This window comes from Neofelis nebulosa, chromosome 7, assembly GCF_028018385.1.
Source record: "Neofelis nebulosa isolate mNeoNeb1 chromosome 7, mNeoNeb1.pri, whole genome shotgun sequence".
Taxonomy (NCBI): Eukaryota; Metazoa; Chordata; class Mammalia; order Carnivora; family Felidae; genus Neofelis; species Neofelis nebulosa.
In genome coordinates, this window is record NC_080788.1 from 64,626,824 (window position 1) to 64,698,912 (window position 72,089).

The following is a 72,089-nucleotide window of genomic DNA, read 5'->3' on the forward strand; positions in this document are numbered from 1 at the left end:
GCTCCAACTGGCAGGCTCAAGAGATAATAGGGTCTCCTAGAATGCACCTGTGAATAGAACTCCATGTCCTTGATAAAAATATTAAACACACAAGTTACCAGATCACTTGTCCTGCCAACTATGAACTTACTGCTCTACTTATTTGCTATTTGTTTTTGTTTCCTTTTTCCCTTTAAAAAAATTTCCCCCAAATAGGTAGTTTGCAGACAAGTTGGGTAGTTTGCAGCCATTAAGGATGGCATATGAATAAAAAACAAATAAATGCTAGAATTTTTCTGTAAAAACCAAATGTTATGAACCTCTGACCAAATTTTCTTTAGTGAATTCGAAACATGTTTCCCATCCAGTCCAAACCGGCTGCAATGGTATATAAAGTATCAAACCAAAACAATATAGGTGGAAACAGAAATAAGAAAGGCATCTGCGTGGACCAGGAACATAACCCATACAGAAAGCTGTGAGTAAGGCTGAAGCCACAGATGTACGGGGCTCTGAGTCTGGAAACAAGTAGTGATCATAGGAATTAATCTCCTGCAAGGTAGAGAGGACTAAAATTGTCACCCAGGATAGGGGAGCACTGAGCTATAAGCTACTTAAAACCACCCAGGAAAAGGGACCTGGAAACATTTGCTCAATGGGATTCAAAATTACTATGGGCAGCTAATGGCTGCTGCTGTGTCTCTTGTTGTTTCTTCTTTTGAATGGGAGAGTGAGTTTGTTGGCAATTATCCTGTTTCATCATTGTATGTTGAGTGAGTGGGAGGCAGATAAGTTGTCTTTTTAGTTCTGGAGTTGCATCCCAATGTGACACAGATCATAAGATCCTGGATTTAGAGCTCGATGCCTTGATTGGATGAGTCTTTCGGGGTGTAATAGGGAAGGGTTGAATAAACTTTGTGTGTGGGAGAAATGTAATTATAACCAAGAGGGTGGCCTATGGTAGATTTCATTACTGTTCCTAATGTTTGGCCCTTCCCTGGGTCCACACCCACTGTCATGAGACTTTGCCAGTTCTTCCCATTAGAGTCAGAGTACATTCCCCCATCTCACTGATTCTGAGCTTGGCCATGTGCCTTGGTGTGGCCATTAGAATGTTAGCAGATGTCACATGATTAGAGACTTGAACTGTTCTAGTCAGGTTGGGCTTGGTCCCTTTCATTTTTGCCATTGCTTTGGGTAGCCTACTGGTTCCAGAATTATGTAACATGTGTGAGAAGCACACATGACCTGAACTCACAGTCTGGAACTAAACCTAGCTGAGCCCAGCTGAGGTTAGCCAAACTACAATCAATTCAAAGATGCATGATATGCAAATAATTGCTTTCTGTTCTAGTCCACTGATTTTGGAATTTTTTTTACAAGAAGTACCATTATGATGATACTTGAATAAAATACTCTCTTACTACACAGAAAAATTAATTCAAGACAGTTTAGAGATATAAATATGAAGTGAAAATACGAAGATTTTTTAACAAAAAAAGTAAAATATTTTAAGAAATTTTTGAAGAATAAACCAGAAGGACCAAGTATAAAAATTATTAATTTTCCTACATTTAATTTTAAAACTCTTTTTTAACAAGGGGTGCCTGGGTGGCTCTGTCCATTAAGCGTTTGACTTCAACCAGCTCAGGTCATGATTTCACGGTTCCTGAAGTCAAGCCCTGCATTGGACTCTGTTGATAGCTCAGAGACTGAAGCCTTCTTTGGATTCTGGGTCTCCCTCTCTCTCTGCCCCTCTCCTGCTTGTGCTCTATATCTCTTTCTCAAAATAAATAAACATTTAAAAAAATTAAAGCTCTGTTTAACAAAAGACATCAAATATCTGGATAAATTACAAAGCACACAGACTCGAAGAAGATATTTGAAATGGTTATTGATTATGCTCATCAAAATATTATTATCCAGAATATATATATAGGAACAACACAATAAGAAAAATCTACACAAATAGTAGAAAAATTGACAAAGGACCTGAATAGGGTATTCACAAAGAAGAAACCCAAATGGCTACTAGATGCATACAAAGATGTTAAATTTTGCTAGTGATCAAGGAAATTTAGAATAAAATAACAACAAGGTATTTAATATTTGTCAGATTGGCAAAATTAAGCAAAAATCACATAAGACTAAATCTTGAGGAGGATGCAGAATAATGGGCTCTCATATAATTATGGTGGGAGGAGTGTAAGTTGACCCAGCCACCTAGGAGAATATTTGGTATTGTGTAGTGAGAACCAAATCCAATGTAATTGCCTCTTTTGATATTAAACAACAGTGCACCAAACATTTTTTTCTGTTCCTATATTAGACAAGTCTGAGATCAGGCATACTTTTCTCTTTGTTAAGTAATACTCAGCTACTTGCTTCAGGGAAATATCTTTTCCTGGAAGATAATACTATGAGGCTACAAACATAACTTATTTATCGCAACTAATAGCTTTCCCATTAAGACTTGCTTCGGGGGGCGCCTGGGTGGCTCAGTCGGTTGGGCGTCCGACTTCGGTTCAGGTCACGATCTCGCGGTCCATGAGTTCGAGCCCCGCGTCGGGCTCTGGGCTGATGGTTCAGAGCCTGGAGCCTGCTTCCGATTCTGTGTCTCCCTCTCTCTCTGCCCCTCCCCCATTCATGCTCTGTCTCTCTCTCTGTCTCAAAAATAAATAAATGTTAAAAAAAAATTAAAAAAAAAAAGACTTGCTTCAGGAGTCTTGCTTCAATCAATTCAAAACGTATGTCATAAGCTGCCCAACCCAAACTAGTTCCTGACATGCAAGATACACTTTAAAATCACCTAGCCCATATCCTAAAACCATATAAATGCTATCTTCTAATTTCCCTATTTTGAGGTATTAGTAAGACTCTGCTGTGGTAGTGTTTTTCTTTACCGGCAGTAGGCCTGAGAAACTTAGCTTTGCTTGATGAGCAGTGTTTCCCTGTCCCCTCCACCCAGCCCCCACTTAGGGTGTTCCTGGAGAACTGATACTGGTAAAGTTGAATGTTCATATACTATATGACTGAGTAATTCCAACTTCAAGTATAAAACCTAAAATGGTATCATTCAAACTATGAGTTTAGGCTGTTTAGTAGAATAGGAAATCAACATGGTGAATCACAACCCACATTTGCCTTTTTTAGAATAGGATAGATCAGACAGGAATGGATCAGAGTGGGATGGAATAGAATAAAATAGAATAAATGGTAAATCATAAGAATAGTAAAACAATAGAAGGTGGTTTTATAAAATTTTGGTTTCAGTATATGCATGTGTACATGTGTGTATTAAGCCACTGCCTTAAATAAACCCTTGCATATGTATACAAGGAGATATTGAAAATATTTGTAATAAGAAAAACTAGGAACAACCTCAATAATCACCAAAGAATAGAAAATAAATATTTACATAGTGAATACTATATAGCAGTTAAAACAAGTGAACCAAAGTTATACATCAATACAAGCAAATCTCAAAAATATATCAAGTAAAAAAGCAAATTATGCAATGCACACACCTAATAAGAAAAACTACACTAAATATTGCTTGGGAATACAATAATCCAGACAATATTATGCAAAAAATATAAAACTTGGAATAATTAACACAGAATTCAGAGCAGTGGTTTTCTGTGCAAAGGTTGAGAGTGAAAGAATGAGGAAGCGAGGAAGTGAGGGAAGGTAGTGAAAGAGAGTGAGAGAGGAAAGAGGGGAAGATACCAAAGAGGGATAAACAGGGCCTCGAGTGTCTTGGTATTTTGATTTCTTAAAAAAAAATCTGGACTTATGGCAAAATGTTTCAATGTTAAAATTTGGTGTGGGGAATAGCACTTAGTATTTGTGGTCCAGGCATTATTTCAAAAACTTTACTACGTGTTATTTGCAAAGCTGTTTGTTAGTATTTTCCCTATATTTCTTGGTCTGTTTAAACTACTTCAAAATTTGAAAAATAGAAGCAGAAGCTAAATGTTATATTAAATCTAAAGGGTGGGTATATGGGCATCCATTACACTGTATTCTCTGTAATTTTCTGTATGGCTGAAATTTTTCGTTTAGAAGGCATGTTTTAAAAAATCATTTATGTTAGGACTGATAATTAATCCTTTATCCAAAACCCTAGAATCCAGAGAATGCATTGAAGTGTTTATGATGACTGGTGCATGGATTATTTTTTTTTCACCAGAGTTCCATTAAAAAGTTCATTGTCATTTTGTAAAGAATCAAGTTGGTTATCTGTAGATTGCAAAGAGGGTAGCTCTCCTCAGAGGAAGTGCATAAAGTTGCATCAAAGCCATACTTGCTCAGCCCGTGCCATTCAGGTCTCCATCTCTTCCTTCCTCTCCTCCAAATAACTGAAAACCATTTCCAGAAATAGTGACAGAGAAAGTTCCCATGCCTTCTTTGAGAAAAGGGCTGGATCTAAAGAAAACAAAAATTAATAATATCACACTGGGTGGGCTGTGGGAAAGAAAAGATTGCTTCAGGGCAAGGGATCATTGGAACAGCCCTTGTTTTTGGCCTTTACATCTGGGATGTCTTCACCAATCCGAGAGTGAGATCTTAATTGGTTTTATTATGCGATGGAAACAATCTACATCAAAATCATTCAGGAACTTCTCATGAATTACAACTCAACAACCAGCTCTCTGAGTGGTATGTGTAGCTTCTATTTGAATGGCTCTGTTGATGCTGGAGGCACTTAACTCTGCAGAGGATGATCCTCCAGTTGGACCATTATTCCACAGTACTGAGAAGTTGTTTGATGGAACTGGCTAAGTTAGACTCTTATTTTAGTATCTTCTAAACAAGAGCCCAGTTCTCTTCCCAGCTATCTGTCCTCCCTCTTGGAAGAACTTGGCTAATAGCCTGGTTTTAGATACAAAACTGGAGACATAGTTCCACTGCTCAAAGACTTCAAGCAACATCATGTCTCTCTTGGTCTTTCCCCTACATGAATAAGATTTTTCTTAAAAAAAAAAAAGAAAATAATAAATAGATTTTAAAGTGGTTTTGAAGCCCATACTTGAAAGGACAATGTGGGACTCAACTCAACAAAAATATGAAGTGTTTAGTAATATGAAAAATAGCAATGCTAATAGTAATACCAAACAGTCTTTATTGACTGGTTACTCTGTACCAAGTACTGTTCTAAACATTTTACAAACTCATTCTTGTAACAACTCTATGAAAGAGGTAATTATTACTCCCATTTCATAACTGGGAAGCAGAGGCTTTGGAGAAATCAGTTGCCCACAGTAGGAAAATCATTGGTAGAGCATAGTGGAGTTTAGAGGTATTTTCAACCCCCTTCTTACATGTGGAGAATGAGGTGTCTTAGCAGGGTGCATTGTTAACATGAGGAAGCCCACTTGGGTCTTTCTTGGTCTCTTTGAAGTAATTCAAAATTTGAAAACTAGAAGGAGAGGCCAAATGGTATATTAAATCTAAGGTGTGGGTATATGGACATCCGTTATACTATATTCTCTGTTATTTTCTGTATGGCTGAAATTTTTCATTTAAAAAGCATGTTTAAAAAAAAAACATGATTACATTCTTCACCCCATAGATAGAAGAGGATGCTTGCCTAAGTCCTCTAATTCAGCTAAATCAACACTGGGTTCACACCTTTGCCTCTAGCCAAGAAAACTTAGGACCAGAGAGGCTAAATAATTTGTTCACAGTCAGGCATTTAGTTAATAGAATGGCAAAGGTATAAAAGCTCACATCTGTCTCTAGACTCAGCCTGATTTTCTTGACTATGAATTTGGTTTTCTCCATCAATTTTTTCTTTCATTGATTTTAATTTGCTTTAATCTTCATGGATTGCAATTTTCTTTAGAAATGGGTTCTCTCATTCAGCCTCTAGAGTAAGTTCTTTTCAGGAAAACTACTGTTTTAATTAAATTTCATTGATCATTTTATCATAAAGAATTCACCAACATAAACCTCTGTTTTGACTAAGACTGGGAATTTCTCACCTATTTGGGTCATGTACTGCATGACAAACAGAACAGAAACCTGGGTGATAGGAACCCTTTGACTTTTCCTGTGGGTTTATGACAGCATATACAATGAGGACTGCTTTTGTTGTTTTTGTTTTTTTCAGCTTTACTGAGGTATAATTAACAGACAGCATTGTGTAAGTTTAAGGTGTAAAAAGTATTGATTTGAAACATTTATATGTTGCAAAATGATTACTGTCATAGCGGTAGGTAACAATTCCATCCTGTCACATAATTACCATTTCTTTTTTGTGGTAAGAACATTTTTAAAATTTGATGTTATGTATGTATGTATGTGTGTATTTTCCAGTGAGTTTTTAAATTTATTTTTTCCTGAAGAACAGAATTTAACTTGAAAGGAGAGCTGAAGAAAGTGCAGAGATTGTCTCTTCCAGAAGGCACAATGTGTCTTCATATATGGTTTTAATACTTCTTTGCTATGCTATATATCTATATCATCATTAGTATTGCCATTAATGTGCCCATACATACTTAAATCTGCTGAATGAATGGTATTTATTTTACTATTACTATGTACAGAACATTTACATTTTTATGTAGTCAGGTTTTTTTCTTATATTGTTTGTCTAGTGTCTCAAGTTTACAAAGGTCTTCTGACTTTTTTTTGACATGATATAATTAATTTAAATGTAAAACTCTACCACAGTTTATTTGACCATCACCTGTTGCTGGACTTCAGTTCATTTTCAATTTCAGTATTATAAATAAAACACAATAAAAATCCTATCAGCTAGGCTTTGAGATATCTTTACTTTCTGAGGATAAATTTTTGGAAGTGGAATTATTTTGTCAAAAATGTGTACAATACTTAGATGCACATTGATAAACTTCATAATTTTCATAGTTCCTGTATATTAGTAAGTTCAGTTTCTCATTCCAAAGTATATACAATGTCATTTGCCAATTTAATAGATGACAACAGCACCTTATTTTCTTTGGCTGTCTATGAGTATGAGTTAGGTTAAACCTTTTTGTATATGTCCTAGCTTCCTGATTTACTCTTCACATTTTTCCTTTTTTTGGTAAGTTTTGCTGATTTTCTATCGACATGTTTGTGTTTTATTATTTATTTGTAAGATTTGTTTATTTTTTTTTTTAATTTTTTTTTCAACGTTTTTTATTTATTTTTGGGACAGAGAGAGACAGAGCATGAACGGGGGAGGGGCAGAGAGAGAGGGAGACACAGAATCGGAAGCAGGCTCCAGGCTCTGAGCCATCAGCCCAGAGCCTGACGCGGGGCTCGAACCCACAGACCGCGAGATCGTGACCTGGCTGAAGTCGGACGCTTAACCGACTGCGCCACCCAGGCGCCCCTGTAAGATTTGTTTAACATAGTAGTTATTATCTCTTTGTTAAAATGAATGTTAGACTGGGCTTCTCATTGGTGAGATGAAAGCAATATGAATTGGCTAAAACACTTGAAAAAGCATCCTGACCCTGGCCTAAAGAGAGCCTAACAATCTAGGGAGGCCTGCAGACTTCTCTAGAGGCATGACCTACACCTACATAGCTCTGATTGTAGCCACTGGATTAGAATTTCTGTATGCCTGATAATGACTCTGAGTAATTTGGTGTGTCTACCTCAAGTGAATCTTTTATGCTTAAGAGTCAGAGTTCTGTCTTATTTTATGATAATAAAGCCTACAGAACAGTTTTATGACCATTTCTCCTTACTTGTTAATAAATATCTAGATAACGAATACCCACATGCATAGGAGACTTTGGTCTGAGACTCATTTTCCTCCTAAAAGAATAATCCTCACTTAATCCCACATTTCTTTGGCCATCACTATGAACAACATAAAGTTGTGTATGAGGAGATTGATGAGATCGGTCCACAAGACAGACCTGTATCAGACCCACCAGTGAACATTTTGAAAATGTTTCTGTGCATTAATTGGATTGTTTTTCTAGATTGGGACTACCTATAAGGAATGAGATTCATTTTACCTACAGGTGGGAGAGGAAACTCTTTGTCCTGGTTGTCTTCTTCTTAGGGGTAGGAGAAATTGTTTGAGTAACTTAAGGTTGCTTGCCTCTCCAACTTTTTCTCTCTCACCCTCTCTCACCTATTCACCTCCAAGTTGTAAATACATAACTAAGATAGGATGTCTGTTTTCAGAAATTATACCTAACAAGTAATTCCCAAGTCCTGCAAACTCACCACTGCACTTTATTGAGGTTGCTTCTATTCTCCTTGTGGGTTGATTCTGAACATTGACTTGAATTTATTTTCAGTCACCCCCTCTGCACCCCCTGCAGTTTCCTTATGGTTTATGAGATTCAAGTAAGATTCAAAGCATAAGAAATCATCTGTGATGGTGATGCTTGCTTTCCACTCCATGCTATTTACCTGCCAAAGCATCACCTCTTTAGCGGAAATACCAATCCTGTTTTGGATTTATTTTAGAAAACCAAGCATATTATATCTGGATCCTCATCATCCAGGAAGTGCCCCAGACTTCAAATGGAACTTTTAAAAGTGTGTTAACAGAGCGGTTATTGTAATGGAACAGATGAAAAGAGTAAAACTCCCTTCTCCCTCAAGTTCATAAAAATCAAAAGCAGAAACAAATTAATGCCCTGTGACTCACTGTGAGATCTGATGGCCTGCTTCTGTTTCTGCTCACAATCTTTTCCTGGGAAAGAGAGGCCTTCACATTTTTTATGTGGTCATCCAGAGATGCACACAGACTAGGAAGTATGCCTAAAGTTGGTCTTCTCTTGGTTATCTGAGGCTTTGTGGTCTTAGGTGATCCTTCTGTTGCTACGAGAACCTGAGGAGAGAGGTTGGCCTGGTTCTCTTTCTTCTTACCATCACAGCCTCAAGTGAGCATAAACCAATCCACCCCCAAGGAGTCAGACACAAGCCACTTAGTTCAGCACTAACAGTGTCACCCTTTCTGGTGTCACCTGGGTAGGAAACAAAAATGTATTTCGTGTGACTGTGAGAATCCCCACGTCTTCCTTGACTAATAAGTGGTTATTGAAAGTCAACCATCTGAGTTTTCCTTCTGCTGTTTAAGATTATGATCACTATGCAGATATTTCTGGGACGGGGGAAATCAAGGATGAGATGGATGGAGTGAACATTTGAACTCCTTTGTGCCAGGACCTGTCCTAAGCCCATTAGAATTTATATCTGTTAAGAATTTAATTCTCACCCCTCTGTCAGGTAGGTACTGGCTTCCTTCTGGAATGGAGGTGATTGGGTCTTGAGGACAATCAGTAAGTGGTGGGTTGAGGATTTGAACCCAAACCTCCCTGACTCTGGAGTCCTTGACATTTAGGAGAAATACATGTGAAACTGCCACCAGTCATTCATAGTTATGTGTTGATTTGGAGAGAAATTAACAGCACGTCTGACAGGGGAGTGTGAGAAGTGGAATGATAACTGATAGAAGAAACATCTGGAGGAGCTGAAAACAATTCTTAGCTTCCTTACAATTTTGCTACAGAGTTTAGGTAGGGCTTTCTGTCCCCCAGGTTCACACCTCTACTACCTGCTGCCTGATCCAATTAAGAATGTTCTGAGGGGGGAAAAAACTCATTATGTGCAAAGAGCAACATCAAGCAAAATTCTTTGTAGTATGCTCCAAATAACATCGATGATATATAGGAGTTTAGTAAATGAGGCATGAATCTGTGATAGAATAAACAGCGTATAACCTGCTACTGTATAACTGGGATTTGACACCTTAACCAAAAAAAATTTTTTAGATTAGGAAACCAGAAAGGTGTCAGGAGAGACTTGGAAAGTGCCTCATACATTTACATTCGTGTTACTCTTTAGGTGTGTTTGAAGTTTGAAATAACAGATGTGTCTGACTTCTTTGGGGGAAAGAGCCCAAGACTTGAGAAGACCAGTATGGGAGTCCCAGCCCTGCCACTTATTAGCACTGCAGGGTGGAAGCCAAGTAAGGCTGTGAGCTCAGGCTGAGTCTTAGACTCCACCAGATCTCATAGGGTGCTCAGAGGGTGTAATACCTCAGAGTTTGTCTTGGCTTGAGGCAACAGAGCTGGGCTGTCATAGTATCCAGACAGTCAGTCCTGGGCTAAGGGCTTTCAAGGAGCTTCTAAAAAAGAGAACGGACCCAAATTTGAGCTCTATCACTTACTGAAGTTCTTATCACAGGGACATTTTACCTAATCTCTTAGTTTCCCCATCTCAGATCATCACAGGCTAATTAGGCTCAAAGGAGAGAATGAATCTAAGTATTTATCCATTTCCAGGAACACAATAAGTACTCAAAGTTGGTATCCTCATTTTCCTTTCTCTGAAATGTTAGTCATAATAATTAAAATATACAGGTGAATAGTATCATACATAATAAGGTAAATTTTGTTATTCCGTTCAGTTCTGATATCCTATGAAATCACAGCCTTGCTTACAATTCCTAATGTCTAAACAGTACTCTTGGGAGGTGCTGAGAGACATTTCTGTGGGACTGAAGTTGAAAGAAAATTGGCCCTGGGGGTGGGGCTATTGGTCCCCTTACCCTAAATCTAGCAGATCTCCACACAAAAAAACCTTTATAATTCTAGACTTGCCTGGGATGTCTATTATCTATGAATAAAAATAACGGTTATATGATTTTTCCCTAAACATCTATCAAATCTTCATCTTGGAATTCATCATCATGAACCACAGAAGGAAGAAGTTCAACATAACAAATTTTACAGGATGTGTTCTCTTCATTTGGTCTCTGTGTCCACTTTGCAATTTAACAAGGATAACTGCTTCTGGAAGCACATTTGGATGGAAGTCCAGTTAGGAAAGACAATAGCAGTGATGAACCCTGTGTTGAACATCTAGGATTTGGGATGCGGCTGACTATGTATCTATGTGCCTATCAGCTATGGAAATTAGCACAGAGAACAGCAATATCCCTTGATTAGAAGGCTATCCACTCATCATTGGGTCTGCATCAAAAGGACCTATGAACCATCTAAAAACACAAGTGCAAATGAGATATTTTAATACCTGAAGAAAAGTTACCAACTGTTTAACCATCTCGGAGTCCTGGTGGCAGAAAGTCAAGTCTGAAGAAAAGGGCTGTTTCCCTACTTGGGATGAGTACAACTTTGGGAAATTGATGCTATAAATTATCTAAGTTTGACCTTAGGATAGGCTAGTTACAATGGCAAAGATTAAGGATGCAGTTTAAATAGATTTCACCTCTTCCTCGGAGCAGAGATGGGAGGCTCACCATGAATGTGCAAAGATGGTTGTCCTAAAAGCTTGTTGAATAAATGGGCTTCACCTTCACCCCATGGGGTGTGAAGTTCAAGAGCATCACCCATTTAAGAGTTTAGTATGGCCGGACAGACTAGATGTTTTTTTATAAACGTCTTTCATCCCACTAGCACCTGGAGTAGGTATGAGTGGAACAGAAGGTATTTTGCATATCTAGGAGCAGTGAGTTCACGGGTGTGGCTGAAATAAAGGTGAGACAATAAGTATTTTAAAATGTGAAGAGATTGGTTTAGAGAAGATCACAAATGATGCCAGACTAAGAATTTGTGCTTTATCTTACTGGGGAGCCTCTAAAGACCTTGGGGGTGTGAACTGGAATGAAGAAAGGAGATTAATCTGTCTCTGCCACATGAAATGATTTGGAAAAATAGGAAGCTGAGGATAAGAAAACTGGTCAGGAAACAGTTTTGATAAACAAGGCTGAGAATGCTTTGTTGTGTGGAAGAGAGAATGGAGAGATGTGGTATACTGAATGGAACTAGGGAGGGGTTTGCCTGGGTGGTCATGTCTAGGTGAGAGATAAAAGGAACTAGCAGATGAGACCAGCTCCCTGCCTCTGTGGAGCAGCTTGCAACAGAGACAACTGGCTGCCTTCAGGAAGCAGACAACTCGCCAAAGTGAGGAAGTCCCCTCAGTACTAGGACATAATTTTATGCCATGATCAGTAGACAGAAGCCTCTGCTAACATCTTCAAGGACATAAACACTCTCAGCAAGGACCATCCCATCCTAAGGATTTCTGGAGAAGTCAGAGATTTAAAAATCTTTTCATTTTTCCATAGAACCATAGCCCCTATTTCTAGAAAGATCCAGTTTTTTACATGCGGCTTCCTTTGCTCCCAGACTCCTGGGGAAGCAACTTCTCCTTTATATTTGACCACTTCCCAAATCCCCCCTCTCTGAGAGACACCAACAGTTGGACTGTCACCAGGGCTCATATAATTCATAGTACTGAAAACAGGCAAATGAGTTAATATTCATTTTAGATTTCTACAATCAACAATCATATACAAAGAGTTTTTAATGTCAAAAGTAAAGTGTGAGAGTAGTAAATAAGTTTGAAGTAAACATTCATATTTTTTCCATATAACCTTCTCAAAAGGAAATATGAACTTGCAGCCAAAACATCCATCCATGAAATAAAAGCCGTAATGAGAGGAGAAATAAAGGGCTCAGCATAATTCTTGGTTCATGACAAAAGAAATGACCCCCACTGTTTATCACAATTTAGAGTGTATAATATCCAAGAGAAAAGGTCCAACTGCTGTTAGACATAAAGGTCTAAAGCTCATGAGAGAATCTGTGGTTGGAATGATGATTTGAAAGTCATTTGCATAGTGGGAATAGGAGAAATTACAAATGAACATTTCCATATATGCGTGCAACTGCAACTTGTATGTATGTTAATCGTACATACAAACCCTCAAACCCAACTCTTAGGAAGATGGAAGTAGTGGCACAAGTAGGCCAGAAACGGTTAGAAAGGAGGAAGACCCAGGATGATGTGGGGTCTTAGAAGTCAAGGGAGAAAAAGAAGCCAAAGTCCTCACTGACTGAGAAACATAAAAAGCTGGAAAGGCCACGGGAAAGCAGTTCAAAGATGCCTGTGCATGCTGTTAATCACATCTTTTAGTGGTGGGTCCTGGGAACTATGGACTGACATGCTCAAAGTTTGTGAATCTAGAGGTCCCAGCACATAAGTCTTCTGCCATTACTTAATCCTGTGTTTCCTGGGCCCTAGATCCGAAACCATAAAATGTGTAGTATTTATTTAGTATTAGACCATGTTCTCAGGATGCTTGTTCTGGAGCTGTTTTGAGACTACATAACTGAAAAAGGTTTTAAGATGAAATGCTAGCCTTGTACCCAGGTTAGCCTGTCATTCTTTCCATTTAAAGCCACTGGTAATATGGTTGCAAGATGTATTTTGCCCAATTTTTAAAAGCCATTTTCTACTTTCCAACCACCAAAATATGTTGGGAGTGTCATAATTGTTTTTCTCTTTGGAACTTTAGAAAATATTGTTTTTATAATAGAAATAGCATTTCTTTAATTTTTTTTTTCTTTTTTTAATCGCCAACGGCTGCCATACCAAACCACAGACTTGGCTCATTTATATTTCCAATTCTAGCTTGTGCTAAAATTTCTGGCAAAAGAGTGTTGTGGGGCGGCCCAAAGTATTTCTGAGGAGATTTATCTCAGAGGCTAGTCAAATGAAAGACTAAAAAACTAAAATGGACTTCAACGCATTAATTCAGGTAAAGCATTAAGGATAGGCTATTGCACATGGTAAGCATATATAAGTACTGGTTATTATTAATAGGTCCTTCAAAGATGATGTAGCATCAGAGGCCAAGATGGACCAAGAAATGTCACCTATTCTTATGATTGGATGAGTGTTCCCTAAGGATACCAAACAAATGATTTTTAGAGTTTAGCAGACTTCCAAGAAGCTGTTAAAAGATCAAATATAAAGGTACTTGAAATTAGCATAGAAAGAAAGTGTTGTGGCCCTGAAAAGAGCATGATATTCAGGAATTTGTATCTTTGGGAGTTGTCAAAAATGTGAAGAGAGATGAATAAGGGAGCCTCCATTTAGGATCCTTCCTGTTTGCCTTCATTTAATCGCTTTAACAGTCTCCACATTTTCTTTCGGTAGGGCAATATGACTGGAAGATTTGTGCATAAATGGTATGGTTTCTGCAGATCATCAGTAAATACTTGAACACCTATGTGTGTAAGAAATTCCTCTGAGATGTATGAAATCACTATAACAGTTCAGCGTCAATTGTAAACTTCTCTCATTTAGATCATTGCCAAAGGTAAAAAGAATGTATCTTAGAATGTCGGATAAGGAGAAGACAGAGGGTGCCCTCCCCAAATTTACAAGGTAATAATGTCCAATCTAACCAATTAAATAATATCTCTAAGAATCTTGGAAAAGAGTTGGGAGTACCAGACAGATGTTGAGAAAAAGGTGAAATAGGGGAAGAACAGATAGGATGTTTTGGGGTTAGTGAAACCTACCTGCAGACTCACTAGAGAGCAAAACATGACTTGGATTCTAAAAAATATTTGTGATGAGAAAATAAACACAGCTTCCAGCAAAACTAGCCTATCTCTTACCTGGAACTCCAGCAGCTTCACAGAGCCCATTCCCAGGGTAGAATATCACAAAAGAAACAGCTAGTTCTGGCAGGGAATGATCATAGCCCATTCCTTTGAAATAACCTCAAACTCTGTCATCCCCATCAGTCATCCTAATGGATAGTAAAGATTTAAAACAAAACAAAGGGGATTATGGGCATATTTTCAGACCTGCCAAATAGAGAGGTAAGGATAGCCAAAGAGCCCTTGGGACAGGATAAGGAAAACAGTGTTTAATGAAGAAGAATATTCATGTCAGGAATTTGGACATTGCAAAAGTAGGTCAAGACCTAATTATAAAGGACCTTGAGACCTTAGAAATGAAAGCTCAGAGTTTCTCCTCTTGACATGGGAAATGAGTAAAAGATTTGTGAGCTAGAAGGGGGATAAAATATTAAAAGATACATTTTGGAAAGATCTCTCTGGCTGGCAGTGAGTAGGGTGGACTACAGTGAATAGGAAGACTCAGGAGCAGAGAAGAGAAGGTGGGTTCATGTTACTGCCATGGGTCATGCACAAGGGCCTGGATTTCATGGTACCCTGAGGCTAGAAACATGAGTTATCATTCTTAAACTAAAATCACATGGGTGTTCTTTTATTTTTTATTTTTTTCACTTCTTATTATGGAAAGGATTGAGTCAAGCATAACGTAGAGAAAATACTATAATGACGTCACAGTAACTAATATTGAACTTCAGCAATTATCAATATTTTGCTGATCTTGTTTTATTTATCTCCCCCTACAACCAATTTTATATGTTTAATTATACCTTTTTCTTTTGGAATAATTATAGACATAGAAAAATTGCATGAATTATACCAAAAATTCCCATATACTTTTAACCAAATTTCCCAAATGTTAAAATTTTGCCACATTTGCTTTCTTTTTCTTTTTCTTTTTCTTTTTTTTTTTTTTTTTGTCTTTCTCTCTTCTCTGCTCTTGGTCCCTTTCACTCTCTGTCATACAATGCTCCATTTGTCTCATATTTGGTCAGTGGCACCCCCTGCAAGCTGGATCCTAGGTCCTCATGACATTTCTCCAGCATTCTTTGAGCATTGATTCTTTTTTGACACAATACAATGTTCCAGGCTCATGTTGTACTTTCCATGCCACAAACCCAGAATCGAATACTTCTTCAAGGATTCTGTTCCTTTCAGTCAAGAATGATATTTAGAAACCAAAATAGGAGCATTAGAGGTGTGTGTGTGTGTGTGTGTGTGTGTATTTCATTTCTTTTGCTGCTAGGACCTCTCATCAGACATATCTAGGAAAAAATATATACACATCTGTATCTAAATATATGTGTATCTGTTTCTGAATGTAAAATTATGAGTTCAGACTGATACCTCCAATTCCAGTCCAATACCACAGGATTCATTCCATCCTCACTCCCTTTGTAATTTCCTTTTCCAACAATGAGAAACCTGACTCTTACCTGAAATATAAGTAAAATCATGATTTTTATGGCTTAGCCCTATGACTTTTTATAGAATAATCCTGAATTTACATGTAGCTTGCTCTTTTTGACCTGCTAGACTTCATCTCAGTGGGGAAAAGGAGGGAAAAACATGCCCACAACAAGCAACATTTTGGCCTATACATTCCTCTACATTTCTAAACATGAGGCAAATACAGGGTGAAATGTTTCTAGGGCAGTTAAGGACTAGAAACCTCACATCTGTCCTTGGATGGGAGTTTATTTTCTCAGACTAAGTCTGGGTTTGACATTCCAGCTGCTCGCCCTTCCACGGCAAGTGGATATGGAGAAGTCTGCCACCAGCCGCTGATGGAGAAAACAGCTGCCTTCATAGGGGGTAAGTCACAGAGGTGGTTGGATGTTCTCTCCACTGCCTCCTTCTTCTCCCCCTCCTGCAAATACAACATGCGCACATCCTCACACAGATGAAGGGAAAAGGACTTTTGTTTGTTGCTAGGAAATCCTGTTGGGAGCAAGGCAATCTCCCTTAAATAAATAATTTAGCCAAAGTTTTCCCTTAGATGATGGCTTTGCAGGAACATCAATTCAGGCATGATTATTTTGACTATTTGTGAATTGTTGCCTATGTGGATTTATTCAACTTCCTGAGAAGTTGGATGAGAAAACACATGATCTTCATGAGCTGACCACCACTTTATTTCAGCATGCTTACCTATAGAGGCTTATTTCCACTCATTAAACAGTGATAATTGAGTATTTTCTGTGTGTCAGACACTGTGTTAAAGAGACTTAAAGAGTCCATGGTCTAGTCACCAGGAACAGAAGTAAGACCTCTTTCCCCTAGGGAGAAAACCATTTCTGGTGACCTTAAAACAAGCACCTGAAATGGCATGTTTTGGATGCTGTTTAGCAGTTTTCCCTAATCTTCAACACCTTTTATGATGCCTCAAGTTCTACCATTAGTGCTTCTTTTGATTCCTTCCTAAAGGCTTTGCCTTCTTATAGAATTTCTTATTATAATATAAGCACTTCCTCTAGCAGGATCTTTGTCTTAAACCATTATACAGATGATATATTAATGGTATTACTTAGCAGTTAACCTGGAACAAGGTCTTAGGAGTAGGAACTCATAAGAAAGAAGGGAGGTCAATTGGAAGATGAGGGCAGAGGATCCTAGCTGACACCATTGCCAGTTTAATAATTTTCTGTCTGCAAGACCCTAAGTTAACTGAGAATAGTTGATACCTTTTAAAATATGTTTTGTAACCCAAAATATGTGCTTTGTCTTGTCACTCCATGAAAAAAAAGGAATGTGAGCAGTCTAGTCAGCTGCTGCAAAATGAAGACAGCTCCCAAACTTAGATCCACCTAATCTCCCACACATAATTTAAACAGGATTGATTTTCTTATACTTTTATACCTACAAAATCTTCTACAATAAACTTACATCATTCTCTTTTCATAATAGAATGAGAGGAACTGCCCAAAGTAGGGACCCCTACTGCCAAAATGTATGTTGGTTAGGATTCTTGATTGAAATGACATAAACACAGTGCAGCTAGCTTAAGGGAAATGTGTTAACTCATGGAACTGAAAAAGATACCTGGGTAGCTCTGGTTGGAGACAGTTCTTCATAGTTCTCTCAGTTTTCTGCGTGTCTTGTAAGCAGTGATAATGGTTGCCTTTATGCTGACCTTTTCAGGAATGTATATAGTGAACAGCTGATGTCTCACTCTGGCACAAAGGGCACACATGACTATTGCCCATTATAAAGGATCTGAGTTCCCTGAGCTCAGGGTTTCTTTTCTGTAACACAACTCATTGTGTGTATAGGTGTCACTTGGTGCTCTTTATATTATAATCTGAGAACTAGTCCTTGAGGAATGGGCACAAGTAAATGCTGATACTCTGGCTACTATTTTGGGGTGAGTAGTAAAATCATTTGTCTTTGAACCAAGAGTTTCATGTCTCCTACTTATCATTCATTAAACTAACAGGCCAATTTTTTAGCTTGCAAGTAAGATAAAATCTCAGACTCTTCACAGTTGTTGTTAACTCAAGGGATCAAAGAAAAGGCTAACTACTGGAATCAGGGTCTCATATTTATCCCCTCCAGGGCCATCTTTCTCTCCATATCTTCATGGGCTGAATGTTTATATCCCCTCAAAATCTGTATGTTGACACCTAATCTCCAATGGGAAGGGATTTGGAGGAGGGGCCTTTGGGAGGTGATTAGATCATGAGGTCAGAGCCCTCATGAATGATATACGTATCCTTGTAAAACAGGCCTAAGAGTCTTCTCATTGCTTTGACCATGTCTTTGACCATGTGAGGACAGTGAAAAGATGGCTGTCCATGAACCAGGAAGCGGGCAGGTTCTCACTAGACACTATGCTGGCACCTTGATTATGTACTTCCCAGCCCCCAAAGCTGTGAGAAATAAATTTTGTGAGAAATAATTTTCTAATAAACAAGGCACCTGGTCTATGGTATTCTGGCATACCATCCCAAATTGAATAAGGCAATACCTCATCCATTTCTGCCTATTCCTATCCAACTCCATTCTGTAGACAGAGAAAAAAGAAGGCTTCTGTCCCAAATATCGGTTCTCTCAGCTCCATAGCCCAGGGCTATTGACTTTCAATATCTGCATATTGTTCCCAGGAAAGAACTGTGATTGGCTTAATTTGTGGCACATTCCCCTGAACAAATATTTATTTGACAGGCATACCCATGATATACTCCATAAGAATATGTTTCTGTGTCGTCAAATATTAAAACTCTTATGAATATATTCTTTTAATATGTACAAATAATGAAAATACTCATACAAATTATTCTCACTCAAACTTTACTTTTTAAATATGTCTTTGTGGGGCGCCTGGGTGGCTCAGTCAGTTAAGCGTCTGATTTCGGCTCAGGTCATGATCTCATGGTTCGTGGGTTCGAGCCCCGCATCAGGCTCTGTGCTGGCAGCTCGGAGCCTGGAGCCTGCTTCGGATTCTGTGTCTCCCTCTCTCTCTGCCTCTTCCCTATTCACGCTCTCATTCTCAAAAATAAATAAACGTTAAATAAATAAATGAATGAATAAATAAATAAATAAATAAATATGTCTTTGTATGCCCCTCAATTTCCCCCTCTGTTCACCCTCAGTATTTAGTTATAACAGATACCTGGCAGCAGAAACCAGAGCAGCTGTCCTCAAATGGCAGGAAAGTAAAATAAAACTGGCTTCAATTAAATAGTTACAGGAAAAAGAAATTGGGTGATATACTCTGCAAAGGTGATCATTCAGCAAGTTGGTTTTAGGCAGAACCACCTAGAGCTTTCCTTCTCGGGTCTGCCTTGATGCCCACTCATATTCACACTTCTTTCACTCCTTCATTTCTATATACATCTCTCTCCCTGATAAACTCTTGAGAGAATAGAGACCACTCCATATGCTTCACATATAGTAAGTACTTGCTAGATACAGAGTTTGTTAATATTCACAAATGAGAAGCTGGCCAGGTTCTTCTGGGGATTAGCAGGATGCTTGCAAAGGGAACATGGTAAGACAGAAAGATTCCCTAAATTCTGATACATATTATTCCAAATATATTTTTTTGGCTAGATAAAGAATTACATAAGTTCCAAAGATTTGAATAGACTTTATTTTCCTGTTTATTAATTCCCAGTTTTCATTTCTCAAAACACACCTCATTTAAACCAGTTAGAATAAAGTTTCCTATTAAATTTCCTGAAGATCATTGAGATCTCATTAAAATAAGCTCTACAACCTCGTTTGGAAACATTCTGCTATGCCAATTTTTTTTTTTTCAAATCCTTAGTTCAAATACTGAAACTCTTAATGAGTCTTTGTTTAATTTTGATGGTAATTCTAAGAGGGTGGTTATAGCTTGGCATTTTTATCTGGTTCCTCATACTTATTACTGCCCTTTTCTCTTTGTTAAGAGAGAAGAGAGGCCAAGGTCCTGAGATGAAGCCTCAGGACAGAGCAGAAGCCAGTTTGGCTTCTACATGATCAATGAATCATGGTAGTCCTAGATCTCCTGGGACTCAAGACCATTGGCAAGCCAGCTGAGGAAAAGAGCCTTAGCTTCTGTAGCCTGTAGAGCCAGCCAACAGGATAATGATGGATTAATTTCATTGGCCTTGGTCTGTTTTTCTTTAGTGGATTCCTGCATGATACATATACATACCCATATACACATACACACACATATATACACACATATATATACATATATATACATATGTATACACACATATTTACATATGTGCACATACACATATATACATGTATACGTCCTTAAACCTATTTTTTTTTAACGTTTATTTATTTTTGAGACAGAGAGAGACAGAGCATGAACGGGGGAGGGTCACAGAGAGAGGGAGACACAGAATTTGAAACAGGCTCCAGGCTCTGAGCTGTCGGCACAGAGGCCGACGCGGGGCTCGAACTCACGGACCGCGAGATCGTGACCTGAGCTGAAGTCGGACGCTTAACCAACCAAGCCACCCAGGCGCCCCCCTTAAACCTATTTTTAAAAGATGATGAAGCTGTGATGATTTTATATGTGATGAGGATACTAGAGTGATGAGGTTACTAGAGTGGCCTTGGGCAATAATGTGTGTCACGTTGAATATCTCCTAACTACTGGGAACCCCAGACTTCCTTGTAACTTACATAGCTCTAATAATGTGATCTTTTATCTGCCACATTGGGATGATCATGCATTATGTTAAATCAGCCTTATAGACCCTAGTTTCTGGAGCACTTAGATTTGATTCCAAGGATAACTTCTACATGTGATCCAAACCACATTTCCTCACAATATAAAGTATAGTACGTGGTGTAGTGCAGGATAATCCAGAGGGAATCTCCTGACTGTCTCATACAAACATCTGAAATGCTTCCATTAATGACACACCCTTCCATGGAAGTATTTTGACTGTTCTTACTGACAGTGAAAGTAAGACACTGTTTAGGCTGCAAGGCTTTTATATCACCCCGATGAACATTAGCCAAGAAGTCAATGTGTCTTATCTTCACAGATTTACATTTAAGAGCCTGACCATGTGAGATGTTAAAATTCTGAAGGCCTGTGCAAAAGGGCTATGTTATTTTTTTACCATTGTAACTACTCACATGGAATATTTTGCTGATAGTACAAATTGAATATTTAATTGTGGAGTAAACAAATTGCTTCCTGATAGTTCTAATCTGGGGATAGTTTTTGATCAAAGCAAATACAATCTTTTCATTGAACAGTGAAACAAAAATTTATTAGCAGATATCATATATCTCAAGAACTATAGTTTACAAATATGAGAGATAGACTTTAGAAGCACTAAAAATAAGCCTCACAGAGTATTTAAAAAAATACTAACAATAAAAACTCATCCATCTGGTTGGAGGTAAAACATTCAGAAAGGAGAAGAAATTCAAAGAAAAAAATAAAGAGAAGGAAAAATTCAGTGCTTGTAATCAATTATGAGAGGTAGTTTTTAAATGCTCATCCAGTTAGTTAAATCAAATATTTTTAAAATTTACATAGTAGAAAATATTACCAAGTAAAGGTAATTAATAAAAGATGGACCCAATCTAATAATAAATCCAAAGGTTTGCAGAGTGTGCACAAAAAACTAACATATGGTACTACTCCTACTTTTAAAGATTATATATAGAGTCTATGCATTAACTTCCTTACAGTCTAAATTAATCTGAACAACTGATGAATATTCTCAGTACATATTTATGAATGATAACAGAGGCGAGAAGAGAATGTTTGGCCAGGCAATCTAAGACTCCCTGTATTTAGCTACTACAAAGTGTATCATGGATCTTTATTCCCTTGATAAACTTGAGCTGAACTTTGATAAGACATTAATACTTTCATAGGCTGAGTATCTGTGACCTAGGAAATAAAGGTTGTTTCTTCCCTAATATAGATTAATAAATGGATAAATAAAAAAGGAAATTAGTGAAGAATGCCTATCTGGTTGTACAGAATTCCTTAAAATACATAATCCCAATTCAGTAAAATTGATATACATCAGTTACGTTTTATTTATGCACCCTCTTAAACTTGTCATTTTCGTGTTCTCTTTTCTTCTGAAATTGACGTTTCTAGGTATCTTTAAATTGTTAATGCTATTAGGTGGGAGTAGAGGTAAAATTGTAGGGGAGTCCTCTGGAAGACTGAAAAAACCCACAGTATTTTCCTCCGAAGGTAAAAACTCTCTATTCCTTGATTGCATTTAGAATTCTGTGGCAGTCAGCATGTTTGACAGACAGTGGCTGCACCACAGTGGGTGAAATGACCCGTCTGTTCCAAAACAAAGGTTCTTAGCCCATATGGTGGCAGAGACATAACAGTGTTAAATCTAGCAGGCCACTGGAACTATCTCTTGAGTGGCCTATGTAGGAAGGTGGATTTTCCCGCGGGCTTCTGCGATTCTGACATCTTCCTGGGTCTGCTTTACAGAGATAGAACGGCCCATCAGATAGCATTGCCTTGCTAGGCCAACTCAGCCTCTGCAGTGGAAGTTTTATAACTAGTGACCTTTTTTTCTTATGAGAAGTAGAAACCTAAAACTCAGAGTTGCATCCAGGCCCTGGGTGTGTTTTTCTGGGGCAGCCTTCTCTAGGCACACGTGTGTGTACCATTCACACCTGCACATCACTGCATTGCCCAGTTCTAAGAATAGGAAGCCAAACGCCACATGAACACTGGGCAGGGAAATAAGGCAGGGAGAACAGACAAGCCCTGGCGAGGTGTCTCTAATGCCAGGGCACACATGGTGCCCTGGGCTGTCCAAAGGAGGTGTGACACTGTTTACCAGGGAGAGTGGCTGCTGCAGCCTGGCTCCCTACGCCCTGTCTGGCCTATGAAATTTGATCTAAATCACAGGAGTCAAAAACATATTACTCTGACCACAATTCACATTCCGTAGGAGGAGACAGGATTAGAACATTTCTATTCTTGCCCAACACTGCTAAATTTAAAGCCAATATAACTGTTAACTGCAGTCTTCCTTCAAAAGACCAAAAGCAAGCATCATTTGCTGGTGGCAAAATGCTCTGAAATATTATCATAAGCTGTGTGGTTGGGCAAAGGAAGATGAGAGGTCACAAACAGTCCTAAACTCATAGCCAAAGCTGCCAGCAATGGCACTTATAGTGAACACCTCCACTTATGACTTCATTCATACCCCCATCCACTCATTTATTCATGTTTATTTCTTTATTCGTGTATTTCTTTTTTAAACAGTCATTTATGATGTTTCTGTTATGTGTAGAACATAGAGGTTAGCAGTCTCAGCCCTTGAAAGGCTTATAAAGACAGACACACACTTGAAGAGTAATGATTCTTCATCAAATTAAGTCTGGTATGCTAATGACTTCCCTCTTTTTGACTTCTACACTCTTACTCAGTTACTCTCAGGTCTAGAGTCTTTCATTTCTTGTTCACTTAAGAATATTTCTTAGGGCTCCTGGGTAACTCATTCAGTTAAGCATCCAACTCTTGGTTTCTACTCAGGTCATGATTTCACATTCGTGAGTTTGAGCCCCCTACCAGGCTCTGTGTTGACAATTAGGAGCCTGCTTGGGATTCTCTCTCCTTCTCTCCCTACACATCTTGTGCTCTTGCTCTCTCAAAATAAATAAACTTTAAAAAAAATCTTATAATTTGAAACGTAGCTCAAAAGTACTTGTTTAGTTTTCCTCCTTCAGGAACCCCATCTAGACTTACGAGGCAGAACTAGGAAGCATTTCATAGCAAAGTTTACAATTACTTTCCTTTTCAGCCTTCTCCAATCCCCACCCTATTCCCCGTTACCATTTTTTAGCCAGATTTTTTCTATTTCCAATCATTTTTTAGGTTATGTTTAATTTCGTGAGGACATCAGCACCTTGACTAGTTTTCCCAACTCTCTCATACCATTTGGGACTTTCAGTGCCTTAAATCTGCTATCAAACAGTTGGGGAACCTATTTCCATTTATCTGGCCAGATCTCTGTGATGGACATCTAAGAGGGAATCACCAATTCTGCTAGTCAGTGTGAGCCCACTAAAGAATCCCGGAGAGAAACAGGGACAGGAATTGTAGCTATTAAGGACTATCTTTGGACTTAATCTTTATTTCGGCTGGTTCACCAGTCTGAAGGAACTAAATTCTGGGGATTATTTTCCTACCCCCACTTAAAATAGTATTATACATTATTATTTTACATAGGCTGAGACACCAGACCCTGTGTCTAAGGAATGGCCCTGAATTTACTGCTCATCCTGTACCTGAATAATTTGCTATGAAAGCAGGACCCCAAGAGTCATATTCCCTACCTCTTTCCTCTACCCTTACTATAGCTGACTTATTGAAGACTAGTAAAATTTTCTGCCTATAACATATTGTGGCTTCCTCCCTTTCCTGTACCCACAATTGCTGTATAGTGGGTTAAGATTTGGGGTAAAGCACCTCTTGGGCATGTAGTATTGAAAGCTCTTTGCTCATTTCTGCGTACCCTTATTTCCCCATAGAAAATAAGGGCAAATCATCAGGGAAGAGGGGTGAAAGACTGAAGAATTAGACTCATGATTGAAGTGTGGAGAGGGTTACAGCTTGAGGAAATGCTGAGAAATTACCTCTTAGAATAGAATCCAAGGATGGACTAAATATTATTTACACAGAAATAAAAAAAAAAAAACTGAAGGAAAGAATTTGAGTTACTTGGAGTTGAGTTGGCAGTGAAGAATTCAGCAATTCTACACTGTAGTGACCTGTACCAGGAAGGAACAAGTCTCTGGCCTGACCCCTGCATCCCCAGGCACAGGTTCTGGACTGGCCGTGAAACAAGAGACTAAGCTCCCAGCACATTGAAATTGCATCAACTGAAATGTTATTTTCTTTCCATGGAAAAATTATAGCAAAGAGATTAAGATATGATTTAGTACATTTCAAAGGAAAATAAACATTTATTGCAATAAATAACCATAAAATAAGTCTAATAATACTGTAAAAATACTCTCATGAATTGGGAAAATAGTGAAACCTCTTTTTCACAGTGCTTAAATTTTCACAGAGCATTAAGTTAATGACATGAAATTTTGACTGCTAATTATAGGTCTGGGTTGCCTCACTGCATGACCCCATGTCTCAGCCCCTACTTCTCTGTCCCCATGTCTTTCTCTGCATAATGGAGCACTTCTCTCCTTTCTCAGCATTTTCTTAAATAAGTAAAATAATGCAAAGGCTTTATCCCTTAGAAGACATGGTGCTAACAATTACAAGTTCTATTTTCATACACGCTTCCTTCCGAATAATCCTACACCCATTGTAACTCCCCAAAACAGGCACATACAATAAACAAGAAGGTACAACAGACTAAAGTTGCAGAGAGACAAGTATTGGAGTTGGAGACAAGACTCGGTATCTTGTTCACCAAATACTTTTTTTTAACAATGCCAGGCTTCATTAAGTTGAGATAAGCACATATGAGTTTCATAAGATACAAAAGGTAGCCATGAATATCTTTCTTTTTGACTCCTTGGCAACACTGCCCACTCCTCAACTCAGGTCTTCTCCTTGTGGTGCTTTCCCCATGGATCTGATATACTTCACCATTATCAACTTGTGCTTGTTCACATGTTACCAGTCATCATTTCTGGATGCACTGTCAAAAGCTCTGCCTGGAGGGCTTATGAGAAATGCCATTTCCCAGGGTCCACCCCTAAAGTCCTGGCTGCCTTGGTCCTGGGCGGGACTGAGCCACCCTTGACTTTAAAATGCTCACCAGGTGATTCTAATGGGCAGCCTGGCTGGGAAGCAAACTTTGAGTCGTTGACCCAGAGAGGGGCTTTCACTTATGGATAAAGAGAGCTAAAAGACAATTACTGATGCCCTAAATATACACCTTGCCAAAGTAATGGCCTGTGTGCAGGAGAGGCATAGTTGTGTCCCTGATGGCCCAAGATGTATCCCAATGTGTTATAAAAATACGTTAGTTGCAAGTGAAATTCTGCATTTAATTCTATGCTTTTGTGTAGGTTGATCATATAATTTATTGTTCAACTAGTGAATTATGAGGATGTATCTGAGAGTGAATTATGCTGGAACAACCAGGCAACCCGGAACATATAAGCCACCCAAATTATGGGAGACTTTTATAATTCGGAAATACTTAACAGACTTTTGGGATATAACTTACTGGTTTTGAACAGATTAATTTTCTTATTTATAAAATTGACATGGTAATACCTGACAAGTTGGAAGAGAGTTTAAATGTGGACGTTTATAAGTTCTATATATAAAGTTTATGTATTACTATTTGATCCAAAATACTTGCCATCATAGAGGCTGAGATACCAGAAAGTGTTAAAGGAGAAGAATTAGCAAGTGTTACTCAGCATTTCCTTTTTTTCTTTAGATCCCACAGTGAATTTGGAAGTCAAGTGAGCTAAAGGAAGGAATTCACAGATCTCTATCAAAAGCACCTCCATGGTCTATCCTGTGAGGTGTTACCCATCTAACCTATCAGGTGTCTTTTTCTAAACATTCTGCTCAAATATTTCTTAAGGCACCAAGGAGAATTTATAGTTGCAGTATTATGGTTGCAAGGGGCTTTCATAACTGTAACCAATACCAAATATCTATATTATGTTTCACAAATTAAATGACATGTAGTAGCTTAGTGAAGGCATGGCCTTTAGAGATGCCCACCACTGCTGGCTTTATTTCCTTGGTAGTTTCTTCACTTTGCTCATGGGTAAATGAGGATAGCGCTGCTCTTTTCCTTAGGTTATCTAAAGATTGAGGTGGAAATATTAGTGTCTAGCACATGGAATGTACACCACAAATGGCGGCTATTGCTATTATCATCATTATCAGTGTTGACTCCTGATACTCCCAGCAACCCATGAAGGGAAAGAGCAAGTTGTGACAGGAACACCTGTAGTGAGGATCAGGGGAACAGGAGAAGAGAAAGGATAATCATTCCTATTTTACCAATGTGGATGGATCCAAAGCTCTGATTTATTAGTGCAGTTCAGAAAATAAGTCTGATGATTCAGGGTTAGGCAGACTCTTACTTCTCATCAGTCTTGAACCCATGGGGCATGGTTTACACAAGGCTGGCCAGAGGATCTCCTTTATCTGGAAGCCCCAGGTTGATGGCATAGCATTGCAGCTATCACACAGAGCCACAGCTTTGTGCGTGATGAGTACCACAACTCTCCTGTCTGCCACCCTGTCCCCTGGGATCATTTTCCTAACCTCCCCAACCATGCACATTTCACTTCCATGTGGTACAATTCTTAGCATTTAGCAAGAAAGTGGAATATCTCCCAACACATTTAAATAATTTAGCTAAAATGTTTTTGTCGCCTGAGCCCAGATTAGATTGAGATTTTTCTTTTTTTCCAATACAAGAGAAGTAATTGAGAGAAGTGGCTAAGTGTTATTGCAGGCACAATGAAGTCATTAAACTGGCACACAAAAATGCAGTGATAGACGCAGATGGAAGGGGATGAATGAACGTCAGGAAAAGACATCAGAGGCTTCCACAATGAGATCAGACAGGACCAAGGAAGAAGTGCCCCTTCTCTACCCTATCCCAGGGCCATGAGGCAGACAGGAGGAGTGCTACTGAGTTTATGCCATCTACATTTCTTACGGACTTTGATGTACTTCTTGCAAAAAAGGAGATATCCTTCATGTTGGGAATCACTGGGTTGGCAGGTATTACCAATCTACCTGGTTCATAGGTTTCTGTATCTAAGTCACAAAGGGTTAGTTGGTTTGCCACCCATAAGAAGTCTGTCACCATGAGTCTGAGAAGAACAAATTACTATGTTCTTCTAAAGAATCTTTTATTCTTAACTAAATTTGAAATTGAAAATCTCAAAATAAACATGAAATTAGTCTCCTGTGTGGCACAATGCCCTATAATTTTCAGCTCACTGGGATCTATAAATTTAAGCTTTTGAATTCACAGAAAACATTCAGATGCTTAAATGAGTTCAGTTTCTCTGAGACTTGGCTATAAGGTTAGGTACCTAATCTGAACCTACTGCTGAGGACTTCTGTTGGGAGAAAGTTGGGTGCCATGTTTTCTCACACTGTCAATTTATGCTTTCTTCAGGGACAATTCAGTGTAACTCTATTGGTTGACCTCTTGTTCTAGATATCCATAGAATCTCATTACATGCTAAGATTCTGGTTTCAAACCAGAAGCATGTGGGCACATGTTTGAAACAAATTCACAATGAAGAAAGGCCTACTACCTTCATACATGTCTCTCCTCCTGAACCCAACATCCATTTCTCCTTTACTCATTGTTTTCATGTCTTTAGTTGTTTGAAAGCTGTATACATTGGGGAATTTGAATCTCACTCTTTATGTTAGAATACTCTTTTGATAAAGAATTAGGGTGGGAAAAGCCAATTAACCAACCAGGTTGGTGGGATTCAGCCAAATAGAGCTGCCAACAAAATACTGAGATCCATGGAAAGAGAAACCATAGAGTTGGAGCCATGACCTCTCTAGGTCATTTATAATCAAAACATGAAGTTAGCAGAGCCTAGGATTGAGTTATCATGCTTCTCTCCTCTCATCTTCCCTCCTCTTTGCCTACCCCTTCCCCCTTTCCTGTCCCTGCACACCACAACACTCACACACACACTTCAGAATTGGATGAAAGCCTAATGGTAATTCCATACCAACTTTTAATCTGTCCAAATTACCAGGTTCCCACTGCCATATGCCAAGGTACCAGTGAGCTTTCTGGTGCCACCCAGCAATTCAGAGTGGTTATGACTGTAAGATGATAGCTGTGCCCTTGTTGCAGTTTGCTTTATGAACTCCCCTGGCTTATGGCTTTTTAACTTTGCAATAATGAGCCCCTTTGTGCTGAAATGGAGGCCAAGGAATGGAGAAGGGATTCCAGTTTAAATGGGAAAAGGAGAAGAAAATAAAACACCCATTTTCAAATCATAAGGCAGGAAAAAACAAGGGCAGTAACCGGTTGTTAAAAACATTGTCTTTATAAGATGATGGCAACTAAAAAATCACTTTATATGTAAAAGATACCTACGTTCATTAATTGAAGACTAAATAAAAAACAGAGTATGCATTTATGGGAGATTTTTGTTTGTTTTACTTTTTAGTTACAAATACATTCTTCATAAAGTTTTCTTTGACTAGTCATTTTCTACTTTGACTATTGAAAGATTCTCCTACAAACTCAAAGTATGAATTGGCTGAATTAAACAAATAGGATAGAGAAAAACTCTTCCACCACATTTTCATGTTTTACCCTCTCTTTTACATGGCCCTTAAAGAGCTACCCAAATCCTTTATCATCAAACATAACCACCTGTGTCATGTGGAGCATGGCCAATATCCCACTACACTGGAAGATTTCATCTCACTTTCTTCCATGGAGTCCTTCTCATTTAACTTCCTTTGTCATCTTCTCCTATTCTTTATTCTGCTAATGTTCATGTACTAGGAATAGAGCAGTGATGAAAAAGAATAAAACTCCCAGCCTTTATTTGAATGGAAATGGAGACAGATAATAAAGAAAATAAGACTTACAATATATCATATGTTTTATGGTGATAGGTTAAGGGAAAAATAAGGAAGGGCTCTGGTGATGTTGTGTGCGTTTGGCCACTTCAATAGAGTAGTCAGGGGCCACCTCCCTGAGAAAGTGGTCCCATTGCTCCACCTTGTCAGAAGACAGGTGATATCCCCATGTTTGTTGTTTTTTGAGGTTTCAAGTGACCCTCAAACAACTTTCGACCAGATGTTGAACACCAGATCAAGGAACAGTGTTCTTACTTGACATGTTCTGTGTTCAGTGTGGCAGGAAATGTGAGGAAAACAAATAATTAACAGAAATAAAAGATAATTAACTTTTTTTGCCATTTTGAATAGATTCCACCTTCTTGGTAGAAATAAACTATATTAATCATTGTTTATGTTAAAAAATCAACACAAATCATGCTATAAAAGAGCTGTTTGCCATAGGCCGGGTAGTCAGAAAGGCTTTATCTTAGTAGCTTGCTTATTATCTGAGCTATGAAAGAAATGGTATGGGTAACAAGAAAAGGACATTGGAGGGGAGAGGAGCAACAAGGCTTCTGCTGTCTCCAATTTCTCAACAGAGTTTCTAAATTATCTATGAGTTAATGCATTTGGAGCTTCAAGATAATTTCCAACTTTTTTTCCCAAGGCTCTCTCCTGCCAGCATATGTTGTTTTCTTTTCTCATGCCTAATTTTCCCTTTGGTGGTTTGGATTATTCTGAGTTCAGTGTTCAAGACCATGTTCTGTTCAATTTTATTTTTCCTCAGTCCTTCATGAGCACTAGGCTCTGTTTAGGCAACCAAAAAGATGTACAAAACAAAGCAACAGGGACCCTCCTCTCAGGGAACTACTGAACTGATAAGTGACCTAATAACTATACAATTATGGCAGATAATGCTCACCCTTTCTCAGAATCCACACTTCTTTGATTTGTTCACTAGGCAAATGATCATCCAGAAAAAAGCAACATTTCCTTTGTCGGTAAAGATAGCCTCACTTCTGGCCAATGAGTGGTAAAAAGAAGGGATAGAACCCTTTCTTTAAAATCTATTTATGGTTGATTTATGCTTCTGACTACTACAGAACCAGTATACTTACATGAACAACTAGAAAACTGGATAAAATATATGAAACAACTCTTTCAGATATTAAGACAATAGGCAGAGCAAGACTGTGATCACTGAGAAAAGGGAAATTGAGGTGAAGCCTGCTATTGGCCTTGCTTTCTGCCTACCAAAGATGGCCTGAGGGAGAAGATCCCCAGCAAGTACATGTCAGTTTTCTGAAATGAAAGGCAAACACTGGATTTGGGGAAGGCTGAAGCAGAAAGAATTTGTAGGACATAGTATTCGAGAGGAACAATCTATGAAAAGAAACATTCATAGAAATCCCTTTATGCATGTATAAAGTGAAACTCAACAAAAAGCAACTGCTGGGAAAAAAATATCAAGGAACTGTAGAGCTTTAACTAGAATGAGAGATATTCAAACTCTTTTCAGCTAGAGTGGAGAAACCTCTTGCAACCCTCAGGAGATTCAATAAAAAGCCTAGAAGGGCCATGACTTTGTACTATGGCTGAATTAGTCCTAGGGTAAAGGCTACTCTACACCAGTCCTAACAAAGTTTACAAGTTTAAAGATACAAGTTTAAAACCAAACTTGTATCTTAATTACCTAACAGGAACTACTTCATCAGCCTTTAAAGGAAGAAAACATAGTAAATACTCAATATTGTAACATAATATGATATTCAATAAAAATTTGCCAGATAAGCAAAGAAACAGCCACTTGTTACCACAAAATAGGATAAAATACAAGCAGAAACAGAAATGACATTGATGATGAAATTAAAAGAGAATGATTTTAAATCAGCCATTACACATGATCAATAGTTCCTAAAAGAACATGATCATAGTAAAGAAATGAGCCAATAATAAAAAAGAACTTCTAGAGATGAAAAATAAAATATCTGAAATAAAAATGTATTTAATAGAATTAATAACTTTAATAATGATTATAAAGAATTTATAATAAATACTTTTTTCAGGTAACAAAGTCCATTTTGTTTTATTTCTAACCCAAATATTGCAAATACATGAAAATTGCCAGTGCAAAGTTAAACACATCCAGATTTATTTGCGCAACGCTAAGGAAATTTGAGTTTGATTTCCATTTTGTAAAATTTTGTTATGGGATCTGGCTTTGTTGTATAACTGACATGGGTCATTGAAACTTGATTATTCCACACACATGTAATTTTCTGCACCAATGAAATAGGAAATTTAGGGTTTTAGCACACATACATAATGATGTTAATATTGCTTTACATTTTAGTAGGAATGCATTTGTCCCACAGCTTGGGGAGAGGACAGAGAAGTTATAGGACAGGGAGGGACCACATGCTCAGAAAGGGAACAATAGACAAGAGAGGGTTGAACAACAACTATATAGGGACCCTGCGTGTTTTTGTGCATGAGGATAAGGAAGGTACTTCAGAAGAAATACTACAGAAGAAAAGATAGTGAATATGAAGACAAAGCAATAGAAATTATCTAAGCTGAAGTATAAATAGAAAAAAACTAAAGCAAAATTTAAGAGACTCAGTGACTTGGGATAGCACAAGAATCTTTTTTTTTTCAATATATAAAATTTATTGTCAAATTGGTTTCCATACAACACCCAGTGCTCATCCCAAAAGGTGCCCTCCTCAATACACATCACCCACCCTCCCCTCCCTCCCACCCCCCATCAACCCTCAGTTCTCAGTTTTTAAGAGTCTCTTATGCTTTGGCTCTCTCCCACTCTAACCTCTTTTTTTTTTTCCTTCCCCTCCCCCATGGGTTTCTGTTAAGTTTCTCAGGATCCACATAAGAGTGAAAACATATGGTGTCTGTCTTTCTCTGTATGGCTTATTTCACTTAACATCACACTCTCCAGTTACATCCACGTTGCCACAAAGGGCCATATTTCGTTCTTTCTCATTGCCATGTAGTACTCTATTGTGTATATAAACCACAATTTCTTTATCCATTCATCAGTTGATGGACATTTAGGCTCTTTCCATAATTTGGCTATTGTTGAGAGTGCTGGGGATAGCACAAGAATCTAACATATGAGAGACTATTTTCCCAAAAGGAGTGGAAAGAAAGGTACATAAAATTTTTTGAGTAAATACCAAAAAGTTTATCAACTTAATTTTAGTTTCTGATTGTTTGCTAATAGTATGTAGAAATGTAGTTTATTTCTGTATACTAACCTTTATCTTATCCCTAAAAGCTTTATTTAAAATAAATTCCAGGGGCACCTGGATGGGTCACCATCCAACTCTTGATTTTGGCTCAGGCCGGTCATGATCTTATGGATCATAAGTTCAAGCCCCGTGACAGGCCCTGTGTTGACAGCGCAGAGTCTGCTTGGGATTCTCTGTCTCCTTCTCTCTCTGCCCTTCCCTCCCACTCATGCTCTGTCTCTCTCTAAAAATAAAAAAATAAACTTCAAAAATTAAAAAATTAAAAAGAAATAAAAATAAATTCCAAGTGATTTTCTGTATAAATGGTCATGCTGTCTGAAAATAGAGATAACTTAATCTTTTACTTCCCAATGCCTTTTATTTTATTTTTCTTGCTTTATTACACTGGCTAGGGCCACCAGTACAATGTTGAATAAAAATGATGATAGTGAACATTCTTGCCTTTTTCCAGATTATAAGGGGATATATTCAGTCTCACATCATTGAGTATGATGCTAGCTATAGGTTTTTCACATATGCCTTTTATCAGGTTGAGAAAGTTCCCTTCTCTTCCTAATTTGATCAGAATTTTATTGAAAAGGGTGTTGAATTTTATCAAATTATATTTTGAGATGTTGTTCTCTTTCCCTTTTACTCCATTAATATGAGCCAGGGTTGGGGTGATTAGCTGCAGACAAGCACAAGGGAATTTTCTGGGTTGATAAAAAATTTCCAGATTTTGATTATGTTATTGATCACTATTTGTCAAAATTCATCTAACTGTAAACTTAGAAAGTGTGTGTTGTCTCTGTAAACTCTACACAGTTTACTTTAAAATACATCTGGAATACATTCTTTTCCTCTTATTTTATTGTATCTTCCTCCACCCTGTTGCCTAGAATTCATGTGTAATGACTAAAGCTCTGGCTGCCATCTTGTACTATGAGGACGAGAGTCATTCCTGCAAGCACTCTAAGTTTTTGAGGTCTCTGAGGAGTTAAATTGCCAATCTAGCCCTACACTGCCCACTGAATTTTTACAAGAGAAAAGTGAACTTCAAAACTTTAAGTCCCTGTTACATTTTGTCAAACTTGATTCTAAATAATATAATAAGTGAGTAGAATAGAGTACTATCAGAATGTGATGCAGAGGAAATGCAGTAAAGGACATTCAGTAAAGTTCACACTGAGTTACAAATGGGATTGCAGTAAAGACTTCATTGTAGTGAGAAGGAGAGAGTGGCATTGGAAGTGAACCTTAGGAGTGAATATGATCCCAACAGATAAATGTGGTAGAGTGCATTCCAGGCAAAAGACTGTTATGAAAAGAGGTACATAGAGAGGTGGAAGCATTTAGGCAACATAGGAAACATATGGCAGAACAATAAGACAGAGGGCTAAATAGTTCCACTGGAGTGTTCTGGAGGACCTTGATACCAGCATGCAGAGTCTGAAGGTTCTAAGCTATAAGAAATCAAGAAAAGTTTCTGAGTAGTGGTTAATAGAATGGAAAATATAATTTTCAAAATTACATTATGACAACCCAGACAGAAGAAAATAAGCTAATGGAAAATGCAAAGTACATAAGAAGAAAGACCTTAAGTTTAGCTGAAACATTAGTTGTATTAAGAGGACAAGGAGTAGGATAGACTAAACAACTTTGAATACTAGGCTTGGTGTGAACTTAAGTCTTTTAGAAATATAAGTGATTATTTCTAATTTGAAATAAAATCATCTCGCCTGTAAGATTACTTGGTAGTTGTATCTTAGAATGAAGAAGGCAATATGAACAATAATACAAGATAGAAATCTATTAACACAGTTCACACAAGAGGAAATAAGGACCTGGATCAGGAAAGGAGGTAGGGCAATGGCCTTTAATGACTAAGTGAAGAATATCTGAAGAATGATAACAGATAGGGGACCCTGAGTAAGGGAGAAGTCAAGACTGGCTTTGAGGGTACAAGCCTGAGATTACCAGCTAACCAGGGATGATACAGCAGAGGTAGTGGCATCGGGGGTATAATTCCTTCACCAATCTTGGGATGTGACATGCCACTGTGGAGAAACTAAACTATTCTGCCTATGCTGAAGCATAGAAAGAGGGAGGTGGGAAAACTTGCAAAATAAAGGAATGAAAGTAGAAAAGGAAAAATCCCGTGGTGTTAGATTAAATTAAAAGTATCAAGGTATACAAATAGATACAGATATAAATATTTCTCAGCTTTTTCAACCCAGTGTTTCTCAATAGGAATGAGCATACTAGCATCTAGATCCTAACATCTAAACACCATTTCATTTTTCTGTAAAAGGCAACTAGTGATTCTTGGAAAAATGCTGATGCTAGCCTTGGGAGAGAAAAAGTTTTAGGTGCTCTTGAAACTTCTTATTGTGCCAAAAATTAAGGGAGTGCTCAAAATCTGATAAGGCCATGTCAAAATGACACAGGAGTCAGCTTTAAGGGGCTTCCCATTGGCCAAATTTGGATAATTTTGAGCATCAAAGTAGAAACTGTCAGTAATATTATTACAACAGATTAAGAAAATAAATTAATGAGTTGATACTTGTAAGAACAAATGAATGAATGAATGTGATGAACCAGAAGAGGATGCCCTTTTTTACAAAGGAGTGTCAACTAATAATGTAGATTTGACAGAATGTAAAAATCTTTATTTTGTAATCATCTTAGTCATAATTGATTCAGCAAAGAATCATCAGTGGATGCTAAAATCATTGGTTAAATGATGGTCAGGAAGCAGAATACTCTGTCTGTGATACACAGTCTCAGAGGATCACTTTAATTCACAGAAAGAAAAATAATTTTCTAAAAAATAAACCTGGAGTCCACCAACTTAATCAACTGATTCAACTTAATATTACTAGTAAAGAAACAAACTGATATCACATGACTCATTTTAGAAATTAATGAGAGTACATTACCACCTATGTAGCATTTCTACCAAATGTGTTTAATCTAAACCCAGTCATGAGGAAACAACTATATAAATTCAAATTGAGGGACATCTGAAAAATAACTGTTCTGGACTTTCCAAAGCAAACAAATTTGATGAATCTAAATGAAAAGCATATGAATATCGAACTGTAATTGTAACTTTTCTATTAGTTGGGGAACATAACACAGAATAAATTCTCAAAAAAATAAAAATAAAGGATCACTAGGCCCTGAGTTAAATGCCTACGGTATACTCATCTTAATCAAATGCATAATGTTTCATGCATCTCCTTTTCATACCCACCCCCCATTTTTAGGGGTGCTTATTTTCGTGTTTTTACTTGTGGTGCAGGTGGAAAATGTCTTTTACTGCTAAATGTTGAGTAAATGAGACAGTCTTTACTGTAATTAATTAGAAAAATAGCCATGAAGAAAAATAAGCATATATGTAATAAATTAGTTGCATAGCAAAACAAATTTATGAAATGTCATTGATAACTAGGACATATTACATAATCTAAATTGTGAAGGACATCCACCATATTGTAGCCATCCAGAATTATATGAGCACCCTTGTAAGGACTGTAGAAAGTCCCACCTTTTGTGTCCCTCTTCTCCAAGGTGGAAGCCAGAATTCTCTCCACTAGATTCCCTTTCAGGTGGGGCATAGGCATGTAACTTGGGTTCTGCCAATCAGATCCATCCATAGAAGTCTTTGATTTGTAATGGATCCATCTAAAGAAAGAGTTTGCAGAATTCATCTCTCAGTTGATGTGACAGAAGAACATACCTGGCTTTTGGAGCAGACAATGAGAAAGCTTCTGTCATCTAGTCACCAGTATCATCTTTACAGTCTGGAAGGTCTGGGCTGAACCAGCAGCAGCAAATGTGTCCTTACTAGAGCAGCTCTGGGAGTATGGTTTGGACGCTCTTCCTAGTTGCAAAGCCTCCATCTGACCCTAAGGAAACTGGTGAGCTTCCCAATTTTCTTTAACAAATTCCTTTTCTGTTTGAACTAACTAGAGTCAATTCTGGTTTTGCTGAGAACCTTGTTAGGTATGACACTCTAGCTGACTTCACGTTTACTGTCTCCCATAGAATCTTAGGATATTCCAAATTAGAATCCCTTCTACCATTTTTTAATCAGAATGTTTAACCTTACTTCCAAATACTTACATATTATGAACAGTGAGGACACAAATTATTTTGTTAAACATAAAAATATGAGACGTATCATAATATTCACAGGGTTATTATTGCATGTTTACAGGTGGGCCAACCTGGTAGTTCTTGGATTCTGAAAACGTTTCCACATACCTTTCAGTCATCTTTTAGTTTGTCAAAATCTCAATCACATGAGGTGATTTTGAGAGGTTTAATCCGTATGTGTCTAACTTACATTGATTCAACTCATTCACGTGGGTCTCCAAGATGATAAAATAATGCTGAAGAAGGCAGAGGACTCTGATAATGAATTTTTGTTATTTGCTAATTGTGTGTCCTTGGCTGGAGTACCTCCAGTTTCAGAGCTAAAATAAGTTCAGAATATGGCTTGTTTATTTTCCTTTACCTCAATATTAATTTCATCCAAAACAGCTGTGGTGATATGCTCTGTGCTGCTTATTTCCTTTGTAGTCTAGTCATTTTTCAATTGTCTGTAGCTCAAATACAATCTGAGTTTAGGATGCCTTGGCAGCACTTCTGATGAGGTTGGACTCATCTTTCCTGGTTTAAAGTTCACATGACAGGAAAATGTCAATGACAGGCTCACACTAATACTAACAGAATGAAGAACAGGTTTGTGTGTGTGTGTGTGTGTGTGTGTCCGTCCTATCAGCCCCATTTGCTTTGGATTTAAACTGAGAGTCACAGTTGCTGATGAGGCCTGGGTAGAAAGAATAAGGAGATCTTTGCAGTTCTTGTCTAACCCCTCCAAACCCCCATACCAACTATCACAAACCCATCTATCCTAGTTAAAGTCCAATGAACTAAGTCGGTTAACCCAATGGGCCAACTCCCTGGCAGTATTTGATTCCCACTGCATAAAATTCATAATCTCCACATTAGTCTATGGCTGTCCTAGGCCCAGGAGACTGTGTGCCCTCCCCACCCAGTGGCTTCTATTCTCTGTAGAGACATCAGAATGGCTATTTCGGATGAGACTGTAATTTAGGACCTACCTTAGCCTCCTGAACATTTTCTTTTTATAGGAATTTTATTTATTTTCAATGAAAATGTATTGAGCGCTAGTGTAGTAAGCCACTCTCTTTTCTTCACTATGCTCCGATCATATTGATTTTCTTTCACTTCCTCATCTCTGCAAGCTCTTTCCTGCCTAAGAGCTACACACATGCTCTTCACCCTGCCTAAACCTTCCCCTGCCTTGTCTACCCCTACAAAGAGGCACAGGCTATCCCTGGCTGACTCTGTCTTGTTCTTGAGGCCTTGGATTAAATGTACCTTGCTTTGGAGAGGCCTTTTCTAACCATTCAATATAAGTTTTCTCTCCTAGTACCCTCTGCCTTCATAGCACATAATTTTGATTAAATATTCATTTGGTTGTTTTCTTGTATACTTTCTCCCAAAAGGCTCTAAGCTGCATAAGGGCAAACCCCAGATCTGTTTTGTTAACCACTGTGTACCTAGTGTTTTTAGTACAGAGTCTGCCATATGGTCAGTACTTCCTACAACCCACTGAGAGATACTTGCCTGTTCACATTTTGATCTGGTGGACAACATACTTAATTAAACATGGTAATGAATAGCCAGTATTATGTTTATGCCCAAGAGATGGGTACAATAAAGAAAACACACAGTTATCTTTCTCTATCAGTGGTTAATTCTTTACTGATTATTCTAAATAGGAATCTCCTGGCAATCTTTTTAGACATTGTTGTGAACTTGGGCCAGATAATAAAAGGTCATAAAACTTTGTGCCACTAAATTCATTTGTGTTTATATTATGTTGACTCCAGAGCAAAAGGAATGGAAGTGATTGTCCACCATTGGAAAATAAAATATGCAATGAGTAACCCATCATTTTTTATACCATTTTAATGACCTCTGTAGCTGCCTCATCTTTCTACTCCTTGCTGTTAACTATATTTACCAGAAATGAATAAGCTTCCAGCATTCTGTGCATGAGCTAAGAGGAGAAAAGAGAAAGGCATGATTCCAGATTGTTCCAGTCATCTGTCCTGTTTGAGTTTACATTCCTTCAGTCTACCAGGAAAATGTTAAGTAAGACTGATTGAGTGAAAATGGAAGACATGCATTTACATTCTGTTACTGGGAAGTATAGTTTTAATGAAACATGTGGGAATTAATAGCCATTAAGGGAGAAATCTGGTGTTACAAGGAATTAGAGACTTGTGTCTTCCTTGTTGATCCTCTGACATCCTCTTCCACTGAAGGAACTCCTTCATGAGTGCCTCTTAATTAATTGTGTCTTTGCTTCAACCTGTCCACTCTGCTACCTTATGTGAGATGAGAACTGGAACAGTTGGCCAGGCACCTGGAGTGATAAGAAAGAGTGATCTATAGCTGGGAGCACAATGAGGAATGAGCATGTAGGATGTCCCATAACCCAGTCACTTGAACAGTGTGGAGAAGAGTCTGAAGTAGGGCAGGGATATCTGTTCTGCCCTCCCCTCTCCACCCATCAACAAACTTTAAAAACTGGCCCTCCAGCTCAGTAGTCTTTTATTCCTTACCCTGTAGTCAACTCTTCTCCTGACCCAAAATTTCCCCAGCCCTATGCAATATAACCTATTTATTTAGAAAATCCAATGCTCTACTAAGTGCTGGGAAACGTATTTCCCACTATAGAGGAGAAGATGAATATAGCAACAATGGCTCTTGCCCTTGGGAATCTCGTTGTCCTGGAGTAGAAGCAAGAGTGGGGGTTGCTGAGGGGAAGTGGTTGCTTCCCCCACCTGTCTGGAAAGCTGGTTTTTAAACATTTACCAGCACACTATCACCCATGTTTATGTTCCAAGGGAAAGGGCGGGAGAGTAAAAAGTAATAATAATAAATGTTCACATCTACCTAGTAAAACCCCTACTCACAAATGTAATGCATTTGATGCTATAACAAAAGCATTTACAATATGCTATGACAGTATGGAGGAGAAGAAAACACATTCTGTCTAGACTCTTTTGAATACTCTTAAACTGTAGTGGCCTCAGTTGTATCTAGCACTGATCACTTTATTAATTTTCCTACCATGTTGGGGTTCCCAGGTTCACCCTCAAGTTCTATAATTCACAAGAGGATTTGCAAGACTGAACATAAAGCTCTATTCAGGGCTGTGATTTATTATAGTGAAAATATAGAAAGCAGAATCAGCAAAGTGAAAAGGCACATGCGGGAAGTCCACAGAAAACCAGGCACAAGCTTCCAAGGATCCTCTCCCAGTGGAGTCACATAGGATGTGCTCAGTTCCTCCAGCGACAACTTGTGACATGTTGCAGCAAAACTCATTTGAGATTCCAGGGCTTTTACTGGGGATGAGTCATGTAGGCACCCATTGCCTAGCAAGTATGAAAATTTCAGATTCCTGGAATGAACACATTCATTCATCACAAACCACATTTGTGTAAACACTTTGGGCACAGTAAGCCACTCTTATCAGTCTGGCAGTGGTGGGAATGCTCCCCAAATCCAAGATGCCAGCGAATGGCCAGTCTTACAAGCTGGTATTCTATAGATAGGTGTCTACCTTAATTCATTTCTGGCTATCATTTATTTGTTTATACATGTACTTATATTTCTAGAAGGAGTGGCTTTGGGGTTCATATTCTAGTTTCAATCCGTGTTAAATAAGCTATGTTTTCCTTTTTAAATGATGTAACATTAATCCAATACCTGTTTTCAGTAGTGTGCTAGAGCCAGTTGGTACATGCTTGCAAGAGACTATTGTTAAACAGCCAAGAATTTTGTGAGCTCCACGTTGGTAGCTTGAAATCACCTCTGGCAAGAATATTTACACCATCATAACTGGCAAATGCTAAAATTAGGGCTTCCCCCACCTGTCTGGAGAGCTGGTTTTTAAACATTTACCAGCACACCATCACCCATGTTTATGTTCCAAGGGAAAGGGCGGGAGAGTAAAAAATAATAATAATAAATGTTCACATCTACCTAGTAAAACCCCTACTCACACTTATTCATTCATTCATTTAATAAATGTAAAATACAGAAAAAGACAAGTTTGCTACCTTTACAGAGCTTGCAATCTAGTGGGGGAGACAGATAATAAACAGAAACGTAGCAGGCCGAATTATTCTCACATTAATGTATGTTTTCCCTCGCTAGCATAGGAGACTCAAAGAAAAGTATTTTTCCTTGTACTCTAAGAAGCTTTATCTATGTCTAGACTCTCCAATTTTTTAATAAATGTGGTGGCACAGGGTTTCCTGAAGACAGCTTCCCTCCCTGCAAAAAATAAATGATCAAGCCTTTGTTTGGGGAATTAGGGACAAATGAGAGAGACTGGTGTTGGCAGTGGGAGGGCAGAACTGGCCTTCTCACAGGAAAAGCTCCTGGTTCTTCTGGTCTGGGGAGAGCCATGTACTTTGGATGATGGAGGCCATCAGTTACGGCATGTACTAAGACTAGTCCCTCCCCGCCCCGTCCCCACTGCCCTAGGAGACATTTTGTAAGATGAAGTGCTTTGAGGAGTGACAGAGGCTCTGAAGGAATAATAGCACATGGAAGTCAGAAGGGTAGAACACTAAGAGGGACAGCCTAGGGAACTAAACTAAAGATCCTGTGCTTCCAAGCAGCAAGGAGCAAAGAGTAATGTTCACAGAACTCAATCACACTCCGGACACTGTTCTAACTGATTTTCATATTAACATCATTGATTGGCACTGATTTGCACTTTAATGCTTTTAACCCACAGCATGAGGAGGCTGGGAGGCTTTTTTTTTTTTTTTTTTAATACAAGAGGAAGCTGAGGCACAGCGAGGCTAGACAACATTGACACAAAGCTGGGAAGTGTCAGTTTTATGCTTGGTTTGGCCACAGAACCCACTGAAAGAACCACCACAATGTGTTTTGGTTACAGATATTTGATTTTCTTTCTTTTTCTTTCTTTTCTTTTCTTTTTTCAGCTTTATTGCAATATAATTGACATTACATCGTGTAAGGTTAAGGTGTATGATGATTTTATATGTGTATATGTTGCACAGTGATTACCTTGATATACATATATGTTGCACAGTGATTATCTTGATATATGTATATGTTGCACAGTGATTACCACAATAAGATTGGTTAACATGCATCACCTTACATAGTTACAGTTATCTTTTCCTTGTGATGAGAAGTTTTAAGATCTACTCTTTTAGTGACTTGCAAATATACAACACAATATTGTTAACTGTAGTCACTATGTTGTACATTATATCTCTGGAACGTATCCATCTTGCAACTGGGATTTTGTACTCTTTGGCCACCTTCAGCCATTTCCTCCACCCCTCAACCCCTACATCGGGCAACTGCCTGTCTGTTCTTTGCTTCAGTGGATTCTCTTGTTTTAGATTCCACATGTAAGTGAGATTATACAGTATATGTCTTTCTCTGTCTGACCTTGATTTGTTCTACCTAGCATAATGCCCTCAAGTTTTGTCCATGTCACAAATGGCAGGATATTCTTGTTTTTCTGACTGAATAATATTCCTGTGTCTGTGTGTGTGTGTGTGTACCACATTTTCTTTATCCATTCATGTGTTGATGGACACTTAGATTATTTCTATGTATTAACTATTGTAAATAATGCAATGAACATTAAAGATGTAAATGTCTTTTGAGAATGATTTCATTTCCTTCAGATATCTACTGAGAAGTGGAAAGTTTATATCATACGATTGCTCTATATTTAATTTTTTGAGAAACCTTCATAACATTTTCTGTAACAGCTATACCAACTTACATTCCCATCAAGTGCACAAGAATTCCCTCTTTCTTATCTTTTTGATTATAGCCATTCTGACAGGTGTGAGGTGATTTTTCATTATGGTTTTGATTTGCATTTCCCTGATGATTAGTGATGTTGCATCCCTTTAAATGTACCTGTTGGCCATTTGTATATATTTTTTAGGAAAATGTCTATTTAAGTCATTTGCCCACTTTTTAATTGAGTTATTTGATGATGTTTATGTTATTTTATGTTACAAGGTATGAATTCCTTACCTATTTTAGAAATTAGCCCCTCATCAGATATATGGTTTACAAATATTTCCTCCCATTCTGTAGGTTGCCTTTTCATATTGCTACTTTCTTTACTATGTAGAAGATTTTTAGTTTGATGTAGTCCCACTTGTTTATTTTTGCCTTGGTTGCTTATGTTTAGAGTGTCATATCCATAAAATTACAGCCAAGACCAATGTCAAGGAGCTTTTTCTTCATTTTTTATTCTAGGAGTTGTATTCTAGTTTTTATTTAGAAGTTTTAGGTCTTCACATTTAAGTTTTCAATCCATTTCAAGTTAATTTTTATGAACACTCTAAGATAGGAGTTTGCTTTCATTCTTTTGTGTGTGATATCCAGCTTTCCCAGCACAGATATTATTTTTTCTCAAAAAAGGGCATTAATTATTGTGGTCAGTGTATTGCAAGTGCATTTTTAAATTGGAAACACACTTTAGGCATGTTTATATGTCTCTCTATAGTTATATGTTCTCTAAAAGGATAAAATGCAAAATGCCTCCACTGTCAGCTTAGTGTAACTTACAGTATTTTAAGTTATTGTAAAATTGACCTCTCAGTTGGTTATGAGTCTTGCCCTTGGGAATCTCATCGTCCCTCTGGGTTTCATTTTTCCCTATGAATCTGCTGCAAGCCCTAAATGAATAAAGATGCTTTTGAGTCAGTATGCTCATGCAGTGTGTCATTTTGAAGAGTGCTCAGTTTTAGCTACAAAACTGCATTTTTTCATGCGCAGCTCTCTGCTTCTGCTTTGTCCCTTTACATACAATTTTTTTCATACTCTCTCATCGGCATGGAAGTCTGGAAAGAAAGCCCATGAGTTCAGAGATACACTTGAAGAAAAAAAGAAAGAAAGAAAGAAATACACTTTAAGAAAGTATATTCTTCAAGAAAACTGCTCCTTGAGAATCGAGTCTTCTAAAAACTTAATATTTCTTGCTCATATTGGTTCAATGCAAATAAATTGCTCAAGTGAGTATAACAATGAGACTACAACTACAGAATGTTTGCCTGGAAAATGACCAAAAATAATTTGGGGAGATGTGTTCCTATCATATCTGTTCTTTGCCTGCCTACCTTGTTGCTTTCTTCTCATTTTTTTGGCCACATAAACAAATTACATGGAACATCGTTCTTTCAAGTCCCCTTTGCCAGAATATTTCCCTGGAATCCTTTTCCCTCCCATTCCACAAAGCTACTAACAAAAAATCTCGTATCAGTGAGCAAATATTCCCCTCTTAAACTGAGGTTCTGCTATTTGAGCTCCCACTTGCCAAAGCCAGCATGATTTGAACATTCCTCTTCACCCAATATCAGTCCCCATCAGATAACCATTAAATGAATAGAGGCTGCAGGTTAGAAGGAATGCTAACAATGCAGATGAAGTCTGATAAGTGGCAGATGTGAATTAATTCAGCCAGAACACAGACCAGGAGGGTGATTTTCAAAGGGAGCAAAGGGTGCTAGAGAGGCTTGGCCACTTGCCTGTAACTTACAGCACCTTCCCCTAGGCCAAGCAGCCTGGCATTTTGAGCCTAGAGTCATCATAGGAATGAGACAAATCCCATTGGCCTCTCTGGCAACTGCTCACCATGGCAAGTCATTTCCCTGTGACAGTCAGAAAAGGGAACAGTCACGTATTTTCACCCACAAGAATGAATTAAAATGACTGACCATGAGGAGGCCAGTGACCCAAGTAGGCCCTGAGAAAAGGGTCAGTCGACCTTAAGCCATTCCATTTACCAGTTTCAGACTCAGAATTCCGTAGCCTACTAAGTCTCGTAATATGCAAAAGGCAGAGCACTCTTCACCTGACTATTTCAAAGCAGTCACAATCACAACCTGTTACCTGTTTATTTCTAGGTTGGCGAAAGAATGCACAAGCAGAGCCTTGAGAGTTTTGAGTTCTAACCTCACCCCTCTACTCCACCTCTGAACTGTTGGAGTGACCAGCTTTTTTGTTGCAATTTACCTTCACCATCATTAGGAGCCCACTATTTTGAGCATCTGAGCCTGGAGGCCAAGGGCTGTTCAATTTGGGTGTTTTGTGTTCTTGACTGGTGATTTTAGGCGAAGGAACATTTAGTGTATTCCTGAGTTTGACCAGTAGATGGAAGCATTTTTGACCGTGTGACACTTTCGCTTCCCAGTCCTGGAAAAGAAGACTGGTTTCCAGGGAAAAGCTGAGAAGCTGAGTGGCTAGCCCTATTGTCTGATATAGTAACTTGTTTGTGTACGGAATATCTTTCCAAATAAAAGGAGTGTGAATATTTTGAAATAATCAGGAAAGGAGAAATTAGAAAGTAGAGTTTACTTTCAATACCCTCAACAATGGAATTCTCTTTCACTGCTTTTAATTAAGCAGTGTAAAATGAAGGTCATAATTTATTTATTTTTTATTATTTTTTATTATTTTTTAATATATGAAATTTATTGTCAAATTGGTTTCCATACAACACCCAGTGCTCATCCCAAAAGGTGCCCTCCTCAATACCCATCATAATTTATAATGGCTTCTAGTTTAGAATTAATGAAGTTCTCGTGAAATCCCAAAGTGATTTATAAACATTCCACCTTTAACCAAAGGCCAGTGAGAGAGAAGAGTTTAACAAGGTACTCTGCCCTGCTGACTGAGAAACTGGGTTCTAAGGCAAACTATCTCCGCTGAGACCTTATAATATCTCTTCTATCTATGTCTCTTAAGGTTGGCATATTTTAATTTAGAAGCCATAAGACATTTTGACAGAAATGTCAAGGAGATTGTCGTTATTATCAGTCATTGGCAATGGCTCAAATATGGGACAATTACATGTCTTGACATTGCTGATAATTGGACTGATTTGAAACTGAAATATAATCACTGTCTTACTCTCTACCTCCTGAAGCTGAAATCGAGGCATGTGCACATAAAGCCTTGACTGACTTTTCTGCCACTGAAAGAAGTCTGCAGCCCATACTTTGAATCCCATCTGAAGGAAGACAGGCAGGCCTTGAAGCTATTACTCATCCTATAATAGGACATTCTGCAGCAAAAGCTCCAATGTTTGGTTACAGCTAAAGGTATACCAGGGACACCTTGGTCCTTTGGCCTGAGGAAAAACTTAGAAACCTTGGTGATATACTCAGCTAAATGTGTTCTTTTCAGATTATAGAACAACATACATATATATTGTTATGCGTAACATTTATATATAATTTACACGTTTATATTCACACACAAGCATACATGAAAGCATGCATAAGGCACATGTAGATTTACTCATTTAATCCTGTGATTCTACAGTTGGCCCCCTGGAAGAGCCCTGACTTTGACACAAAGTTAGATGACAAATAAAAGAAAGAGCAGTACTATTTCTCTCCTGCCACTGATTTTCTTCTCTACTTCCCATTGATCTCAATGTTTTCAGAGACAGACTTTTCGAAGGAGTTGTCTAACTCTATTTGTATTTCTTCACTTCCCACTCCTTCACCCGACAGAAATCTAGTTTCTTCCCTTTCACACCCTGGCATTTCTATCACAAAGATGACCAGTGACCTAGTCACCTTGGAATCTAATGGAAGCTTTTCAGGGGGGAGTACAACCTCCTAGCAGCATTGAACTGCACCTGACATTATTCCTTCATTGTCAGAACCATTTCTTGCGCTGGCTTCTGTAGCATACACTGTCTGTCTTCCTCTGTGCCATTTCCCCACATCTCAGAATTAGGTCTTTGACCTTCTACTCACTTTATACTCTCTCCCTGGGCCAGTTCATCCACTTCTGTAGATCACACCTCTGATGTGCTGATGTTTCATCTACACATCTTTTTCAAACCCCGATATGTCTCCCATCCATAGACATGTAAGTAAAAATACGCACTGCAGTGCTGCTCAACTGTGAGTTACAATCCATTAGTTGGTCAGAAATCAGTTGAATGCATGGATACCAGCATTTGAAAACTGAAATGTGGAATAGCATAGCATAGCATAGCATAGCATAGAAAAAATCAGAGTGCCTCACATTTATATAGAATAATTATTTCATGAAACCTTTTTTCATTTGTGTGGGGATATGGGATTATGATGCTAAACATATTTCTTTCTTTGGGTGATGGTCAGAAACATTGCACAGACAACCCCACAGAGGCATTTTAAAGATAATCTATATAACACATGCTCACAGGTGACGTTCTTATTTTTAAACCCAAAATCTGTTTCTCTTGGAGAAAACCCTGTCTCTAGTTAATTGATCCACTTGCCAGCTTGCTTAAACTTAGTTTCTCCTTCACACCCAGTCACTCACAAATTCTGCAGATTTTGTCTCCTAATATGTTTACCACCCAACACCTCTCTCCATCTACGTGGTCACCAGGCCAGATCAGGCCATCAAGGTCCTTCCCATGGACTGTTGCAATTGCCTCTAACTGGATGAATGCATCAGTAATGAATAATGAATGCATCAGACGGTAAGAGGTAAACACAATTATTAGCTTTTTGTGAGTAAAATACTCTAAAAAAAGAAAATCAAGTTAATATTAAAGGTTGAGATAAATTCACAGATGATACACTTTTAACAGAGTGCTGAGAGATTTGGGCAACACACTTTATATTTTAAGACTGGTATCAATCAATACCATTCCCTGGATTAGAGTCAGAGAAATACAGAATAAATTAACCATTTGCACTATGTAGCTGACCTAAAGTGTTTTTTCTTAAGTTCATAGGAAGATAAGAATCCATAGTTACCCATATTCTAATCATCTGTAGCAGCCATGAGAACCACTACATAAAAGATTGCTGGGGATTTGGGAAAATGCTATTGTTGCTATTATTGTTTCAGAAGCACCCCGAAATTCATGTTTACCCCTTCTCAAGAGCTACTTTCCCAGGCTAAGGCTTGTATAAATAAACCCAAACATGTATCATGGCATATACAATACATCCCTTCTTACTTTCCACCATCAAATCTACCCAGGCAGTTCATGGAGTGAGACTTTATTTTATTTCTGTTAAGCTTATGAGTAAAAACCATGACTCAGATTTGCAAACTAAACTGAGCTGTTCAGTTTTTGCTGCCCCTCCCCCAGCAATGCCACCAGATTTAATTATGGAATCGTAAACATATTCTTACTTGGGAGAAAAATGGAGAATGGTTTATTGACAGTAATCAGCAGTAATATGTAACCTAACTCATATGTGAATCCATTATGTAATCCAACCTAAGGATCAAGTCACTGAAATACTACTTGCCCTGGGCATACCAGAATCTAACCAGCTAAACCTGGTGAAGGCAAGTCAGCTTTCCCATTGATGGTTGCCCAGAAAAAAATTCTCATTCAACCTGGCAAGAGTTAGTGTTAATTCTGAAGTTAAGCTGACTTTATTGACCTAAATCACAAAGTAAATAAAGTGATGTCTAGGAAATACATAGGCTTCCAAAGGATTTCTTCAGTGAAGGCTGCAAGTTCTTATCAATTTTTGTTGATCATAATTTCTATACATTTATGGAGTAAGGAAAATCTGCAGCTCCTCTCCCGAGGTTATTCAAGACAATTGACTCATAAGAACACCCAGCTTCTTTGCATACTACCAAATCTTCCTAGAGCATTTTTAATTGTGGAGATGGGAGCCTTGGCTGTTATCACGGTTGGAGATATCGCTCTTCTTTTTCTGGGTGTGATGCTTCTTTCAGTCCCTTTTCATCTGCAGGACAGACGGGCTTTGAGAGCAGGAAGTGGAGCCGGAGCCACAAAAGCACGAAGCCTGTGGAGGCAGGCGTCGTGGGCTCTGGACGCCTGTAGAAAATGTTGAAAATGAGCCAATGTGTGAACAATTGGGAGGTATTCTAAAGCCTTTTCAAGACATCAGAAGCCAAGTATCATAAGAAAAGGAATAAAGAAATAAAAGCTGCCATTTTTATAGCCTTCTCAAGATTACTACCAATTCTATTAAAACTGAAAATATTTATTGGATTAATGTTATTCATAACTATAAAAATTTTAAAAAGACATGTTTGGAAAGATAAATGTAAAAGTAAAATCTTTTGAGGAAGGAAACCTTTGATAATGAATATTTGAGAATTATGTCAAGCCATTGGACAATGTTTTCACCTGACTAGACCCTGCAGAGTAAGCCTGGGGATTGTCCTTATAGTCATATGTGAAGCTCATCTCTGAGTGTGTGTGCATTTCTCCATCATACCTGAAGGCCGCACAGGAAGACAAATTATCCAGAGCTTCAGAGTTGCATTTCTTCTTACAAGTTGTACACTGTTGAGATGGATCCAAATGTGGAGATTAAAACGTGGCCATACTCAGGATTTAGGATATCTACAAAGATTTTGGAAAGGCATTTTCAGATGTCAGAACTTTCAAAACTCATGGTGTTAGTGGAATATCAACTCTCTCCAAATCTCTTAACATGTCTGTCACTTGTCTCTGTGTGCAAAATATTGAAAAATTTAAATTTCTATTAGAAGACTTTTTAAAAGACTTATGTTTAATGATATGGAGCCATACAGCTCAATGCAGTAGTCACTGGCCACATGGGGCTAATTAAATTTAAATTAATTAAAATAAATAAAGTTTAAAAAACTGTGTTCCTTAGTTGCTCTAGCCACATTTAAAATGCTTTGTGGCCTCATGTGGCTAATAACTACTATATTACACGGCACAAACATAAAATATTTTTAACACTGCAAAAACTTCTATTGAACAACATTGATCTAAAGCAACTGTTCCCACGGGGCGCCTGGGTGGCGCAGTCGGTTAAGCGTCCGACTTCAGCCAGGTCACGATCTCGCGGTCCGTGAGTTCGAGCCCCGCGTCAGGCTCTGGGCTGATGGCTCTGGGCTGATGGCTCCGAGCCTGGAGCCTGTTTCCGATTCTGTGTCTCCCTCTCTCTCTGCCCCTCCCCCGTTCATGCTCTGTCTCTCTCTGTCCCCAAAATAAATAAAAAACATTGAAAGAAAAATTTAATAAAAAAAAAAAAAGCAACTGTTCCTATTGTATTCTGCAGGTCACTAGCTGTAGGCTCTTAACAGAGGGTAATGCACAGGGAGTTCTGAGTTAAGGTTTTTCTTTCCCGCAACCCTTTTTTTTTTTTTTTTTTTTTTTTTTTTTTTTTTTTTTACTGTCCATGTCTAAGAGCAGGCTCTGGGATATAGGTGTTTCCTAAGCCAATTTAGCCATCAAAACTTTCTTTTGTGGAAGAGCCCCAAGGGCAGTGTTCCATGGGACAAACTTTGGGAAATGTGGATTTGGGGAATAAGTATTTTTACATCATGGACTATGCCTTACTCATATTTTTCTGTGTCCAGAAAAATTCCTCATACATAGTAGGTGTGCACTGTTGGCTTAACAGCCACCTGCTAAGGCCAAGAGAAAGAGAAAGTGGTCAATATACATTGAGAACCATCTGTTTCTTAGGCTCCCAAACCAGTTGCATTCTCTGTTGAGTCTACCAAATAAGATAAAACCACTACTTTTTTTATGCTCAAATACACAGTTTTTTAATTTCTGTATTTAGATTCACCTCTCTGAGGGACACACCATTTCAAATTTCATTTATTCATTCATTCATTCATTCATTCATTCATTCATTCATTTATTTGGAGAAAGCAGGAAACATTCTAAAAGGTATGTTTTCCTGAATTACCTAATTTAGTGACTTAAGTTTGGTTGGAAAGTGCTTAAAACTCCACTCTCTCTCATTGCACTGGAAAGAAAGAAGTCTACAGGCTCCAACAACCCTCTGTCTTCATAGTATTGCAGTTTGGACAAGTTCTTATGAAAATATGATGCTTTAAAAACAAGTTAAATTTTATTTTTAGTGACTTATCTTACCCAAAGCTGGCTGGAGCCTGGGAGGCAAAAGAACATCTTTTCCAAAGAAAACCACAAATCCTTCTTTCAAAAACTCTTCAATAATACTACAGTTCTTTTTTTTTCTTTTAACTGGACCCTCCTCAAAATCTCCGTGCCTTGGTTGTCCTGCCTCTAAAACAGAATAAATAATATGAGACCCTAGTAGGATGCTACAAGAAAAATGATGGTGGGGAAATTGTTTTGATCTCCACAGAGGCCAGGTGCTAGCAAACTCTCCACAGCCTTCCTATCCCTGAGCATTCACTTTCTGTCCTTTGCCTGATGTCTTTCTCTTTTATATCCAAAGACCCATCTCCTCCAAAGACCCATCTCCTCCAGGGGCTTTATCTTCTTTATCCCTTTGCTGAATGTCTATGATGTTTGCCATTGAACCTCTCATACTTGGTTTGGTCCTTGGTCTTCTTGTAGGTGAGAACCTTTATTTATTTATTTATTTATTTATTTATTTATTTATTTATTTATTTATTTTTGAGTTCATATAAAAAATTTTATTTATTTTTTAAATATAATTTATTGTCAAATTGCTTTTCATACAACACCTAGTGCTCATCCCAACAAATGCCCTCCTCATTGCCCATGACCCAGTTTTCCCTCTCCCCCACCCCCCATCAACCCTCAGTTCTCAATATTTAAGAGTCTCTTATGCTTTACCTCTCTCTCTCTCTCTCTGTCTCTCTCTCTCTCTAGCTTTTTTCCCCCTTCCTCTCCTCCATGGTCTTCTGTTAAGCTTCTCAAGATCCACATATGAGTGAAAACATATGGTATCTGTCTTTCTCTGTATGACTTACTTCACTTAGCATAATACCCTCCAGTTCCATCCACATTGCTGCAAATGGCCAGATTTCATTCTTTCTCATTGGCAAATAGTATTTCATTGTATAAATAAACCACATCTTCTTTATCCATTTGTCAGTTGATGGGCATTTAGGCTCTTTCCATAATTTGACTGTTGTTGAAAGTGCTGCTATAAACATTGGGGTACATGTGCCCCTATGCATCATCACTCCTGTATCCCTTGGGTAAATTCCTAGCAGTGCTATTGCTGGGTCATGGGGTATTTCTATTTTTAATTGTTTGAGGAATCTCCACACTGGTTTCCAAAGCGGCTGCACCAGATTGCATTCCCACCAGCAGTGCAAGAGAGTTCCCGTTTCTCCATATCCTCACTAGCATCTATAGTCTCCTGATTTGTTCATTTTAGCCACTCTGACCAGCGTGACTTGGTATCTGAGTGTGGTTTTGATTTGTATTTCCCTGATGAGGAGTGATGTTAAGCATCTTTTTATGTGCTGGTTGGCCATCTGGATGTCTTCTTTGGAAAAGTGTCTATTCATGTCTTCTGCCCATTTCTTCACTGGATTATTTGTTTCTCGGGTGTGGAGTTTGGTGAGTTCTTTATAGATTTTAGATACTAGCCCTTTATCTGATATGTCATTTGCAAATATCTTTTCCCATTCTGTCGATTGCCTTTTAATTTTGTTGATTGTTTCCTTTGCAGTGCAGAAGCTTTTTATCTTGATGGGGTCCCAATAGTTCATTTTTGCTTTTAATTCCCTTGCCTTTGGAGATGTGATGAGTAAGAATTGCTGCAGCTGAGGTCACAGAGGTTTTTTCCTGCTTTCTCCTCTAGGGTTTTGATGGTTTTCTGTCTCACATTCAGGTCCTTTATCCATTTTGAGTTTATTTTTGTGTATGGTGTAAGAAAGTAGTCTAGTTTCATTCTTCTACATGGTGCTGTCCAGTTCTCCCAGCACCATATGTTAAAGAGACTGTCTTTTTTCCATTGGATACTCTTGCCTGCTTTGTCAAAGATTAGCTGGCCATACATTTGTGGGTCCAATTCTGAGGTCTCTATTCTATTGGTCTATGTGTCTGTTTTTGTGCCAATACCATACTGTCTTGATGATTACAGCTTTGTAGTAGAGGCTAAAGTCTGGGATTGTGATGCCTCCCGTCTTGGTTTTCTTCCTCAATATTACTCTGGCTATTCAGGGTCTTTTGTGGTTCCATACAAATTTTAGGATTGCTTGTTCTAGCTTCGAGAAAAATGCTGGTGCAATTTTGATTGGGATTACATTGAATGTGTAGATTTCTTTGGGTAGTATTGACATTTTAACAATATTTGCTCTTCCAGTCCATAAGCATGGAATGTTTTTCCATTTCCTTGTGACTTCTTCACTTCCCTTCATAGCTCTCTATAGTTTTCAGCAAAGAGATCTTTTACATCTTTGGTTAGGTTTATTCCTGGTATTTATGGTTCTTGGTACAATTTTGAATGGGATCAGTTTGTTTATTTCTCTTTCTATTATTTCATTATTGGTGTATAAAAATGTAGCCAATTTCTATACATTGATTTTGTACCCTGCAACTTTGCTGAATTCATGTATCAGTTCTAGCAGACTTTTGGTGGAGTCTGTCGGGTTTTCCATGTAGAGTATCATGTTGTCTGCGAAAAGTGAAAGTTTGACTTTATCTTTGCCAATTTTAATGCCTTTGATTTCATTTTGTTTTTGTCTGATTGCTGAGGTTAGGACTTCCAACATTATGTTAAACAGCAGTGGTGAGAGTGGATGATCTCAGGGAAAGCTCTCAGTTTTTCCCCATTGAGGATGATATTAGCTGTGGGCTTTTCATAAATGGCTTTTATGATGTTTAAGTATTTTCTTTCTATCCCGACTTTATTGAGTTTTTTTATATTAAGAAATGATGCTGAATTTTGTCAAATGCTTTTTCTGCATCGATTGACAGGATCATATGGTTCTTTTCTTTTATTAATGTGAAGTATCACGTTGATTGATTTGCGAATAATGAACTAACCCTGCAGCCCACGAATGAATCCCACTTGATCATGGTGAGTAATTCTTTTTATATGCTGTTGAATTCTATTTGCTAGTATCTTATTAAATATATTTGCATTCATATTCATCAGGGATGTTGGCCTGTAGTTCTCATTTCTTATGGGGTCTCTGTCTGGTTTGGGAATCAAAGTAATGCTGACTTCATAGAATGAGTCCTGAAGTTTTCCTTCCCTTTCTATTTTTTGGAACAGCTTGAGAAGGATAGGTATTAACTCTGCTTTAAATGCCTGGAGAATTCCTCAGGGAACCCATCTGGTCCAGGACTCTTATTTGTTGGGAGATTTTTGATAACTGGTTTAATTTCTTCACTAGTTGTAGGTCTCTTCAAATTTTCTATTTCTCCCCATTTGATTTTTGGTAGTGTGTGGGTGTTTAGGAATTTGTCCATTTCTTCCAGGTTGACCAGTTTGTTGGCATATAATTTTTCATAGTATTCCTTGATAATTGCTTGTATTTCTGAGTGATTGGTTGTAATAAATCCATTTTCATTCGTGATTTTATCTATTTGGGTCCTCTCTCTTTTCTTTTTGAGAAGCCTGGCTAGAGGCTTATCAATTTTATTTTTTCAAAAACTCAACTCTTGGTTTCATTGATCTGTTCTACTGTTTTTTGGATTCTATATTGTTTAATCCTGCTCTGATCTTTATTATTTCTCTTCTTCTGCTGGGTTTGGGGTGTCTTTGCTCTTCTGCTTCCATTTCCTTTAGGTGTGCTGTTAGATTTTGTATTTGGGATTTTTCTTGTTTCTTGAGGTAGGCCTGGATTACAATGTATTTTCCTCTCAGAACTGCCTTTGCTGCATCCCAAAGCGTTTGGATTGTTGTATTTTCATTTTCTTTTTCCCCATATATTTTTTTAATTTCTTCTCTAATTGCCTGGTTGACCCATTCATTTTTTAGTAGGAGGTTCTTTAACCTCCATGCTTTTGGAGGTTTTCCATAATTTTTTCTGTGGTTGATTTCAAATTTCACAGCTAGGTGGGAACTTTTATTCCATGTTTTGTCTCTCAGTTGAGTTGAATGGCTCTTTAGAACAGAGGTCAAGATTTAGTGACCTCTTTGTTCCTTGATCACTTCGCACTACTTGTTCAACTATGTTCAACTAGCAAGTACTAGTTGTTCAGTAAATAATGATTAAAAACACCCTCACATATTGCTTAGAGTAGATTAGTTATATCCAACAAGAACATTTACTTTATTCAAGATTGCCTAATTTAGACTTTGTGTTAATACAGTTAGTAGGTAAGTACTTGGCAAATTAAAGAATAGCAAAAATATAATTTTTATAAATTTGACCTACATAAAAAATCATTGTAAGATTTATAGATGTATGAAGTCACATAATTATTGTGATAATGCAGAAGGTAGATAAACTACAATTTATCTAACTCTCCCTTTTTTCTTGATAGTATTTTTTATTGAGACACACTTCACATAACATAAAAGTTGACATTTCAAAGTGTGCACATCAGTGGATTTTAGTATAATTATGTTGTAATTCACTTTGTTCTAATTTCAGAACTTTTCCAGTATCCCCAAAAGAAACCTCATACCCATTAGCAGTAAACTCCAATTTCCCCCTTCCCCCATCCCTTGGAAGCCATTAATCTGCTTCTTATCTCTATGAATTTGCCTGTTTTGGACATTTGATATAAATGGAATATAATAGTATCCTTCTGTGTCTAGTTTCTTTGATTTGATGTATTCTCGACATTCATCATGTTGTAGCATGTATAAGTACTTCTGGTTTTTTTTATATCTGAATACTATTCTATTATATGGATATGCCACATTTTGTTTATCTGTTCATCAGCCGATGGACATTTGAACTGTTTACACTCTTTGGCTGTAATGAATAATACTGCTATGAACGTTTGTGTTCAGGTTTTTGCATGGCTATACGTTTTCCATTCTCTTTGATATGTACCTAGGAGTGGAACTGCTATGTTCACTATTTTTTACTTTACATGTAAGTCTTTGAAATCACCCATTTTTATATCATTCTTATGTAGGCATTAAAAGAGATCTCTGAGAGATTTTTCTTTGCTAGCATGTTGCAAACCAAGTGATCTGAGAAAGGCATTCTGTTAAAATAGTCTAATTTAGGGGTGCCTGGGTGGCTCAGTCGGTTAAGTGTCCAACTTCAGCTCAGGTCATGATCTCACAGATCATGGGTTCGAGCCCCGTGTCAGGCTCTGTGCTGACAGCTTGGAGCCTGGAGCCTGCTTCAGATTCTGTGTCTCCCTCACTCTCTGTCCCTCCCCCGTTCATGCTCTGTTTCTCTCTCTCTCTCTCTCTCAAAAATAAAAAAACGTTAAGAAAATTTTTTAATAGTCTAATTCAGACTAGTTTTTCCACAATGGCTTCACTAAGTTTCTTGACTCTTCCATAAGGTGGCTTGAGAGGACCCAATCTCCTGTCCTTTCAACACAGCTGGCCTCCTCAGATAAATATGTAACCTGGCTATACAGTGATAGGTTAGGACAAGTCCCATGACAACTTCCAACCAGATGGCTGCCCCAAGTCCCTCCTAACAGGAATCTGGGGCCACTACTGCTCTTGTCCCATCTTTGTTAGATTCCTTTGCCTCTGGAGTCACTGGAGCTGTCTAAGATGCTGGCAAAATAAATGTCCATCGTTCGGCATCATTATGGGAACATTGTTCTGTGATATGTTTAAGAGTTATGTGATAGGAGGGTAAACTCACTCCTTAATTTATCATGGTATTAAGGGAACATCAAGGACAGAGAGGTGGTGATTGCTATAAGTGACCCAGCAGCAAGCTCCTCTTTGAAGATAGCTATAGGAATGGAATGGCCCACATCTAAGTGCCTGTTTCTTCTCTGAATAGGCTAATTGCTGATTTGGGAAGAAGAAATGTAAAGATGATCTATAAAGTGCCCCTAGGATGAAAATTATAGCCTATTTTCAAGGTCACAACAATAAATTTGTTCCTAAGGGCCTAAAAATGAATTAGCAAAGTTTTCAGCCTTCACATATACAATTATTTTAGTAAGTTCCAACCAGCATTATTTTTACTGGGATGGAATAGGATGGGATGGGATGAGATAGAATAGAGCATTACCCAGGTAACAAGGATAACTATTGTCTCTTCAAACTATGTCTCAGTTGTATGTGGTGTGTGTGCATGTGCACGTGTGTGCATGCCCTTGTGCACATACACACAGAGCTTCATCATGATATACAATGAATTACTCTCAGAATGTTTGAAAACCACACCTCTTTAGGAATTTTATATTATTTTTTCCTGTTTCCTGATAGCAATGAGCATTTGCAAACATTTCTGAAATTTTTCCTGGCTTATGTATAAATACCCTATTTGTTTCTAAAACAGAGGCTAATTCCCATTTTGATTATTCCCCTGCAGCCAAAAGTTGTGCAAGAGGTATTTGTGGTATCTTTTATATGAAAGGCCAGATGAGGTGTGCTGTGGCATGTTGGAAATAAAGATTTCTGGAATTGCTAAATGTTTTTGAGAGAAAACAGAGCTATCAATCTTCTGTACCCCCAGGAACATTCCAAATGTGCTTAAAGCATTGTTCTGAAGATGTGACTCAGGAAGCCAAGGGAATTAACAAACAGCAAGAGAGCAGGTGTGGCACAAAACATTGCAGTGTTCTAGAAAACACCAGTCTGTCCTTTACATATATTGTCATACAAAATGAGTGGTCTTCAAGTAGGTCTTAATATGCATGTCTCCTAATTAATGGGGAAATGTGTAAATCTCTTTCTTATGGCATAGTAAAACCCGTGATATGTTAATGAGCATTGCCACTAAGTTTCCTGTTTGTACTAAATGTGAATTTTGTGGAAGCCCAAAGAAGGAAATTCCAGTAGACCTATATCAACACACTTCCTTCCAAGCCTCAATTATCTCACCAACTCCTATAGGACACAGACATATATGCTGTTAAATCTTCACAATGTTAGAGCAACTACAGAAATAAGAACATTTTTCCAATGAGAGTCCTGGGTGTATTTCTTCTGTGACCAGTATTTCTAGGCTTTAACTCATATCTCAAACACTCCTCCTCATTTTTAGAAACTGTATAGATTCCAGATATCTTTCTTCAAATGCCCAACTTTATCTCTTCTTCTCCTTTCCCTATTCTCATGGAAACAATCCTGGTCTTGCCTCTCACTTATATTCCAATTTCAAATTTTCAAATGCCCATAAGAAACTTGGATGACTGGTTTTCCCACCATTTTCAACATTTCCATCACCCAAACTCTTCTCTCTTACATGAGTAACATTCCCTTTTCATATAGTGGTCCCATCATTACTTCAAGCAAGAAAGCCACACATCATTTTGAAACTCTTCACCCACCATTTCCAGTCTGTCACTAGGATCTGTTATTTATTCCTTTGAAATATCATTGAGATTTTTCTCTTTATCAATTTTACTGGGACCACCATATTCATTGTTGTAGTCACCTTCTGCCAGAATTATGGCTATAGTCTCTTCCTTCCTCATTCAACTGATGGGAAATTATAGGCAGAAATATAACTTAAAATTTTATTAAGAATGTGCTATGTGTCAAACACTATACCAGTCACAGAATAAACAGCATAATTGTTAAGACTCATTTTCTGATATCAAGTTGCTCAGAATCTTTTGACTGTTATTACCAGACTAATACAATGCATTCTTTTTTTTAATGTATATTTATTTTTGACAGAAAGAGACAGAGTGCAAGCAAGGGAGGGGCAGAGAGAAAGGGAGACACAGAAACCAAAGCAGACTCCAGGCTCTGAGCTGTTAGCACAGAGCCTGATGTGGGGCTCGAACTCATGAACCACGAGATCATGACCTAAGCCAAAGTCGGATAAACCAACTGAGCCACACAGGTGCCCCTGGTACAAGGCATTCTTAAACATTATGGTCATCATACCACTTTCATCCTCTAGAATCTGGGAGTTAGTACAAATGCTTTTACCTGACTTTTGTGGTCTATGCTATTTGGAATGACTCTATCTTTGTACCTTATTCCTCTTAATTCCCTGACATGGCTCATTTCATGCAATAAACTGCACCCTCCACCTGTCCCCTCTATGCCCCATACACTTCTTAAGCTTTGCCTTCCTCCCTCTACCCTCCAGACAAAACACACCCACCCTTCAGAGTCTGTTTGGCAGTCCACCTTTCCACAAAACCTTCTGCAATTTCCCCCAAACCACTTTTCTTTTCCTAATTCCCGTTGTGCCTATAGTTGGAGGAAATTTCTACCTTAGGGCACTGACTGTGGTATTAATAGCATCATATGTTTGATGTGCCCTTACAGATAAAATACAAACTCTTGGATCTCCTCAAATACTTAACATCAGACCCATACTATATAGCAGTGTGTGAAAATAGTAGAGTTAGCCTTCATCAAATGTACTCTTCCATTTTACCATTTCATGACTTTACTTATGAAATGTTCAGTGATAGTAACCTGTGCTTGGCCCAGGGTTAAACACTGGGAGTATAGGCATATTCAGATAAATAAATCCTGATGTCAGAAATAAATACACAGAATAGCAGAATCCTGGAGGAAAGAGAAATTAACTGATTAACTGAGGAAGTTAGTGGGAGCCTCCTTAAAAGGAGGCTCTTTCCTGCCCAGAATAGCCTTTGTTTCTTGTTTAACTAGCAAATTTTACTCATCGTTCATGGATTAGCTCACAACATACCTCTTCTCTGAAGCTTTCTTTGCCAACAAAAGTAGGAATAAAAGACCCAGAGAAGTTTAATGATTTGCCCAAATGATGTATATCCTTTTTTTATATGTTCCCCATGAGTCCTTTTGTCTTAGATATTTGTGTTAAGTGATTCTGCTTATAAATTTCTTTTTAGACCTTGCAGTAACTAGATAAAAAGGATAATCTTGGATGTTTTATCCAGGTGTGTTGGAATGATTTGCATAAATTATTTAGATTCTGTGACCCTCCTTGTCTGTCTTTTTTTTCTTTCTTTCCTTTTTTAAAGCTTTCTATTTCTGTACTTAATTTCTTCAAGGCTCTTAGTGGGCATAAGAGAGTCTATGAAGGAGGTGTTGTCCTTTCCAGCTAGAACAAGTCCCAAACTGTATAGCTAATCTGGAGAGTATGTTTTGAAATGGTCTCAGTTTCCTTCCCTTGATCACAGGGAATAGGTGTTTGATCTAACCCACCTAATCTCTCATTTCCAACCAGTTGTAAAAACATGCTTCTCAGGATTCCAGGCTGCTGCAACAGAGGGGAGTAAATAATCAGGGAAGAGTGATTAAATATAGACTAGGGTTTAGATTTATAAAACTTCAGCCAGTTGGTCTGACATTTCCTCCATGGAACTCCATCAGGGGCTGCTCTTGTTAGTGGTATGTCTGTTAACTTTTATTTTTTTTATTTCTTTTTTTCTTTTTTTTTTAAAGTATGAAATTTATTGTCAAATTGGTTTCTATACAACACCCAGTGCTCATTCCAAAAGGTGCCCTCTTCAATACCCATCACCCACCCTCCCCTCCCTCCCACCCCCCATCAGCCCTCAGTTTGTTCTCATTTTTTAAGAGTCTCTTATGCTTTGGCTCTCTTCCACTCTAACCTCTCTTTTTTTTTTTCCTTCCCCTCCCCCATGGGTTCCTGTTAAGTTTCTCAGGATCCACATAAGAGTGAAAACATCTTTTATTAACCATGTTAGTGTCAGAGTTCTTTATTCTCTCATTCTTCCTAATAATGTAAATCCTCTGACTTGCTTTTATTTTAAAAAGTGTAAAAATCCACCACGTCCATTCAAATTTATTCAGCATTCGTTCACTAAATTTCTATGCCCGAGACATTGCAAGTTAACACCGGGGAGACCACAAAAATGATTCAGCTTGGGGCGCCTGGGTGGCGCAGTCGGTTAAGCGTCCGACTTCAGCCAGGTCACGATCTCGCGGGTCCGTGAGTTTGAGCCCCGCGTCGGGCTCTGGGCTGATGGCTCGGAGCCTGGAGCCTGTTTCCGATTCTGTGTCTCCCTCTCTCTGCCCCTCCCCCGTTCATGTTCTGTCTGTCTCTCTCTGTCCCAAAAATAAAATAAAAACCGTTGGGAAAAAAAAAAAAAAAAAAAAAAAAAAAGATTCAGCTTAAGATATCACTGGGAAGTTCCCATTGATACGAATGATGTAAATTATTTTACTTTGTTTTCTTTTAGAACATTGTCATATAATGCTTGTGTGGGGGAGGGTATGGGAAACAAAAGCCCTTCTGTGCTACTGGAAGGAAGAGGAATAGAATGGCATTCTCAGGTTACCTTATTATTATCTATCAAAATTTCAAATATTTCTACTTTTGATCCATCTTTTCCACTGACATAAATGTATTCTACTGGTATAGTCACACAAATAGGCCAAGGGTTATATGTAAGAATTATTACTGCAGCATTATCTATAATAGCAAAAATCACCAAATATCTATTAATGGGGATGTTTAGATAAAGTACAATAAAGACATTCAATGAAATACAATGCAACTATTTTTTAAATTGAGACGGATCCATGTTTATGGATATGGAAGTATTTGTAAGACGTGTTCTTTAGCAAAATAGTTTATAGCAAACTTTTGAGAGCATTTATGTTTTTTAAATGCTTTGTAAGACCTCCGTTTCCAACAAATATGTAAAAGTAATTGGCCAAAATAATGCATAAGACTTACCTTCTTTGTCCTAGATAACTGTGAAAATGAACAAATCATCTAAAGCAGCTGTGATCAGGAATTTGACAACTAGACAGTGAGGAGCTGCCTGTGATCTTTCAGAGGAGGGAACCACATGAAATGAGCTTCATATTCACCATAGCTTTCTATCTCAGGGAACCTTATCAACTATGGCACAAGAAAATTCAAAACAGAGAGCAACCATCTATCTGGATGGAAGACAGATTATAATTCAGGGCTGCTATGGAAATGATATTTGAAGAAAAAAGCACTAGAGAGGAAGGAATTATATGTAATATAGATATAGAGAAAGAATGAGAGAGAGAGAGGGAGAGAGAGAGAGACCCTTGAATACTGGCTGTGCATATACAGTGAGATTTTGAAAAATCTGGGGTAATAGCTATGGGTTATAAATTTGAAAGAGATTCTGGAGCTTGCACAATGCTTAAATATGTTGGAATTCCAACCAGTAAGACTGATGAGAACTTGCTAAATACCCTGAGCATTTTGAGATTTTACAAAAGGACAACCATGGAAAAAAGCTGCTATAACTTTCCATAAAGGTAATCCTGGAGTAGTTCAACAAACCAAGCCTTGCTGAGATTGAATTGCTTCTTCAATAAATTAACTAATTTCCAGAATAAAATATAGCACTATTCAAAGCAAAAAAATGACCTCACAAAAGTAGCATCCTTAATATTCAATATGTGATAAAATAAATTACTAGACATGGGAATAAACAGAACAATATGACCCATAACCAGGGGGAAATAGTAAATCATAAAGGCTCAGTGATGATATGATGTAGAATTAGAGGAAAAATATTGTTTAAAGGAAAGGAAATGAAAATATAAATATGAGAGAATAGGTGAGAAATTTCAGCAGAGAGGAATAAAAGATGAATACAAAAAAAATAAAGCCAAGAAGTATAATATCTGAAATTAAAAATACAATTAATGATCTGAAAAGATCATACACTCCAGAAAAAAGTATCACTTTCTTTGAAATTTGTTCAATGCAAACTATTACATACAGAGGAGAAAAGACTGAAAAAAACAAAGACACTTGACTTGCGAGATAATATTGGGCAATCTAGTGTGTGCAACTTGAGTCAAAGGAGAGGGGGAAAAATTGAAAAATTAGTGACTGAAAACTCTTTCAAATTTCAACATAAATATCAACCCACAGATTTGAGAACCTCGACAAAACCAAAAGCAAAAGAAGCAAAAAGAAAAGAAAACTATGTACATGGTAATTATAGTGATAAAAATCTGGGATAAGGGAAAAATTTTAAAGTATCCAGAGAAAGACACCACACATATGTTCAAACAACAATAAGAATAAACACTGACTCTTCATCACAGGCGATGCAAGCTAGAAAAAAATGGAATGTCATATTTTAAGTGCTGGGTGGATCAACAATTTTAACTTAAAATTTCATAGCCTGAAAAAGTAGCCTTAAAAAATGAAGGCAAAATAAAGACACATTCAAATAAAGACCGGCTGATAATAACTTTCAGAGCCAAGAACTACCATACAAAAAAAAAAATGTTAAAAGAAGTTATGCAGTCTAAAGAATAACTAATACTAGATGGAACTTGATTACCAGCAAAGACATGAAGAGTGCTGAATTATGACAATTAGCTGTTTAAAGAAAAATGGCTATGAACTATTTATTTTTAACACAGATAAACTTAAAGTATGTGACAAGAGCAAGAATGGAAGGTAAATGTTGTAAGGTTCTTACCTGGTATGTGAAAAGGTAAAATTTTAATTTAAATTAGACTGTGATAAGTTAATAATTCATATTATAACCACAAGACCACCCACTGAAAATGGAAAAGCAAAAGGAATAGGTAAGTGGAACAGTGATAAATATTTGATTAGTCTAAAAGATGTTGGAATTAGAGGGGAGAAAGAGAACAAATGACATAAACAAGGGAAAATAGCAGAATGGTAGACTTAAACTCAGTCATATGAATAATTACATAAATGTAAATGGAGTAAACACTGAGTAAAAGGCAGCAATTGTCAGACTGGATAAACAAGCAAGATTCACCTATATTAAGACACATAGTTGAAAGTAACAAAGTAGAAAAAAGTATGTATATGAAAAAATGGGACTTTATAGAGAAGATAAATATATTAAAAAGATAAAGTAATATTATTAACTGCTTTGTACCCATAACAAACTCTTTCAGAAAATTGTGGAGGAGGAAATACTTTCCAACTTGTTTTATGGACAAATGTTACCCTAATATCAAATCCAGAGAAAAATATAAGAAAATGTTAGAAAAATATTTCTCATGCATAATTCATAAAAAATCCTTGACAAAATGATAGCAAATTAAGTTCAGCAATATATCAAAATCATAATGTATCATGACCAAGTGAGGTTTACATGGAATGCAATATTGGTTTACCATTTGGAAATCAATCAATATAAACCAACAGAATGAAAGGCAAAAATATTCCATATGGCCATTTTAGTAAATGGGGAAAAGCATAGAACAAAATTCAACCCCCATTCATGAGAAAAATCCTAAATCTTTAGCAAACTAAAAGTGAATGGAACTTCCTTAACCTCATTAAGGGTATCTCTGAAAAACTTAGAGCTGAGCACAGAAGATTTTAGGGCAATGAAACTATTCTCTATAATATTTAATGGTTTGGATACATGACATTATATATTTGTTAAAATTCATAGAACTGTACAACACAAAGAGTGAATTATAAATATGGACTTTGGATAATAATAATGTATCATTAATCATTTACTAGCTATTACAAAAGTATTTATCAGATATACCACACTAATACAAGATGCTAGTAATAGGGAAACTGGGAGTGGATGCATATGGGAGTTCTGTGCTTTCTGCTCAATTTTTCTGTAAACCTAAAACTTCCCTAAAAAAATTAATTAATTTTGGGGGCACCTGGTTGGCTCAGTTGGTTGACTGTCCAACTTCCGCTCAAGTCATGGTCTCATGGTTTGTGGGTTTGAGCACTGCATTGGGCTCTGTGCTGATGGCCCAGAGCCTGGAGCCTGCTTCAGATTCTGTGTCTCCCTCTTTCTCTGTCCCTCCCCACCTCATTCTCTCTCTCTCCCTCTCTCAAAAAATAAAAAAAATGAAATAATCAATTTTTTAAAACTACAAAAAACGTCGAACTTAATGGTGAAGGATTAAATGCTTTTCCCATTTTAACAAGAAACAGAACAAGGATATCCACTGTCACAATTTCTATTCAACATTGTGCTGGAGATTCTGGCCAGCAGACTCAGGCTAAATTAATACCTAACTTAAAGGTTGGAAAGTAAGAGGGGCGCCTGGGTGGCGCAGTCGGTTAAGCGTCCGACTTCAGCCAGGTCACGATCTCGCGGTCCGTGAGTTCGAGCCCCGCGTCAGGCTCTGGGCTGATGGCTCGGAGCCTGGAGCCTGTTTCCGATTCTGTGTCTCCCTCTCTCTCTGCCCCTCCCCCATTCATGCTCTGTCTCTCTCTGTCCCAAAAATAAAAATATTTAAAAAAAAAATTAAAAAAAAAAAAAAGGTTGGAAAGTAAGAGAGAATACTCGTTATTGGCAGATTACATGATGACGTACATAAAAATTTCTAAGGAATGAATGTACAATAAGATTCCTAAATCCTATAAGTGAACTTAGCAAGGTCACAGGAAACAGGCCAATATGCAAAAATTTAATGTATTTCTATGTGTGAATAAAGAGCTTTACAGTGAAAACTGTTCCAGCAGGCTTTTTTGAGGAAATTTTGACTGACCAATTCTAAAATATATAAAGAATTTGGAAGGACTTAATCTTCAAAATGAAGAACAAAGTTGGAGGACTTATATTACCTGATTATAAGATGTACTGTAAAGTTTGGTAATCAAGATAAGATGTACTGTAAAGTTTGGTAATCAATACAATTTGGAACCAAATCAGTAGTCTAAAAATAGAACCAAAATATGTGGCCATTATGCCTTTAAAAAGGCACCAAAACACTTTAAAGAGAAAATAAATTCTTCAAAATGTAATGCTGGAACAACTGGGCAACCATACCACATTAAGCATAAGCCTGCTTAAGATTCTTTCACTCTACTCCTTTCCCCCGCTTGCTCTCTCTCTATCCAAAACAAATAAAAATTTAATTTAGTTTAAATTTAAAAAATGAACCTTGACCTCTATCTCACAACACACTCAAAACTTAATTTGAGATGGATAATAAACATAAATGTAAAAGCTAAACTTTCTAGAAGAACACAAGGGAGTCTATATTTGCAAACTTGGAGTAGGCAAAGATTTTTGCACAGGGTAAAAAAAAAAAACAGAAAAAAAAATCAAGTACTTGTTTGCATTGAAAACTTCTGTGCCCTAGTGGCTCAGTTGGTTAAGCATCCAACTTCGGCTCAGCTCATGATCTCAGGGTTTGTGAGTTGGAGCCCCGCTTTGGGCTCTGTGCTGACAGCTCAGAACCTGGCACCTGCTTCGGATTCTTGTCTCCCTCTCTCTGCCCCTCTCCCACTCGCATTCTGTCTCTCTGTCTCTCTCAAAAATAAATAAACATTTTTTTAATTAAAAAAAAACTGCTCATGAAAAGACAACATTAAGAAAATGAAAAGGCATGCCACAACCTAAGGAAGAATATTTATAATGTGTATATCTGAAAAAAATGACTTGTGTCCCGAAAATATAAAGAACTACAACTTAATAATGAAAGATAACTGGATTAAAAAGTGCTCAAAATAATTGAATAGACATTTCACAAAAGAATGTACAGAACAACCACTAAACACATGCAAAAGTAATCAAAATTAATCAGGAAAATGCAAGTTAAAACTAAAATATGTCATTTCATATACACAGAAGGTCTACATGCCAGGGAAGATGTGAAACAACTGAATTTCTCATTATGTTTTAGAGGGACTGTAAAATGGCATAGCCACTTTATAAGAAACTGACAGTTTCTGGGGCACCTGGATGGCTCAGTTGGTTAAGCGTCTGGCTCTTGGTTTCAGCTCAGGTCATGATCTCGCAGTTCGTAAGTTTGAGCCCCACGTCAGGCTCCACACTGATAATGCAGAGCCTGCTTGGGGTTCTTTCCCTCTCCCTCTCCTTGTCCCTCCCCCCACTTGCTCTCTCACTCTCCCTTTCAAAATAAATAAATTTTTAAACTGGCAGTTTCTTATAAACTTGAACATACACACAACCTATGACCTGCAATTTCACCACAAGAACAAAGACATATGTTCACAAAAATACTTGTATGTGAACCTTCATATCGCCTTTATTCATAATAATTAAAACCAGAAACAATGCAAATATCTATCAAGAAGAACATGAATAAATTGTGGTATATACATACAACGGACAATAAAATTTTTTTCAAATTACCCACTAAATGGATAAATGCAATAAAATGGATAAATTTTGAAGCAGATGAGGCTAGACAAAAAAGATACTATTTGAAATAGATTTTGTATGATTCCATTTATATTAAATCCTGCAATAAGTAAAAAATTGGTACTAGAAATCAGCCTGTGATGTGGGGTTGCAGCATGGATTGACTAGAAGAGGCAAATTGGAACTTTCTGGGGTGGAAATATGTCATATTTTGATTCTTTTGTGAGGATACAGAGATGTGTGTATTTATCAGAACTCATTGAAATTATGATATGTGCATTACACTACATATAAATCATATCTCAGTAAATAAAGGACAGATGTTTTGCATACACACACACATACACACACACGTACATGCACATGCACACTCCAAGGAGGCGATGGTAGAAGAGAAAGATGTATTTTTGTTTTTGTTTTTGATTTTCCCTGAATGCATCCTCAGAAACTACAAGAATACCTGCTATATAATAGGTACTCAATAAATATTCAATAAATGAAGTGATATGTATCGAAAATTCTGAATAGTAAACAAGAAACTATTAATAGTAGTTACCGTTGAAGGTCAGCCTAATAGGAGAGAAGGGGATGTTAACTTCCATTCCATCTCTCCCTACACTCAGTCCTGAATGCATATTTCACAAATGCGTGTGTGCGCACACACACGCACACACACACTTTCAGAAGCTTATCATGTTATGTATGTTTGTTTAAAACCTAAATTTTGGTAAGAATTAAGATGGAACCCAGTAAAATTTTGTGATATGCAGGAATTTATTAATATATGAGATATGGATAATGAGGATTTTCCCAACGGTATTAATTCTTTGACCTTCTAATAACTTTAAGTCCTCTTTATATAATTCATTGTGTGTCAAAGGCTGAGCTAAAAATTTCATAGTCCTTATTAGCAATACAATTAGCTATTCACAAAAGCATCAGGAAAAACAGTTGCTGCTGTGGTTCCCTACAATTCTCCAGAGGGGTATTATTATCTCTAATTTACAAATGATAAAATCTGGAGTCAAGGAGGCTAAATGATTTGTCAAGATTCTCAGGGGGCAGACAGTGTCAAATTCAGAATGTGCTGCCACCTCGAATTCCTAAACAGGCTTTTTAGAATGATTTTCTTTGCTTCTCCTGTATCAAAAATTAACAAAAGAGAAATGAAAAGTCCCATTTTAAAAAGGCAAATTAATTGTATACCATAGTAGCCAGGGTGACTGGTGTTTGGAAGAAAGTATTCACCTGGAAGAAGATTGCTAAGTGGGGTACAGAATCTGACTGAAGGGTAGGCCCACAAGACTGCTACACAAAGCACTGACATGGCAGCATTAAAATATCCATGGAATAAATTAAAAATGAAGTGATTGCTGAGCCATATTTTCTCAAGTGGCTTTTTATGTAACTACAGAAATACAAATTTATACAAATCCAGTTGAAGTACAGTCTGCTTAGCTGAAAATGGAAACCGTGCTCACCAGCATGGACATGACTCTCTTGAATAATTTTGCAACACACACATACAGTTTGCAGCCAGCCAAAAAGCCAGCAGTAGCTGGCAGCTGAAACCGAGATAAAATAATTGCAAAGCACAATGCTGTTCACAGGATTGAGGAATTTCCTTCATTATCTAAATCTTTAATAAGCTTGCCAAGAAGTTGTCTGATTTGAATAATCACAAAAGAACAGAAGAGAGAATAAGAGATATAGGAAAGCAGGAAACTTTTGTCTGCTACTTTTTTCAGACTTTTGGCTCTGCTTTGGGCAGCAAAGTGAGTCAGTAAATGAACTTATTTCTGTATACATTTTTATTAATAGGAAGTCATAGTCTCCCTGCCCCTTTAAATAAATCTTGAATAAATATTTTAAAATTCGCTTTGAAATGGTACCAAATTATTAGTCTGGAGACACCCACGTGTCTAGGTCCAGGCTTGGCTGTATTTATATAATCTTTCTTTTTATCCTTTTCATCATGGAATCATGGAAGGAAAAAAAAAAAAGGAAGAAGTTCTAAGATTAGAATTATCTGAAGGAAAACAAAAACTACAGTCTTGAAGCACATTTTAAAAACATGCAAAAGAATGAAACTGGATCCTAATCTTACAACATACACCAAAATCAACTCAAAGTGAATTAAAGACTTGAACGTAAGACCTGAAGCCATAAAACTCTGGAAGAAAACGTAGGCGGTAAACTCCTTGACATCAGTCTTGGTGATGCTTTTTGGATTTGACACCAAAAGCAAAGGCAACAAAAGCAAAAATAAACAAGTGAGACAAAAAGAAAAAAGAAAACCAAAACAACAGACAATTCTTAGTAGTATATATTGAATGCTAAAATGGGTATGGAATGCAGATGTGTTTTGAGAATTCAGACATCAGAGTGACAGTGGCCAAAAGGGAAGGGTTCATATTTGAGGTAGGTCTTTGAGCTGTGCTTGAAAGATGAGTAAAACTGGGGACTGAAAGTTACATACCAGGCACAGGCAGAATGCCACTAAAGAACTGTGATAGCCCATTCTGTTTCTTCCTGTTAACTGCTTTTCACAATCCCAACCATTTCTATAACTCAGTGCCTCTCAGCCTTATATATGTACACACACACACACACACACACACACACACATACACACACACACACCCCTACACACAACTTATACACATGTCTGCATCATGAAGGAAGATTTTAGGAAAAGCGTGTGGCTTACTGTTATAACTACTCCTACAACAAAATTAACTTAGTAATTTGCACGAACTTCTCACAGATGATAGTTCTTACTGTAAAGCAGAATTGCAAAAATAGTCCCAGTGAAGACAAATTTTATATCTCTCAGATTCTTCCACAGGCATAACTTTTCTTCAAATATCAACACAGGTAAAGCTTACCAAAAAATTCCTATTCAGCCTGGGACAAAATACAAATGCTCTATATTTGGCACCTGCTTGAAATGGAAGATGCTAGTAGCTCTCTTTTGAAAGAGACTTCTGTGAACAAGGACTTGGCCTGCACTCAGTCCTTCAACACCATCCATAGTAGCAAGGGTAAAAACACCAGCATCACTCATTAGGTAAGAGGTGAGGTTTTCTGTTGTTTCTTCAGCACCGATCCAGATGTTGGAATGACTGTATTTCTCTCCTTGGCTGCTCATGGGAAGTCTTGTTTGGAAACTTTAGCCCATCTAGAGCAACGCTTTGTTGGCAAAGAAAAGAAGTTGGAAGGTTTATTTCTGAAATATTTCTATATTGTGCTAGGTTATTTTCCCAAAAAAAAGAAATCATTATAGGGATAAACCACTCTCTTTTGAAATCATGAAATCACATTTCTTTTAAGCTTTGTTTCTTAACTAAATTTGCAAATATAAGTGTAGAAATGTTATTCTACATTTTAATAATGATAGAGCAAAAGTCACATCCAATCTGCAAAGTTACTTCAAGCCATGTGGAGGACAGAGAATAGGCAGAAACTATCCCTGATCCTCTCTCTACCCATAATTTGTAAAGAAAATGAAATCACATGCCACGATGTACTTCAACCCTGCAGATTGTTTTTATACATATCCACTGGTGAAAGGAAGCATCAAAAACCCTAGGAAATACTCTACCAACATTTTGCAACCCATAAACAAGTTTTATGAAAATACATACTTGCTCTTTTATACCTCCCTTAAATTTCTATAAGGCCCTGTCTTTGTTGGCATTCCAATGTTTATGATGATCACAAATTAGGTTATAAGTAAATGAACACTTATGAGAAAGAGTTAGGTAAGAAGCAATTTGTCATAGAGGGGAAGGCTTAAAAGACAAAGTGTGATTCTAGATTCAGGGTAAAACTGCAAAAAATAATTTTAGTTTTATTTCAAAGAGAAACCCCAGATCAGCATGAGTTATATAGTTATGCAGAAGAGCTAAAATTTTGAAAAAAAAACATATGATGTGTTTTGTAAATACAAAGAAAAATTAAATTTAAAAAGCTAGAGAAACCCTTCTGAGCTAGTTAAAGGGATCATTCCTCTAACTTGTATCACTGATCTGATAGAAAAGAAAAATGATACTGAGAATACAGGGATTATAATGGAATACTTTAATAGCTTTACAATGAGGAAAACATGGCCTTAAAAATTTCTGAAGAAAACCAGAAAGAAAAAAAACAGGAATTATATAACCAAATCAAGAACTGGGGCGGGGTGGGGGGGGGAAGGGAATTTCTGCTTCTGGGTAGAATGTAGGAAGTCATGAGACTGTACTATCAACCAAACAATGAGAATAAGAGAGGTAAGCTACAAAATTCTAGCTTATAAAAACCATCAGGCATTCAAGGATACAACTTGTTCTAAATACACTAAATCCCAGAAATTGGCAAACCCTTCCTAGGAGAGAAGACACCCATGACTGTTTTCATCCCTGTTAGAGCTACCACAGAAAAAAAGCATTCTGACATACACACCAATGAGAAGAAATCAGCCAAATTTTTGTGAATTTTTTCCTTTTATTTGAGTATAGTTGACGTACAATCTCACATTAGTTTCGCATACAACATAGTTATTCAACAAGTCTATACCTTACTTCAGTGTAACTGCCATCTGTCACCATGCAGTGCTAATACACTATCAGTCACTGTGTTCTCTGTGCTGTGCCTCTTATTCCCATAATTTATACATTCTGTTATTGGAAGCCTGTATCTCCCATTCTCCTTCACTCATTTCCCATCCCTCCACCCCCTTTCAAACATCAGTTTGTTCTATTTATAGGCCTGGTTCCACTTTTTGTTTGGTTTATTCATTTGTGTGGGTTTTTTTTTTTTTACATTCCACAAATGAGCGAAATCATATATTAATCTTTCTCAGTCTGACTTATTTCACTTAGGATAATTGCCTCTAGATCCATCTATGTTGTTGCAAATGCAAGATCTCCTCCATTTTTATTGTTGTGTGATATTCCTCTGTATGTGTGTGTGTGCACGCATGTGCCACATCTTCTTTATCCATTCATCTATTAATGGACACTTACTGCTCAACTCCAAAAAAAGCAATTAGACTGAAAAATGGGCAGAGGACCTGAATAGGCAGTTCTTTAAAGAAGACATACAGTTGGCCAACAGACACATTTAAAAATGCTCAACATCACTAATCATCAGGGAAATGCCAATCAAAACCTCAATGGGATACCACTGTACACGTGTTAGAATGGCTAGCATCAAAAAGACAAGAAAAAGGGGTGCCTGAGTGGCTCAGTCGGTTGAGCACCGGCTTCAGCTCAGGTCACGATCTCACGGTCCGTGAGTTCGAGCCCCGCGTCGGGCTCTGTGCTGACAGCTCAGAGCCTGGAGCCTGTTTCGGATTCTGTGTCTCCCTCTCTCTCTGACCCTCCCCCATTCATGCTCTGTCTCTCTCTGTCTCAAAAATAAATAAACGTTAAAAAAATTTTTAAAAAAAGACAAGAAAAAAACAAGTGTTGGCA